Consider the following 72,089-nt stretch of genomic DNA (forward strand, 5'->3'; position numbering starts at 1 on the left):
TATATGATCCAGTTATGTTATTATTGTCGAGAGAACTTGCGCTAGTGAAAGTATGAACCTTAGGCCTTGTTTCCTAGCATTGCAATACCGTTTGTGCTCACTTTTATCATTAGTTACCTTGCTGTTTTTATATTTTCAGATTACAAAAACTTATATCTACCATCCATATTGCACTTGTATCACCATCTCTTCGCCGAACTAGTGCACCTATACAATTTACCATTGTATTGTGTGTGTTGGGGAGACAAGAGACTCTTTGTTATTTGGTTGCAGGGTTGTTTGAGAGAGACTATCTTCATCCTACGCCTCCCACGGGTTGATAAACCTTAGATCATCCACTTCAGGGAAATTTGCTATTGTCCTACAAACCTCCGCATTTGGAGGCCCAATAACATCTACAAGAAGAAGGTTGTGTAGTAGACATCACGGCGCCGTCCATGAGGGGGGCCACACCCCGGAGACACGTGCCGCCTCTTCAGACATGCCACCCCCCCCCCCCCCCCCCCCCGCGCGCGCATGTATGAGGGCCCGGTGCGACGCTCTGGTGGCATTGCTACACCCGGGCCCCTGCGCCTAACCCTGGAGCGGTTGACCACGAAATCTAGCCCTTTGACTTCCCACGGACGGGCTTTGACCAGTGGACCTCTCCACCCGGTTGTGTTAGGTCAGCCCATAGGGACATCTAGGAGCAACATCCGGGCCAAACCCACAGCAACATCCCCTCCGTGTGGACCCGACGCGTCCGTTTCCCCCTCCAGGTGCCGGCGGCGGCGCCATCCGTGAGGGGGGCCACACCCCGGAGACGCGTGCCGCCTCTTCAGACATGCCACCACACCACCCGGTTGTGGTAGGTCATCCCATATAAACACTTGGGAGGAACGTCCCCTCCGTATAGCCCCGATGCGGCTGTTTCCCCCTCCACATGTCGGCCTCCATATATAATCGAAAAGTAAGGTATTTATGATTATATTAGCACATGCTACATGTAAGTTAATTAAAAATAATATGTAAAAAAAAATCTATATGAAAAGAATATATATATATATATATATATGCCGACGGCAAAGCCGTCAGCATAGCTGAGGCCAGGGGCAGATGAACGGCGCGCCGCGGATCGATGACGTGGCATCTATGCCGACGGTGGCCGTCGACATAGATGATGGTCGGTGCGCCTCGGATCGATGACATGGCACGCGCCTCTATGCCGACGGCCGCCCGTCGAGGCTGTCGTTATAGATCGGACGCCGTTAGCCGCTCGTCACGAGCCGGGCCCGCAACTATGCCGACGGCTCATGTATGCCGACGGCCGCTGTAGGCGTAGGCTCGGATAAGCCGACGGCTAATCTGTGCCGACGGGGGCCGTCGGCATAGCTCTGTAAGCCCGACGACCTCTGTACGCCGACGGCCTGGAACCGGCTGTCGGCATTTCCCGGAGTAGGCCGACGGGGGCCGTCGGCACTGGCCCCTATTCCGGTAGTGGGGCCACCAGACTCCACGCCGCTGCACCCACCAGTCTGGTCCCCAGAGAGGGGTCCGCGGTCACTACGGTCGCCGCCGCGACCAGCGCCGTAGTCGTTCTGGATCGTGAGCACCTGCCGTCAGCGCGTGCCTTCTTGTCGATGGACACCTCGGCAAGCTGGAGAAGCGCGCGAGCCTGCACGAACTTGGTGAAGGGATCAAGGGATTGGAAGATCTTGGCCTGTACCTCCAATTTCTCTCCCAGCCCGTCCACCATCTATTCAGTGAGTGCTCGATCCGAGATGGGCTCGCCCAGGTCCGCGAGGGCGTCAGCAAGATGCTTGAGGCGGCCACAGTAGGCCGGATAGTCATCTCACCGTGTACAGTGGCGCGGAACTCCTTGCTCAGGTGCAAGAGTTGCGCCGATTGATTGTCGAGGAAGAAAAGCCAGATGGCGTGCCAGGCGGGGAAGGCGGACTTGTTGTTCTCCATGATGACATCGACGAGATCGTCGCAGACAGTGGCGTGCATCTAGAGGATGATGTCGACGTCTGCACCCCGCCAGGCATCGGCGGGCATGAAAGGCGTTGAGGAAGAAGGTCATGGAGCGACGCCAGCGAGAGTAGTTGTTTGCGGTGGGATCAAGCTTGTACGGGATGAATTGGGTGATGGGGAAGTCGCCGAGGGATTTGGGAAGGGAAGCTTTGCCGCCAGAGAGTAACCGGGAGAGGGGAGGGCAGAGGCGTCAGCGGGAAGGTCATGCTGGGAGGGGCTAATGGGAGCATGAGGCATGGGACTCTGAGGGTGGGTTTCGAAGAGCAGAGACGAAGAGGAGCCGCCGGAGACCGCAGCGGCGACCGCCGCGGCGGCGCCGAGTGAAGGAGAGGTAGACATGAGTGAGAAGGCTTTGATTACCATGAAGATTACTGTATTCTCACACCTTACATTGATCTCAATCAAGCGTACATATACAGAGGAGGCTGCCCATGTAACACCTTAAATTTCCTTTGTGTGTTTCCCTTTTGCTTCCATAATATTTAAAAAAACGATTTGCACATACTCCTTTCGTATCAAAACATAAGACGTTTGTTGACACTTATTTTTGCGAATATACTTTTTTGACACTGTCATAGTGTCAAAAAAACATCTTAAATTTTGTTTTTTAGGGGTGTCTTATATTTGATACAGAGGGAGTACATATTAACACATGGCGCATTGAAGTGGCGCGGCGTGGACGCGGGCCTCAGTCGAACGAGCCGATGGTACGTCGCACATGTTATAATGCGGCAAGGTACCATGGTCTGCTCGACCGCAACTCCACAGTTGAATAGTCTCCTTGTCAGCTTTCAGAATATGGCTCAACTTTGACCTGATGGTGCGTGGTAAAGATATGCCTCGCATCTCATCGACTTGCTGGCTTGCTTGCTGCGCCTCAATAATCTTTTCTTTGCCTGGCAATCAATCTGAATAAGACGGGTACTGTTATGTCAGGGAATTACTTGTGTAAATCTTATCAACGGGAAATCCTAGGACCGTATCGTGACAAAGAAAATCCTCGCTCTCGGCGGGTTAGCATGGAGCCCGCGCTACTCGAGTACCATCGCAGATATATAGCCAGGAGCCCCATTTGGATTGCGGCTGTACTGTACTACTGTTCCACAAGTTTATCCATTCTTTTCTTCTTCTTTTTGATGGCCAGCCGTAATCGCACCTGCCTTGCTTCGTTTGCATGGAATGCACGTAGGAATGTCACTCGGGTTAGTTTGGCGAGCTCCAGTAGTACTCGTACTCGTGATGCAGCGTTGAGAGGAGGAGCACGGCGCAGGTTGCTACGCGCGCTGTAGCTTGGAGGGAACAGGAGATCCCACTCGCTGCAGGTGCAGCTGAACAAAAACTGGGGGGCGAGGCGGCCAAGATGCAGAGGCGTGCTGCGCCGAAAGGCCCGCTGCCGCTCAAAACGGGAGGGCTGCGCCGCCACCAACGCGAGAGGCAGGCGAATCCTTGCCGAAACCGGAATCGGCTCAGTCGCGCCGCAGGCAGGACGCAGGCGACCAAGATGCATCAGCTACCACGGTATCCACTGCACGCATGCATGGAATCTTGAGACGTGGCGGGTGGGCAGAGGGACCACGCCCAGCCCCAGCATGCATGCCCACGCCCAGGCAGACGGAGGAGATGCGCACCAGCCCGTGGGTGCATGTTTCCATGCAGGCAGGGGAGGCCACGATGCGCGGGACTCTGTTCACCCAATGCGACTGCAACAATTGGGCAGTCCTTGTTAGCTGCTACCAGTACTAGCAAATGGCAGCAAGATCGACTTGTCAAAGAGGAATTAACAGCTTTTTTTGGCGAATTAATCAAGAATTAAGAGTTAAGCACGTGGCGAGGAGGTCCTGATCGAGGGTAGTATGTTGTATAGCCATCGGATTGCTAAACAGAAGTTGGTTACACTCGTTTGCCAAAATACAAAAGTCATAATTACAAAAGTCATATAATTAAACATATATTTTTCTTGGAAAAACATATAATTACAAAAGTCATAAGAAATTGGAAAGTTGCTGCCAGGAGTTCAACATAAAGTTAGGAGGTCACATGAACAAAATTACTGTGTGACATCGTTCGGCTCTGCCGGTTCTACCTGTTGGACTGTGAAATGAAAAGTTGATTTTGGGGGTGCCCGTGGTCCTTGCCTAGTTAAGGAGGTCTCGTCCTAAGGCGTACGCTGCTACCCCTCCTTTGCTTGCCAGCCTTGTGTGCGCGAGTGCAGCAAAGGTGCAGCCCGTCCACGAGACCCCGGGATTGCGCTAATGGCCGGACGAAAGACAAAGCCATTGTGTTGGGCTGGTGTTCCCAACGTCTTTCTCCATACCAAGTTGGGCTGGTGTTCCATTGTGTGTGGTCACATCGCATTGGATTCCATTTTCTGTACTCTACTCGCTTATGTTATTTGCTGTGCAGCTGCTGCAGCAGGGGGAGGGGGAGAGAGACCCAGCCAAGGCAAGGCCCGGGTTCCCACGTTACCAAGAACCTATAAATATAATTGCGCCCTGTTGTTTAAATATAATCATCAGCCATCAGCATACATGTCATTGTTTTGTTTGTGCCTCATATATCTAGTCTAACAAACTATAAATTTGTTACCCTAAAAAAACTATAAATTTGTTGCCATAAATGACGAGGAAGAACATTCCGTTTTTAATCTGCCATCAGTCGGTCATCGAATGGCTGATTCTTTATGATTGGTTCAATTTTTCCTTTTTCTTCTCTTTTGTTTTTTCTGATTTCTTGACTTCTCCTTTTCTTTTTTCTTCTGAAATTCCTGTTTTTATTACTAGCATAGTCGCCCTCGCAAATGCGAGGGCATCATCTTTAGATTGTTGAACCAAATGTGAGGGCATCATCTTTAGCATGTCGAGTGTTTAGAAATAAATAGAGTATTTTGTAGATAATAATATTGGTTGTATTCATTTGGCTGTGATGATTTATTTGTACATAAATAATCAAAGTTTAGATCCCAAGGTAGGAGTTAGTTAGTGTGTGACATTGCATAGGTCTGTGGAGATAGATCCTCGCATGTGCAAAGCAATTAATTGTTTTATTTAATGAGACGCAGCATAAAATGGTTGTTAATTACATAGAGATGTGTAGCATAACTTTCCACATTTAGAGTTTAATTTTAAAAATATCAAAAAGAAAAGGTTGCCAATAGTATGATATTGAATTGGATTAATGTGGTCAATTTAAGTTGAAAACAATGCATTTCCAAAATATATCTTTACGCATTCGGATATTGGCTTTCACTTCTCTCATAATTATATTCATGTACTTTTTCTATGATTTTGCATGTTGATAAATATTAATAGATGTAAATGCATATACAAAATACACACATTTGATGGTACTTCTTCCAGGGATCATAATTTATGAAATAAAGACATGGTTGTTGTTTTCCTAAGTATGCCCAAAAGAGGAACCACCTATTGGCGATAAATATTCATCATCAAGTATAAATATAATGGATTTTCAAGCTATCATTTTGCAAGAAGAGATATATGACTAAAATTTCATGTGATTTCAGAAAAATAGTTATGTCACGCAACTTAGAATGCAATGTTCTCTGTGTCACATGTCTCCTCCCTTTTGTCTAAGTTGATTGCATACATCCTAGCTTTTGCCATAGAAAATCAAGTATAATGGAAAATGAGAAATAGCAGGGGTCTCAATCTGGAGCACTCACAATTATTTCATTTTATTTTAAAATTCCCTCTTATACGTTGTAGTTTTGTTGGCATGGAAATACTAACAACCTAAGTTGCTGGTCATTTCATCGCATCACCTTCTAATTTTGAGCTACATTATACATGACAACATCAATACAATAAAATTTGTACCCTCACAAAGAAAAATCACATCGAATTACTATATGACATGGCATATTCTTCATGATCAAATGTTGATCATCATTTTCTCAACCAACATGTTTTGTCACATAATATAGCTATATCTTACAGAAGTATATTTCAAAATAAATATAGCGACATCCTTTTGATGTTTTTGGCGCAAGTACTTATTTCCTTATATATGATCAAACATAGAAAATTATTTGTCGGGTAATATTCAGAAATGACATGTAACTTGGATTGGAAATGGTAAACAATACATAACCAAATCCATCTCTAATAACTTACTTTAGCAAAATACTATTGAAAAGGGAAAAAATATAAATGCTAAAGTATGACAAAGAATACAGTACCTAAAATATATGGATGCCTCTAGCTAACCTTTAAATCTTATGAAAGCCAAGTATGTGTCATCATGTTTCCTGGAAACAGTTGAACACATTTGTATTGGCTTCTTGACATTCAAAAATTATTAGAGAGCAATATTATATTACAATTTTTCAAAAGATTATTTTTATAGAATTCTTTCAAAATGTCTTAATTTTTGTTGCTAAATTAGATAAGTAAGAGTAAGGAAGATTGTAATGCTTCAACATTATTTTATGGAAGAGCATAAAAGAAAAGGATAAAAGATAAATATATTCATAAAAAATTTCGAGAATGTTAATTATAAATGGACTGACTGAGAATTATAATACTTGAATATGATTTTCTTAGTCTGTATCGACATACTCCATACGTTTTTTTCCTTCGGATGTTGGTTCTATCTTAAGTCAATTTTCATGTTTTTTTAGAAAATAATACTCCCTTCGTTCCTGACCTTTTAGAGATTCCACTAGGACTACATACAGATGTATATAGACATACTTTAGAGTGTAGATTCACTCATTTTGCTCCATATGTAGTCTATAGTGGAATCTCTAAAAGGTCTTATATTTAGGAACGGAGGGAGTATTCACATTCACAATAAGAGATCAATATCCATGAAGGTACATGATTTCATATAGTATTATTTGGTGTTGTAGATGTTGATAATTCAACTATAAATGTGGCAAAACTTTAAAAAGTTTCCCTTTAGATAGGAGGAGTAAACAGAGTGGAGTATAATTTGTTACCAACTCATTCAAACATTTAACTTGAAGAACTGACTAATGATCGCAATAAAAAACTGAACATCAATAGTATTTAATCTGAACATACCACAATGCCATTTTAGGCTAAAATGTGACTAACATCTGCCATGTAACAATACAAAATGTTTGATTATGAGATAACTTTTTAAAACATAATTAATAGGAGTCGAGACAAATGTTAACTATAAAGTACCATGTTATGAAAGAGACAGTCGACTTATCATTACTTAATTATATATTTCCCAATCATGGGATTAATATGTTGCTTCTAATATAAACAAATCAACTTAGAAGACATGTGCATAAGATACATAGATGAAAGTAGATACTACAAATAAATTAGCCGAGATTCATACCATTGCTTGAAGGATGGAAAACATAGTACAGATAGCAAATGCCAAATGGTATACCAATGTTTGTAATAAAATTAAGCATTTTTTGTATAGAAGTCTATTCCTTCATGTGAATTTTGAAGGTTCTTTTGAATTGATTATATTGGTTGTTTTGTTATATTCGCTAGCACATTTGGGCCACCAGTATGGGCCATCCTCACTGTGTTATGCTAAAAAAAACACATTTGAGTGAATTTGCTCAAAGCACTATTTAGTTGACCAGAAAATAGTGCTCTAAAGAAATGAAGCTTTGTGGCGTGCGGCATATGTTTCATGCATGATACAGTATATACATACTCATGATAGATAGATGCCTGGAATTGAATTACCGATATTGGACGCAGCTAATCTGCACCAGGGCTCAGAAGGGCCCGGAGATGAACAGTAAAATCATAATCAATAGGAAAAACAATTAAAAATCATATTATTCTGGAGTGCAAGATGCTCTTGTGCGTGATGTCAGTGCAAAATTTGGTGAAGTTTGGACATTCCAGGAGCCACAAGTTCCTCAAATGTCCAAACACCCTGAAATATTGCACGTACATCACACATCTGAGCACCTTGGACGAGAAAAAAAATGTTCTTTTAACTTTCTACCGTTCAAGCACTCCCACCTTGCCTTGCCCGCTGGAGTTTTCGCCTCCGCCCTTCCCCAACTGATGATATCGAACGTCGATGCACTTGGGGGCGGCATCCTGGCTCTCTCCTCCGCAGTGCTCTCGAACTAGATCCTTCGGCCCAAATTGCGCAGCTCCCAGTTGGAGTGCTGCTTGGCAACTTCAATGGTCCCTTCCCGGCGTTCACGGCAGATAGTTGGATCTCCCTCCATCTCTGCCTTCACTCTCTTCCACTCCTTCACACTCTGCGACCAACACTTCACATTGTCGGCGATCTGTTCTGCCCTCTTGTGCCACCGCACTGCCCTCGTCTCCTGTAGGAACTCGTCTGAAAAAGCGGTCACCGGCACCAGAAGCTCGGGGAAGGACTCGTACACGTACGGAAGTGGCAAGCCGGACGGGTCATGTTGGAGATGAATGGGCAATGGTTGCGCCATTGTTCCAGACCTACACATATGGATCAAATAAATAAAATACATATATCAAGATGTATCAAATGCAAAATCATACCATATCATATTTACTCCAACCAAATCCACTACTTGCATCATATATACTTTGTTTACTCCAATATGCATCATATCAACATGCATCATATCATAAAAAAAAATCCTCCAACATCTTCATATCATCATATCAACATGCATCATAAAACTACTATCAAGTCCTCCCACATGCATTACATCATAATTTTTTTAACAAAAAAATGTATGAACTAGGGTTCATCTTCACACTAACATATGAATATTGATTAGAGTTCATATTCAATACCACTACTTACTAAAGAACTAAGAACTACAACTACAATCAAGCTAAAACAATCTTAGGTACAAAAAAAAATCCAATCTAAGTTCAAAAATATGAGGGATTTGAAGCAAATAATGCGTCAAATCGGAAGCAAGTTTGCAAAAACTAATTGGAGGGATTGGAGGAGCTTACGTTTCTCTCTTCGGGGCCATCTCGATCCGCAAAAACGGTGAAGAAACGATGAAGATCCGAGGGGGGAGTGGAGGAGATGAGAGAGGGAGAGAGGGGCGACTTGGGGGAGAAAATGAGGAACTGCCGACGGGGGGAGGGGGAGGGGTGGGGAGATGGGCAGGGGCGCGGGGGTTTCGGGCAAAATAACTGTCCGGACCCTACCGCGAGGGGCTCTGGCGGTAGGGTTAGACAGGCTAGTGCGACGGAGGGGGACGGCGGCCATTTCCGCGTGCTGACGTGGATAAGTACCCTACCGCCAGGGGTAAGAAAAAGGGTCAAATCCTGAAATATTTTCAAACCAGGGTCAGATCGTAAAATTGTTAGGGAAAAGGGTCAAAACACGAAATTTTGCCGTTGAGAGAGACCCAGCCAGGCAAAGGCGCCGGGTTCCCACATTACCAAGAACCTGTGAATATTTGCCATCACTTGCCCTGTCGTTTAAAATATAATCATCACCCATCACTATACATGCCATTGTTTTGTTTGTCCTCATATATCCAGTCTAACAAACAATAAATTTGTTGCCTGAAATGACTAGGAAGAACATTCCGTTTTTAGTCTTGATGGCGACGATGCAGCCGTGGAGAATAATGTGTTCCTCACTCCGGTCCCATCGCAGGGCTTCTTCTTCGAAAGGCTCTGAGGAGTGTGCGGAAAGCGTCTTGTGCAGGAGTTTGCCATCGGATGTTGCTTCATATGGCGACGATGGTTTCTTCAGTGTGATTGTTGTTTTCGCATTGGGTTGCAGACTGCAGGCAGGCAGATCCGGTGTTCTTCGTCGACTACGTCGACCGGAGACGGCAGATCTAATTAAGGCCCAAGGAGCACGGGGTTGAACCCCGGTCGACGCGCCACAGTGATAAATGCTCTTTCATCTACGGTAGTGCTTTCTTAGGCTCACAAAGCAGTGATGCGATAGTGCTCTGACAGTTTTTCGGTTTGCGGTGCATGTCTCCTCCTCCGATGGCGATGTCAATGGTGTTGCTGGTGGTTGGTGGACGGCGACGATTTGGTTCAGCAATCGACTCCCTGAAAAGCCTATATGTAATTTTTTTTATGTGAGAAGTTTTTTGTTTATGTGCCAAGATGGCTGTCCTCACTGGTATTGTTCAATGTGGTCCACATATGTTGTATTTTTAAACTTTATGTAATGATGAATATGTGGTTTAAAAAAACCCGCTATATAGCAGCGCACAACGGAAGGACGGGACGCTCGTGCTGGTTGCCACGTCCGGTTCTTTATGATTGGTTCAAATTTTCTTTTTTAGGTTTTTTCTGATATCTTGAGTTCTCCTTTTCATTTTTTCTTCTGAAATTCTAGTTTATATTATTGTTTTCTCTGAGTTTATGCTTTTTCGTCTTACCCATTTTTCTTTCTCCATTTTTGATTTGTGTCCCTGGTGTTCTGGATTTTTTCAATTTAATATTAACTAGTACATTTAACATCTTTTCAAATACATGAACCTTTTAAAGCAGGGAGAAATTTCTAAATTACAAGGACACTATATCTTAAACGCGCAAACACTTTCTAAAATACATGAATATATTATTAAAAGTATGAATATTTGTCAAATTACATGGAGCACTTCCTAAAATTACATATTCTTAAGTGCGTAAATAGTTTTTAAAAATCACATGAACATTTAAAGATGCCAACACTTTTTCAAATTTCTATTAAAATCTTTTCAAAATTTATGAGCACTTTTTCCTGATTGCATGAGTGCCTTTCTATAACACAAGAAACTTTTTTTAAAAACATATTTTTAAATACACTAATATTTTTCAAAAGATGGTAAAACATTTTAGTTTTTCATGATTTTTTTATAAACATTCAGAAATATTTTTAAAAAGTCTACTGACAATTAGAAAAAACACATAAACACATTTTTGAAATGTTATGATCATTTTATAAAAATACCTGAATATTATCTTAAATGATCTTAACATTAAAAAAATAAAGTTAAAATGCAACAAATAACATAAAAATAAAAAAATCCGGCCAAACCTGCATAAACGTGGCATGCAACAACGCTCACTCGACCACTCAGGGATGGTCACTTGATGTGCAGGCACAGCCAGAGCGCGCGCAGGCGGCACCGAGCTTCACTCACCGCATCAAGCAGTGATATCAACAACCGATGTTTCCTCTGTAAATGCTATGTATTGCCCTCAGCGTCCTAATGGACGGCGCACTAGAAGAGATATTTTTCTTCTGCTCGTCAAGTGGGCCAACTAAGCTGGGTTTTCCATTTTGTGTGTATTCTGCTGCGTTCGCGCGAGCGCTATATCTCGCATTCAGCAAGGCCGAAGGTCCTCTCGCTGAAGCGTCTCTACTAATCAGGCCGGCCCACTAGCACATACTAAATAGAAAAAGTACGAAGAAAATGACGGCACGAGGGGATTCGCCACGTCGTTTCGATTGTGCGTGGAGCTGCAAGCCACTGAGCACTTTTTCCTTATTGCATGAGTGCCTTTCTATAACACATGAACCTTTTTAAAAACATATATATTTTAAAATACACTAATATTTTTCAAAAGATGGTATAACATTTTAGTTTTTCATGATTTTTTAGAACCATTCACATATATTTTTAAAAAGTCTACAGACAATTACAAAAACACACAAACACATTTTTAAAATGTTATGAACTTATGATCATTTTATAAAAAAATACGTGAATACAATCTTATATTATCTTAACATTTAAAACATAAAATCAAAATGCAACAAATAACATAAAAAGGAAAACCAGATTCCGACAGACCCGCATAAACGTGGCATGCCACAACGTTCAATCGATCACTCCGGGAAGGTCGCTTGATGTGCCGGCACAGCCAGAGCGCGCAGTGGCGACACCGAGCTTCACTCCACGCCACCCATAGCGAGCACAAGATCGGTCTCTCGTATATGTTCTATAGCCATCGCATTGCAACAGAAGTTGGTTACACTCGTTGGATGAACAAAGATGCTGCCATGAGTTGAACATAAAGTTAGTCGCATGAACAAAATTGTTGTGTGATTACTCTGAGCGTACACAGCACCGTTCCGCTCTAAGTTGATCTTGGCGTTGTCTCGTGCGTACTACTGGCCTGCGGTCCTTGCGTAGTTAACGAGGTCACGTCCATGGCGTACGCTACCCCTCTTTGCTTGCCAGCCTTGTGTGCGCGAGTGCAGCAAAGGTGCAGTCCATCGAGGAGAGCCCGTGATTGCGCTAATGGCCAGACGAAAGACAAAGCCGTTGTGTTGGGCTGGTGTTCCCAACGTCTTTCTCCGTACCAAGTTGGGCTGGTGTTCCATTGTGTGTGGTCACATCGCATTGGATTTCATTTCCTGTACTCTACTCGCTTATGTTATTTGCTGTGCAGCTGCTGCAGCAGGGGGAGGGGGAGACCGTCAGAGAGACCCAGCCAAGCCAAGGCGCTGGGTTCCCACGTTACCAAGAACTTATAAATATAAAAATGGCATTGCGACTAAACTCCACCCCCGCGTCGCCTCTCTCTGGCGGCACGGGGGAACCCCTCCGCCGCCGCCTCCTTCCCACCTCCCTCCACCCCCTCACCTCTGTTAGCAGCAGGCCATGCTTCTCATGGTGGCGACCACGTCGGGTGCGTGTGCGTGCGCGCACCGGACGCGTCGAAGCTGCATCGGGTCCGTGGCGGGAGTGTGTGCGTGTGTGTGTTAGTTAGACGAATGTGCCGGGGTGTGACCGCGTAGGGCGCTGCACCCAGTTGCGTCCCGTTAGGCGTACGTGCGCGGCGGGCGCGGGAGGCCGTGGAGCGCAGGGGCGTGGGCAAGTGGGCAGCGGGGCTGCGGCGGGAGCGGACGGGGCGTTGGTGCGCGCGCGTGTATAAGCCCCGTTCTGCGTGTTGTAGGAAGTGCTTGAGTTTGTGGCTTGAGTGAAAAAATGGATGTTCGTGCAGCCGGGCGGCGTTCGTGCGCCGGATATATCTGTTGTGTGCGCCTCGCTCTGCTTCCTCCTTTCTTCTATGTCTGCAAGAGAGAGGGTGAGAGCTCCGGTGAGAGGCAAGGCCAGGCTACGGCAACAACATTTGGTATCATGAGCTGGTTCATCTTGGGCGTCGTTCTCCTTGCCAGAGGCGTGCCGGCGGTGGCGGAGTTCGCCGCTGCGCGATGCTTCGGGCCGTGTGTCGGTCTATGGAAGTGCACGGCGCGGCGAGGAGGCCGCGGTGGCTGCGGCGGCACGGTGAGGAGGCCGCAGAGGACCTGCGTGGTGGCGGTTTCAACGACACACAGCGGCATGGCGGCATGGAGGTGTTGTGCTGCAGTTGAGGCCGCAGCGGTGCAGGACAATAAGCCGCGGCGGCGAGCCGGGCGCGACCGGTGCGTGTTATGGGTGCGCACTGGACGCGTCGGGCGCATCGGGACCGCGGGCGCGCGTACGAGCGCGCGGTTGACGTTGGGTGGAGGCGTATGTCGCCGTTGTGCTCGAGTCCGTGCTCGAGTTCGGCTACATCCTTGATCCTTCCGGCGTTTGTCGCTGGCTGCTCGGCGGCGTGGAGGAGAAGCCGTTCGTGCGGCGGGTGAGGCAGCTCGAGCGGCCACGTTGCTTGCGTCAGGGTGTGGCATGTGCGTGAGCTGAGGGCGTGCGGATCACCGGAGGAGAACACGTCCAGCGGAGCGCAGGGCAGCCGCGTCGATCACGTCAGTACGTGTGTGATCGTGTGCGCGAGCCGGGGCGTGTAGGGCGTGGTCGCCGAGGACCTCGACGTGGCCGGTGGAGAAGAAGCTCGGCGTGCGATCGTCGAGGAATAACATGGAGGCAGCGTCAAGCATCGAGGAGGCCGTAGGAGAGGCCACGGCGCGACGTTGACGACGAGCCTGACATGTGCAAGGTCATGGCTTGGGGCGTGAATGTTACCAGCAAGCCATGCTTGTCACGGTGGCGACCACGTCGGGTGCGTGTGCGTGCACGCACCGGACGCGTCGGAGCTGCATCGGGTCCGTGGCGGGAGTGTGTGCGTGTGTGTGTTAGTTAGACGAATGTGCCGGGGTGTGACCGCGTAGGGCGCTGGACCCGGTCGCGTCCCGTTAGGCATACGTGCGCGGCGGGCGCGGGAGGCCGGGGAGCACGGGGGCGTGGGCAAGTGGGCAGCGGGGCTGCGGCGGGAGCGGACGTCGGAGTTGATGCGCGCGCGTGTATAAGCCCCGTTCCCTGCATGTTGTAGCAAGTGCTTGAGTTTGTGGCTTGAGTGAAAAAATGGATGTTCGTGTAGCCGGGCGGTGTTCGTGCGCCGGATATATCTGCTGTGTGCGCCTCGCTCTTCTTCCTCCTTTCTTCTATGTGCGCGCGAGAGAGAGTGAGAGCTCCGGTGAGAGGCGAGGCGAGGCTACGGCAACAACAACCTCGCCGCCGCCTGAGGAGGCCACCGGCAAAGCCCGGTCAGGCTCCAGGGAGGGCGGCGGGGGGCATCTCTTCGCAAGGCGCAAGGGCGTATCTAGCGTGGTGGCGTGGCGGCCTTGGGCAGGCGCGCGAGCGTGGCTCCGGCGTGGGCTGGCGAAGTTCCGGTGCGGGCTGACGAGGCTCCGGTGGTCCGAGCGGAGGGGCGACGCGTCGGTTGGCTCGTGGCGGCCTCAAGCGGCGCGGGATCTGGCATTCGGGGACGCCGTCAAGGGGTTCGTCATTCTAACGACGGCAAGGAGCGACGCGGTCACTCGAGGCCACGACGGAGGCTCCAGAGCGCGGTGCACGCATATCTGCAGAGCCTACCGTGCGGTTCATGCGATGTGGCAAGGGGCGGCGGTTCACGGCGCAGGTGTGGCGAGGTCGTGCAGTGCGCGTTGGCGCGGTTTCAGGCGCTCTGGCAGGGGCGCCAACGAGGCGCGGTGCGGATGCGGCAGGCGCGCATCTTGGGTTGGCGGCTAGGGCGGACTCCGTCGGCCTCTCTACATCAGGTCCGGCCTGGTGGCGGCTCTAGGCTGCGACCTGCAGACGAGATATCTCTTCCTGATGCGGTGAAGAGGCTGCAATTTTTGGCTGTCGAGGTGGAGGACATGTGGAGATGCCGGATTGGCTGTCGACCAGAGGATTACGAGGGCTGGGTGAAAGCCCGTCTCTGGCCATGGCCGGAGCCTGTGACGGCGGCGTCTGTGGATGCTGCAACCTTCTTGAAGGCATCGGCAGGATGCTCTCTCTTCCTCTGCAAGGGACAGCTCCGGGCGAAACCCCAGACCCGGAGGGTCGGTCGTTGGCACCATGTTGGCGTCGTTTCCCTCTCGAGGGCATCGATTTTGGAGTTCAATCTGGTCAGAGGGACCAGATGGTGTGTTGGGAGGTTGGTGGTATGCATTGTTCTGGCGTCGAGGCTTCTGTGGCAACGACGATAGGGCAAGTGAAGTCGGAGACATTGCAGTGGTAGTTGGCTCTTCTTCGGCGTGTTCGTGGGATTACCTCGGTTTGGTTGTTATGGTGAAGTCTGAGCTGCGGCCGCGGGGCCCCTGTGGCAACGATGACAGGCAGCATGTGGTCCGTTCGGTGGTCTTCCACGATGTCAGTCTTGCGTAGTTCTCCTTTGGATCTTTGCTTCAGAGTCGGAGTTGCGTCGCCCTCGATGCGGGAGGTTGAGTTCTGGCATGGATCTTCATGTTTTCCTACACAGCCTCTGTGGTGAGTGTTGGTTCGACGTTCATCTACTGTGTGACATCGTTCGGCTCTGCCGGTTCTACCTATTGGACCGTGAAATGAAAAGTTGATTTTGGGGGTGCCCGTGGTCCTTGCCTAGTTAAGGAGGTCTCGTCCTAAGACGTATGCTGCTACCCCTCCTTTGCTTGCCAGCCCTGTGTGCGCGAGTGCAGCAAAGGTGCAGCACGTCCACGAGACCCCGGGATTGCGCTAATGGCCAGACGAAAGACAAAGCCATTGTGTTGGGCTGGTGTTCTCAACGTCTTTCTCCATACCAAGTTGGGCTGGTGTTCCATTGTGTGTGGTCACATCGCATTGGATTCCATTTTCTGTACTCTACTCGCTTATGTTATTTGCTGTGCAGCTGCTGCAGCATGGGGAGGGGGAGAGAGACCCAGCCAAGGGAAGGCCCGGGTTCCCACGTTACCAAGAACCTATAAATATAATTGCGCCCTGTTGTTTAAATATAATCATCAGCCATCACCATACATGTCATTGTTTTGTTTGTGCCTCATATATCTATTCTAACAAACTATAAATTTGTTACCCTAAAAAAATATAAATTTGTTGCCATAAATGACGAGGAAGAACATTCCGTTTTTAATCTGCCATCAGTCGGTCATCGAATGGCTGATTCTTTATGATTGGTTCAATTTTTCCTTTTTCTTCTCTTTTGTTTTTTCTGATTTCTTGACTTCTCCTTTTCTTTTTTCTTCTGAAATTCCTGTTTTTATTACTAGCATAGTCGCCCTCGCAAATGCGAGGGCATCATCTTTAGATTGTTGAACCAAATGTGAGGGCATCATCTTTAGCATGTCGAGTGTTTAGAAATAAATAGAGTATTTTGTAGATAATAATATTGGTTGTATTCATTTGGCTGTGATGATTTATTTGTACATAAATAATCAAAGTTTAGATCCCAAGGTAGGAGTTAGTTAGTGTGTGACATTGCATAGGTCTGTGGAGATAGATCCTCGCATGTGCAAAGCAATTAATTGTTTTATTTAATGAGACGCAGCATAAAATGGGTGTTAATTACATAGAGATGTGTAGCATAATTTTCCACATTTAGAGTTTAATTTTAAAAATATCAAAAAGAAAAGGTTGCCAATAGTATGATATTGAATTGGATTAATGTGGTCAATTTAAGTTGAAAACAATGCATTTCCAAAATATATCTTTACGCATTCGGATATTGGCTTTCACTTCTCTCATAATTATATTCATGTACTTTTTCTATGATTTTACATGTTGATAAATATTAATAGATGTAAATGCATATACAGAATACACACATTTGATGGTACTTCTTCCAGGGATCATAATTTATGAAATAAAGACATGGTTGTTGTTTTCCTAAGTATGCCCAAAAGAGGAACCACCTGGCGCTAAATATTCATCATCAAGTATAAATATAATGAATTTTCAAGCTATCATTTTGCAAGAAGAGATATATGACTAAAATTTCATGTGATTTCAGAAAAATAGTTATGTCACGCAACTTAGAATGCAATGTTCTCTGTGTCACATGTCTCCTCCCTTTTGTCTAAGTTGATTGCATACATCCTAGCTTTTGCCATAAAAAATCAAGTATAATGGAAAATGAGAAATAGCAGGGGTCTCCATCTGGAGCACTCACAATTATTTCATTTTATTTTAAAATTCCCTCTTATACGTTGTAGTTTTGTTGGCATGGAAATACTAACAACCTAAGTTGCTGGTCATTTCATCGCATCACCTTCTAATTTTGAGCTACATTATACATGACAACATCAATACAATAAAATTTGTACCCTCACAAAGAAAAATCACATCGAATTACTATATGACATGGCATATTCTTCATGATCAAATGTTGATCATCATTTTCTCAACCAACATGTTTTGTCACATAATATAGCTATATCTTACAGAAGTATATTTCAAAATAAATATAGCGACATCCTTTTGATGTTTTTGGCGCAAGTACTTATTTCCTTATATATGATCAAACATAGAAAATTATTTGTCGGGCAATATTCAGAAATGACATGTAACTTGGATTGGAAATGGTAAACAATACATAACCAAATCCATCTCTAATAACTTACTTTAGCAAAATACTATTGAAAAGGGAAAAAATATAAATGCTAAAGTATGACTAAGAATACAGTACCTAAAATATATGGATGCCTCTAGCTAACCTTTAAATCTTATGAAAGCCAAGTATGTGTCATCATGTTTCCAGGAAACAGTTGAACACATTTGTATTGGCTTCTTGACATTCAAAAATTATTAGAGAGAAATATTATATTACAATTTTTCAAAAGATTATTTTTATAGAATTCTTTCAAAATGTCTTAATTTTTGTTGCTAAATTAGATAAGTAAGAGTAAGGAAGATTGTAATGCTTCAACATTATTTTATGGAAGAGCATGAAAGAAAAGGATAAAAGATAAATATATTCATAAATATTTCGAGAATGTTAATTATGAATGGACTGACTGAGAATTATAATATTTGAATATGATTTTCTTAGTCTGTATCGACATACTCCATACGTTTTTTTCCTTCAGATGTTAGTTCTATCTTAAGTCAATTTTCATGTTTTTTTAGAAAATAATACTCCCTTCGTTCCTGACCTTTTAGAGATTCCACTAGGACTACATACAGATGTATATCGACATACTTTAGAGTGTAGATTCACTCATTTTGCTCCATATGTAGTCTATACTGGAATCTCTATAAGGTCTTATATTTAGGAACGGAGGGAGTATTCACATTCACAATAAGAGATAAATATCCATGAAGGTACATGATTTCATATAGTATTATTTGGTGTTGTAGTTGTTGATAATTCAACTATAAATGTGGAAAAACTTTAAAAAGTTTCCCTTTAGATAGGAGGAGTAAACAGAGTGGAGTATAATTTGTTACCAACTCATTCAAACATTTAACTTGAAGAACTGACTAATGATCGCAATAAAAAACTGAACATCAATAGTATTTAATCTGAACATACCACAATGCCATTTTAGGCTAAAATGTGACTAACATCTGCCTTGTAACAATACAAAATGTTTGATTATGAGATAACTTTTTAAAACACAATTAATAGGAGTCGAGACAAATGTTAACTATAAAGTACCATGTTATGAAAGAGACAGTTGACCTATCATTACTTAATTATATATTTCCCAATCGTGGGATTAATATGTTGCTTGTAATATAAACAAATCAACTTAGAAGACATGTGCATAAGATACATAGATGAAAGTAGATACTACAAATAAATTAGCCGAGATTCATACCATTGCTTGAAGGATGGAAAACATAGTACAGATAGCAAATGCCAAATGGTATACCAATGTTTGTAATAAAATTAAGCATTTTTTGTATAGAAGTCTATTCCTTCATGTGAATTTTGAAGGTTCTTTTGAATTGATTATATTGGTTGTTTTGTTATATTCGCTAGCACATTTGGGCCACCAGTATGGGCCATCCTCGCTGTGTTATGCTAAAAAAACACATTTGAGTGAATTTGCTCATAGCACTATTTAGTTGACCAGAAAATAGTGCTCTAAAGAAATGAAGCTTTGTGGCGTGCGGCATATGTTTCATGCATGATACAGTATATACATACTCATGATAGATGGATGCCTGGAATTGAATTACCGATATTGGACGCAGCTAATCTGCACCAGGGCTCAGAAGGGCCCGGAGATGAACAGTAAAATCATAATAAATAGGAAAAACAATTAAAAATCAGATTATTCTGGAGTGCAAGATGCTCTTGTGCGTGATGTCCGTGCAAAATTTGGTGAAGTTTGGACATTCCAGGAGCCACAAGCTCCTCAAATGTCCAAACACCCTGAAATATTGCACGTACATCACACATCTGAGCACCTTGGACGAGAAAAAAATGTTTTTTAACTTTCTAGTATTTTTTATGTTACTATTCACAGGGTGTTTTTTCTTTTTGAACAATTCAAAACTTTATTCCTCAAAAAATAGCCATATCATTTACAATCTGAGGAAGAATAAAGTCAGGGGCATTCTCGTCCCAAAATTCAGACAAATGTAATACTAAAACAATGCTTAGCTAACCTATCCACCACTACGTTTGCTTTCCTGTCACAGTGGACGAAAGTAATAGCAGAGAACTCCAAATCTACAAGAGTGGCTTCTGTAATGATTGGTGTATCAGGTCCCATATATGCTTTCGGGTGCGCAATTGCCTCCAAAGCGTTCATGCAATCATATTCCGTTATGACCTTGTTACAACCGATATTAGACGCTAGAGTAATTCCACTTCGAATGGCCCTGATTTCTGCGGATTCTGCCGACGAAACGTGCAGTAATGTCCAGGAGGCCGCCGTAAGGAAGTTACCATGTTCATCCCTGGCTACAGCACCGCAAGCTCCTGACATATTTTCGGCATGAAATGATGCGTCCATGGTCGTCCATGACCCTAAGCCTGCGCGCTCACTCAGGCGCGCCACTGTGTGGGCGGGAGGGTCATCAGGGATGTTAGGAATCTGGAGGCGCCACAGTTGGTGACTGACTACCGGACGCATCTTTTGCGACGGTGATTTCTACTATAGCTATATCCGGGGAGACATAATTGGAGTGCCCTCGATGAGGAGGCCGAAAGAAAGAGCCTTTTATATATGTGTAGAGCGATGGAGCGGGCGGTGTCATATATTTACCCGGAGTCTTACTGACCACGGGATACGGGAAAGTAAATAACAGAAAATCAGCAAAACCGTCCTAGAACAGGAAATATAGACAAAAACCATCACTAAACCAGAAGTGAAGCAGATTGAGAAAAAGGTACACATGTCAGTCACACAAGAGCTCATGCCCAACACTTGAAATGCATGGCGGGCAAGCTATCTTAGCCACTTTAATTATTGTGTACTCCCTCCGTTCCTAAATATAAGTCTTTGAAGAGATTCCGTTATGCACTACATACGGAGCAAAATGAGCGAATTCACACTCTAAAATATGTCTATGTACATCCGTATGTAGTTTATAGTGCAATCTCTAAAAAGACTTGCATTTAGGAACGGAGGGAGTATATGATAGGATTGTAGCTGCCGATTGAAATTCATGTAAGGAACAATGGTATGCTACCTGATGGCTAGCTTTTCCATTGTTTTTCTTGTTCAAGTTAGACAGATAGGTAGACGTGTAAAAGTTTGTAGTGTTTCTACAAGCACAACCCGACTAATGGGAGCTAGATAGATCTCACAGATTCAGGGTTGAATGTGGAAAGATAAATAGGAACCAAAGCAAGGATTAGCCCTAGATGTTGAACAAGATTTCAACACCAAATTTGCCTAGAGAACTATCAAGATTAGGACAAAAGCCTACGCCTAATTAGCAGGCAATTCATTCTTTTTGTTTTGATGATGGCTAGTCGTAATTGCATCACCCTTGAATGATTTGCCCAACGAAACTGCTCCACACACGACAATGCACATAGGAATGCCGGACACAGACACTGGTTAGTTTAACGAGTTGCAGCACTCGTGATGTAAAATTAAGGCACCGTTGAGGGACGGAGCATAGCACGGCGCAGGCTGCCGCTTAGTTGTGACGCGGTGGACCATCCGGGAACAGGAGATCCCACTCGCTGCAGCTGGACCAGAGAGGCGGGACGAGCCGAGCAATATGCAGAGGTGTGCTGCGCCTAAAGGCCGCTGCCGCTCAAAACGGGATGGCAGCGCCTCCACCGATGCAGGAGGCAGGCGAATCCTTGCCGAAACCGGAAAGGGAATTGGCTCGGTCGACCAAGATGCATCAGGCAGCACAGAGGCTAGCACTTGGTTGGGTTCCGCTGCATGCATGGCATCTTGATGAGGGGCAGGGCAGGGGGGTTCACTGACCGCATGGCGCACAAACCGAGGGCATCCACTGCATCTGCATGCATGGAATCTTGAGACGACGAGCGGGACTCTGTCGCAACATTTAGACCGTCCACGTAAACTACTCCCTCCGTTTTAAAATATAAGATCAGTTTTCACAGTTATGCTGGGACAGAAGGGGTAGTTAGCAAATCGCAGCAAGATAAGACTTGTCGATCAAGAGTTAAGAGTTAAGCACGTGGTCATCAACGTAACGCTTTGTGCGTGCGAAATGGCAGAGGGGGAGACGAGTCAAAGATGGGAAAGGCTCCAGTTGAAGCCATTGCAGCCTAGTATGTAGCAGGTAGTACTGCATACTGGATACTAGCCCACGCAATTGATACGTACCAAGGAGTACCTAGTCATAGCCCCGGTAGTACGAAAAAGTTAATTGGGGCTGGGAATCCTGTTTCACATCGTGATATGTTTAGATGGTGCATTTTTTATTGGCAGTAAATCTGTATAACGGAAGCTTTATATGCTGTCCCATACACCAGGATTTAGTAGGCTCCTTGAAAATCTAATGACGAGTTGATGCCCCTGGCCTCTTATGAAAATACTCAAACAGAATAGATGCGGGAGTATACTTTAAGTCTTGTCTTAGTGTGCCACTTAAAATTAGCTAATCGATCAAGCTAGTTAACCATCAGCTTCGATGGTAGTTTTATTTTATATTCGATGTACTCCCTTCGTCCGAAAATACTTGTCGGGGAAATGGATGTATCTAGACATATTTTAATTCTAGATATATCCAATTTCATCCATTTGTACGACAAGTATTTTCGGACGGAGGAAGTACGACATGCCACCCATAGCCCGCACAAGATCGGTTTCTCATGATATGTTCTATAGCCATCGCATTGCTCAACAGAAGTTGGTTACACTCGTTTGCCAAAATACAAATCAGATAATGAAGACAAATTCTGATATCACAAAATTATTTTCGAATGGTTCCTGACCAAACCAAGAAACAAAAAACATATCTCTTTCTAGGAAAATAAAGGCAAGTAGACTATTACAGATTCACTAAATTGCACATGAAAACTTATTGATTCAAGAACCGGAGTGACACAAAATTTGTTTTAAGAACAAAACATTTCGGATGAAGAAAGACGATGCCATGAGTTAAACATAAAGTTAGTCCCATGAGCAAAAAATTATTGTGTGATTACTCTGAGCGCACACAGCCTCATTCCGCTCTGCCGATTTTACCTGTTTGACTGTGAAGTGAAAAGTTGGTCCCGGTGGTGTCGCCTGTCGCGTAGTACTACTGGCCCGTGATCCTTGCGTAGTTACTGAGGTCACGTGCATGGCGTACGCTAGCCATCCTTTGCTTGCCAGCCTTGTCTGCGCGAGTGCAGCAAAGGTGCAGTTCGTCCACGAGAGCCCGGGATTGTGCGGATGGCCGGACCAAAGACGAAAGCCACTGTGTTGGGCTGCTGTTCCAACGCCTTTCCCCATACCAAGTTGGGATTCCATTGTGGATTTCATCTCTACTCTACTCGCTTATGTTGTTTGCTACTGCTGCAGCAGCAGAGGGAGGGTGAGAGAGGCGAAATTTCGTGTTTTGACCATTTTCCCTAACAAAATCAGGATCTGACCCTAGTTTGAAATATTTTCGAGATTTGACCCTTTTGCTACCGCCAGGCCCTCTGGCGGTAGGGTTAGACAGGCTACCGCCAGAGCCCCTGGCGGTAGGGTGTGACGAAGGGGGACGGCGGCCGTTTGGCTGTGCTGACGTGGATAAGTACCTTACCGCCAGGGGCCCTGGCGGTAGGATGTCTAACCCTACCGCCAGAGTCCCTGGCGGTAGGGTGTGGCAGGGTTTTGCCGTACAAACCTTCTGTAACGAAATGTGCAATGGCCCTGGCAGTAGGGTTCACCCTACCGCCATGGGGGCTGGCGATAGGCTGTCTGACCCTACCACCACGTCCCCTGGCGGTGGGTCCCGTGGGTTTAGGTTTTTACAAATTTTATTGATTGTTTGTTTTGTCACAAGTTTCACGAATAGCAAAATATGAGCTCACATATTAATAAAGGTCCCATATAGCAAATATCAAAGAGTTTACACATAGATTCATAAGTACGAAATAGCAAATAGCAAACTTGTCCCAAAGATTGACAACCCGTACTAAAACATAGATGCATATCCAATGATGAATATGTGGTTTAAAAAAAACCCGCTATACAGCAGCGCACAACGGAAGGACGGGACGCTCGTGCTGGTTGCCACGTCCGGTTCTTTATGATTGGTTCAAATTTTCTTTTTTAGGTTTTTTCTGATATCTTGATTTCTCCTTTTCATTTTTTCTTCTGAAATTCTAGTTTATATTATTGTTTTCTCTGAGTTTAGGCTTTTTCGTCTTACCCATTTTTCTTTCTCCATTTTTTATTTGTGTCCCTGGTGTTCTGGATTTTTTCAATTTAATATTAACTAGTACATTTAACATCTTTTCAAATACATGAAACTTTTAAAGCAGGGAGAAATTTCTAAATTACAAGGACACTATATCTTAAACGCGCAAACACTTTCTAAAATACATGAATATATTATTAAAAGTATGAATATTTGTCAAATTACATGGAGCACTTCCTAAAATTACATATTCTTAAGTGCGTAAATAGTTTTTAAAAATCACATGAACATTTAAAGATGCCAACACTTTTTCAAATTTCTATTAAAATCTTTTCAAAATTTATGAGCACTTTTTCCTGATTGCATGAGTGCCTTTCTATAACACAAGAAACTTTTTTAAAAACATATTTTTAAATACACTAATATTTTTCAAAAGATGGTAAAACATTTTAGTTTTTCATGATTTTTTTATAAACATTCAGAAATATTTTTAAAAAGTCTACTGACAATTAGAAAAAACACACAAACACATTTTTGAAATGTTATGATCATTTTATAAAAATACCTGAATATAATCTTAAATGATCTTAACATTAAAAAAATAAAGTTAAAATGCAACAAATAACATAAAAATAAAAAAATCCGGCCAAACCTGCATAAACGTGGCATGCAACAACGCTCACTCGACCACTCAGGGATGGTCACTTGATGTGCAGGCACAGCCAGAGCGCGCGCAGGCGGCACCGAGCTTCACTCACCGCATCAAGCAGTGATATCAACAACCGATATTTCCTCTGTAAATGCTATGTATTGCCCTCAGCGTCCTAATGGACGGCGCACTAGAAGAGAAATTTTTGTTCTGCTCGTCAAGTGGGCCAACTAAGCTGGGTTTTCCATTTTGTGTGTATTCTGCTGCGTTCGTGCGAGCGCTATATCTCGCATTCAGCGAGGCCGAAGGTCCTCTCGCTCAAGCGTCTCTACTAATCAGGCCGGCCCACTAGCACATACTAAATAGAAAAAGTACGAAGAAAATGACGGCACGAGGGGATTCGCCACGTCGTTTCGATTGTGCGTGGAGCTGCAAGCCACTGAGCACTTTTTCCTTATTGCATGAGTGCCTTTCTATAACACATGAACCTTTTTAAAAACATATATATTTTTAAATACACTAATATTTTTCAAAAGATGGTATAACATTTTAGTTTTTCATGATTTTTTAGAACCATTCACATATATTTTTAAAAGGTCTAGAGACAATTAAAAAAAACACACAAACACATTTTTAAAATGTTATGAACTTATGATCATTTTATAAAAAAATACGTGAATACAATCTTATATTATCTTAACATTTAAAACATAAAATCAAAATGCAACAAATAACATAAAAAGGAAAACCAGATTCCGGACAGACCCGCATAAACGTGGCATGCCACAACGTTCAATCGATCACTCCGGGAAGGTCGCTTGATGTGCCGGCACAGCCAGAGCGCGCAGTGGCGACACCGAGCTTCACTCCACGCCACCCATAGCGAGCACAAGATCGGTCTCTCATATATGTTCTATAGCCATCGCATTGCAACAGAAGTTGGTTACACTCGTTGGATGAACAAAGATGCTGCCATGAGTTGAACATAAAGTTAGTCGCATGAACAAAATTGTTGTGTGATTACTCTGAGCGTATACAACACCGTTCCGCTCTAAGTTGATCTTGGCGTTGTCTCGTACGTACTACTGGCCTGCGGTCCTTGCGTAGTTAACGAGGTCACGTCCATGGCGTACGCTACCCCTCTTTGCTTGCCAGCCTTGTGTGCGCGAGTGCAGCAAAGGTGCAGTCCATCGAGGAGAGCCCTTGATTGCGCTAATGGCCGGACGAAAGACAAAGCCGTTGTGTTGGGCTGGTGTTCCCAACGTCTTTCTCCATACCAAGTTGGGCTGGTGTTCCCAACGTCTTTCTCCATACCAAGTTGGGCTGGTGTTCCATTGTGTGTGGTCACATCGCATTGGATTTCATTTCCTGTACTCTACTCGCTTATGTTATTTGTTGTGCAGCTGCTGCAGCAGGGGGAGGGGGAAACCGTCAGAGAGACCCAACCAAGCCAAGGCGCTGGGTCCCACGTTACCAAGAACTTATAAATATAAAAATGGCATTGCGACTAAACTCCACCCCCGCGTCGCCTCTCTCTGGCGGCACGGGGGAACCCCTCCGCCGCCGCCTCCTTCCCACCTCCCTCCACCCCTCACCTCTGTTAGCAGCAAGCCATGCTTCTCACGGTGGCGACCACGTCGGGTGCGTGTGCGTGCCCGCACCGGACGCGTCGAAGCTGCATCGGGTCCGTGGAGGGAGTGTGTGCGTGTGTGTGTTAGTTAGACGAATGTGCCGGGGTGTGACCGCGTAGGGCGCTGGACCCAGTCGCGTCCCGTTAGGCGTACGTGCGCGGCGGGCGCGGGAGGCCATGGAGCGCAGGGGCGTGGGCAAGTGGGCAGCGGGGCTGCGGCGGGAGCGGACGGGGCGTTGGTGCACGCGCGTGTATAAGCCCCGTTCTGCGTGTTGTAGCAAGTGCTTGAGTTTGTGGCTTGAGTGAAAAAATGGCTATTCGTGCAGCCGGGCGGTGTTCGTGCGCCGGATATATCTGCTGTGTGCGCCTCGCTCTTCTTCCTCCTTTCTTCTACGTCCACGCGAGAGAGAGTGAGAGCTCCGGTGAGAGGCAAGGCGAGGCTACGGCAACAACAACCTCGCCGCCGCCTGAGGACGCCACCGGCAAAGCCCGGTCAGGCTCCAGGCAGGGCGGCGGGGGGCATCTCTTCGCAAGGCGCAAGGGCGCATCTAGCGTGGTGGCGTGGCGGCCTTGGGCAGGCGCGCGAGCGTGGCTCCGGCGCGGGCTGGCGAAGTTCCGGCGCGAGCTGACGAGGCTCCGGTGGTCCGAGCGGAGGGGCGACGCGTCGGTTGGCTCGTGGCGGCCTCAAGCGGCGCGGGATCTGGCATTCGGGGACGCCGTCAAAGGGTTCGTCGTTCTAACGACGGCAAGGAGCGACGCGGTCACTCGAGGCCACGACGGAGGCTCCAGAGCGCGGTGCACGCATATCTGCAGAGCCTACCGTGCGGTTCATGCGATGTGGCAAGGGGCGGCGGTTCACGACACAGGTGTGGCGAGGTCGTGCAGTGCGCGTTGGCGCGGTTTCAGGCGCTCTGGCAGGGGCGCCAACGAGGCGCGGTGCGGATGCGGCAGGCGCGCATCTTGGGTTGGCGGCTAGGGCGGACTCCGTCGGCCTCTCTACATCAGGTCCGGCCTGGTGGCGGCTCTAGGCTGCGACCTGCAGACGAGATATCTCTTCCTGATGCGGTGAAGAGGCTGCAATTTTTGGCTGTCGAGGTGGAGGACATGTGGAGATGCCGGATTGGCTGTCGACCAGAGGATTACGAGGGCTGGGTGAAAGCCCGTCTCTGGCCATGGCCGGAGCCTGTGACGGCGGCGTCTGTGGATGCTGTAACCTTCTTGAAGGCATCGGCAGGATGCTCTCTCTTCCTCTGCAAGGGACAGCTCCGGGCGAAACCCCAGACCCAGAGGGTCGGTCGTTGGCACCATGTTGGCGTCGTTTCCCTCTCGAGGGCATCGATTTTGGAGTTCAATCTGGTCAGAGGGACCAGATGGTGTGTTGGGAGGTTGGTGGTATGCATTGGTCTGGCGTCGAGGCTTCTGTGGCAACGACGATAGGGCAAGTGAAGTCGGAGACATTGCAGTGGTAGTTGGCTCTTCTTCGGCGTGTTCGTGGGTTACCTCGGTTTGGTTGTTATGGTGAAGTCTGAGCTGCGGCGGCGGGGCCCCTGTGGCAACGATGACAGGCAGCATGTGGTCCGTTAGGTGGTCTTCCACGACGTCAGTCTTGCGTAGTTCTCCTTTGGATCTTTGCTTCAGAGTCGGAGTTGCGTCGCCCTCGATGCGGGAGGTTGAGTTCTGGCATGGATCTTCATGTTTTCCTACACAGCCTCTGTGGTGAGTGTTGGTTCGACGTTCATCTACGGCGAAGTCGGAGTCGCTTGCTCGGGGATTAGGGATGGCGATGACGCCTGTTGGGAGAAGTGATGACGATGACGCTTGTGTGCTAGCTTGACGAGGCACTTTTTGTAAAGGTGTGCGTGGGATATCTTGGTGTGCTGCTCAGCGGTTTGTGACGGTTTTTGCCCGGTTTTCCTTTGATTAACTGGGCAATTCTCTTCTGCTTAATTAATGGATGAGGCAAATCTTTTGCCTCCGTTTCAAAAAAAAGAACCTATAAATATAATTGCACCCTGTTGTTTAAATATAATCATCAGCCATCACCATACATGTGATTGTTTTGTTTGTGCCTCATATATCTAGTCTAACAAACTATAAATTTTGTTGCCATAAATGACGAGGGAGAACATTCCGTTTTTAATCTGCCATCAGTCGGTCATCCAATGGCAGATTCTTATGATTGGTTCAATTTTTCCTTTTTTGTTTTTTCTGATTTCTTGATTTCTCCTTTTCGTTTTTTCTTCTGAAATTCCTGTTTTTATTACTAACATAGTGGCCCTCGCAAATGCGAGGGCATCATCTTTAGAGTGTTGAACCAAATGTGAGGGCATCATCTTTAGCATGGCGAGTGTTTAGAAATAAATAGAGTATTTTGTAAATAATAATATTGGTTGTATTCATTTGAGTGTGATGATTTATTTGTACATAAATAATCAAATTTTAGATCCCAAGGTAGGAGTTAGTTAGTGTGTGACATTGCATAGGTCTGTGGAGATAGATCCTCGCATGTGCACAACAATATTAATTGTTTTATTTAATGAGATGCGGTATAAAATGGTTGTTAATTACATAGAGATGTGTAGCATAATTTTCCACAATTAGAGTTTAATTTTAAAAATATTAAAAAGAAAAGGTTGCCAATAGTATGATATTGAATTGGATTAATGGTGGTCAATTTATGTTGAAAACAATGTATTTCCAGAATATATCTTTACGCATTCGGATCTTTCCTTTCACTACTCTCATAATTCAACTCATGTACTTTTTCTATGATTTTGCATGTTGATAAATATTAAATAGATTTAAATACATATATAGAATACACACATTTGATGGTACCACTTCTTCCAGTGATCATAATTTGTGAAATAAAGACATGGTTGTTATTTTCCTAAGTATGCCCAAAAGAGGAACCACCTATTGGCGATTTGATGCCCCCTCATCATAGGAAAATACTCAAACAGAACTGACACGGTCCTCTCACACGGCGTCCTTTATATTTGATGCCCTATAAAAGAAAGTATACTTCAAGTCTTGTCTTCTTGACCTGCTATTTTGTGTTAGTGTGCCACTTAAAATTAGCTAATCGATCAAGCTCGTTAACCATCAGCTTCGGTGGTAGTTTTATATTCGATGTAGAACACGCCACCCATAGCTAGCACAAGATCGGTCTCTCATAATATGTTGTATAGCCATCGCATTGCTGGACAGAAGTTTGCCAAAATACAAATCAGATAATGAAGACAAATTCTCATATTCACACCATTATTTTCGAATGGTTCCTGACCAAACCAAGAAACAAAAAAGCATATCTCTTTTCCTAAGAAAAATAAAGGCAAGTACTGTAGATTATTTTAGATCTATTAAATTGCACACGAAAACTTAGTGATTCACAAACCGGAGAGACACAAAATTTGTAGAAAGAACAAACCATTTTGGATGAACAAAGATGCTGCCATGAGTTGAACATAAAGTTAGTCGCATGAACAAAATTGTTGTGTGATTACACTGAGCACACCTGTTCTACCTGTTTGACTGTGAAATGAAAAGTTGTTCTTGGCGTTGGCGGTGTCTCGTAGTACAACTGGCCTGCGGTCCTTGTGTCCATGGCATACGCTACCCCTCCTTTGCTTGCCAACCTTGTCTGCGCAGTGCAGCAGAGGTGATTGCGCGGATGGCCCGGACGAGTTCCCACGTTACCAAGAACCTGTAAATATAACTGCGCCATGTCGTTTAAATATAATCATCAGCCATCAGCATACATACCATTGTTTTGTTTGTCCTCGTGTATCCAGTCTAACGAACTATAATTTGTTGCCTTAAATGATGAGGACGAACATTCCGTTTTTAATCCGCTATCAGTCGGTCATCCAACGTCCGATTCTTTATGATTGGTTCAATTTTTCTTTTTTCTTTTCTTTTTGGGTTTTTCTGATTTCTTGATTTCTCCTTTTCGTTTCTTCTTCTGAAATTCCCATTTCTATTATTGTTTTATCTGAGTTTAGGCTTTTTCTTCTTATCCTTTTTTCTTACTCCATTTTTTTATATGTTCCCTGGTTTTCTGGGTTTTTTTATTTAATATTAAATCGTGCATTTAACACCTTTTCAAATTGATGATTTTTTAAAAGGCGGGACAAGTTTATAAATTACAAGGGCATTATATCTTAAACGCGCAAACACTTTCTAAAGTACATGTATATTTTCTTAAAAGTATGAATATATGTCAAATTACATGGAACATTTTCTAAAATTACATGTTTTTAAGTGCGTCAATTTTTTATAAATCACACCAACATTTTAAAGATGCCAACACTTTTTAAAATATGTATTCACATCTTTTCAAAATTCTTGAACATTAAAAAAAACATGCGAACTTCTCTTGATTGCATGAGTCCTTTCTATAACACATGAATCTTTCTTTAAAACAATAAAGAAATACATGAATATTTCTAAAAAGATGGTAAAACATTTTAGTTTGTCACGACTTTTTTTGGAAACATTCACAAACATTTTTAAAAAATGTACGGACAATTAGAAAAGAAACACAAACACACTTTTAAGTTTTATGAACATTATATAAAAGTACGTTAATGCAATCTTAAATTATATTAACATTTACCCGCAAAAAAATTATATTAGCATGTAAAACATAAAATAAAATGTCAAAAACACACAAAAAAACAAATTCCGGCCAAACCCGCGTAAACGTGGCATGCCACAACGCTCACTCGCGGATAGTCGTTTGATGTGCCGGCACAGCCAGAGCATGCGCGGGCGACACCGAGCTTCACTCCCCGCATCAAGCAGAGTATCGCAATAACGAGAGCAACTAATTGAGGAGCGCTTCTTCGGGAGCCTCCCCAATGATCACATGGGGTGGGTTGGACGCTCCCTTCGGATTTTGTTTTCTTGTTTCCACACGCGTTTACTGCTTTTTAGATAGGTTTTTTTTTTTACTTTTCATTTTTCCATCGGTCTTTCTTAGCTTTTTGATAAAAAAATTTGAATTTCTTTTTACGCAAAAAAGTGTTTTTTTTGTGGGAGGCATGGTTTTGCTTCCGCGAAAATCCTAATGGGCCAGCGCACTAGAAGAGATATTTTTCTGCTGCTCGTCAAGTGGGGCCACTAAGCTGGGTTTTTCGTTTTGTCTGTATTCTGTTGCCTTCGCGCCAGCCCTATATCTCACGTTCAGCGAGACCGAAGGTCCTCTCACTAAAACGTCTTGACTAATCGAACCGGCCCACTAACACATACAAAAATAGAGAAAGAAAATAGCGGCGCGAGGTGATTCAAACATGGGTCGTTTCCATTGTGCGTGGAGCCGCTAGACACTATGCAACTGACACATTCGTGTTTACATAGGAGGCTCACACTACTTGAGGTAGTAGAGAATTTTTTTATTTCTCCTTTTCTTTGGCTTCTTTGGTTATTTGTTTGCTTTTCTTATTTCTTCTCTGACTATATATTTTTTTCATTATACTTCATTTTTTCCTTTTTGTTTTTCCATCGTTTTTACTTTTTTATTTCTCATTTTCCTTCTTTTATTCTTCTCCGTTCTTTGATTATTTTATTTTATATTTTTGGGTTACATTTATTGTTTTGTTCGTTTCTTTTGGTTTTCATTGTACATTTTTATATGTCACCAACAATTTTTCTAATGCATGGTAAAAAATTCAAGTAAAACATTAACATTTTTTAATAGATAAAAACATTTTTTCTAGACACATTTTTAATTTTTTTAAATGCTTGATTATCATTTTACAAGTACAAGTTTAACATTTTTTATATACATGGGCAACTTATTTCCTATACAAACTTTAAACTCTTTTCAAATGCTTGATTAATATTTTGCTTCCGCGAGAAGCACGTCTGTGCTTCTCGGAAAAGGAAAGAAACGCGTTTTCTCTTTATTTTTTTCCACGACACGTTTTTTCTTTTTTTTCTCTTTCATGAGAGACACGGTTTTGCTTCCGCGAGAGGCACGGCGGTGCCTCTCGGAAACGAAAAAAAAAAATTCTTTGTTTTTTCTTCCATGAAAGGAATGATTTTGTTTACGCGAGAGGCACGGTTTTGCTTCCGCGAAAGGCATGGACGTGCCTCTCAGAAACGAAGAATTTTTTTCTCTTTTTTCTGAGCTAAAGCCCCAGTTTTGCTTCCGCTAGAGGCACGAATTTGCTTCAGTGAGAGCCACGGTCGTGCCTCTCGGAAATGTCTTCCGGAATGGGAAAAAAAGTGTTTTCGGTTTGGTTTTTTGTTCGGTTTTTTCGTGAAAAAAAGTTCGTCAAATCCTATCAACATGAGATCTAGTTTTGAAGAAGTTGACGTGAGGAATCCAACGGTGAAAACGGTTCGAGATTTGGACGTACGGTTTAAGAAAGAAAACGTTTTGAATAAACTGACCTACAAAAATGGGAAAATTCACAGGTTGCGACAAGTGGCGCACATCTTTGGAAGGAGTACTCAACTAGTGATTTTGCCCACAGCGTCCTAATGGGCCGGCGCACTAAAAGAGATATTTACATGCTGCTCGTCAAGTGGGCCGACTAAACTAGGTTTTTCGTTTTGTCTGTACTCTGTTGCATTCGCGCCAGCTCTATATCTCGCATTCAGCGAGACCAAAGGTCCTCTCGCTAAAACGTCTCGACTAATCGGGTCGGCCCACTAACACATACAAAAATAGAGAAAGTTGGAAGAAAATAGCTGCGCGAGGGGATTCGAACCCGGGACGTTTCCATTGTGCGTGGATCCGCTAGCCACTACGCCACTGACACATTCGTGTTTACATACGGTTTTGAAGATCTCGACATGAGGAATTCGATGGGGAAAACGGTTCGAGATTTGGACGCGTGGTTTAAGAGATAAAATATTTTAAATAAACGGATCTAAAAAAAGAAAAACTCTCAGATTGCGACAAATGGCGCACATCTTTAGAAGGAGTACTCAATTAATGATTTTGCCCGCAGCGTCCTAATGGGATGGCGCACTAGAAGAGGTACTTTTCTGCTGCTCGTCAAGTGGGGCGACTAAGCTGGGTTTTTCGTTTTGTCTGTATTCTGTTGCCTTCGCGCCAGCCCTGTATCTCACATTCACTGAGACCGAAGGTCCTCTCACTTAAACGTCTCGACTAATCGGACCGGCCCACTAACACACACAAAAATAGAGAAAGAAAATAGTGGCGCGAGGTGAATCAAACATGGGTCGTTTCCATTGTGCGTGGAGCCGCTAGACACTGCGCACACTACTTGAGGTAGTAGAGACTTTTTTTGTTTCTCCTTTTTTTTGCTTCTTTGGTTCTTTGTTTGCTTTTCTTATTTCTTCTCCGACTATATATTTTCGTCATTATACCTTGTTTTTCTTTTGGTTACACTTTGTTTTTGCATTGTTTTTTTTTACTTTTTTGATTTCTCATTTTCCTTCTTTCATTCTTCTCCGTTCTTTGATTATTTTATTTATTTTTTTGGGTTACATTTATTGTTTTCCTCGTTTCTTTTGGTTTTCATTGTACATTTTTGTATGTCACCAACAATTTTTCTAATGCATGGTTAAAAAAATTCAAGTAAAACATTAACTTTTTTTAATAGATAGAAACAACTTTTCTAGACACATTTTTATTTTTTTAAATGCTTGATTATCATTTTACAAGTACAAGTTTAACATTTTTTATATATATGGGCAACTTTTTTCCTATACAAACTTTAAACTCTTTTCAAATGCTTGATTAATATTTTGCTTCCGCGAGAAGCACGTCCGTGCTTCTCGGAAACGGAAAGAAACGCGTTTTCTCTTTCTTTTTTTCCACGACACGTTTTTTTCTTTTTTTTCTCTTTCATGAGAGACACGGTTTTGCTTCCGCGAGAGGCACGGTCGTGCCTCTCGGAAACGAAAAAAACATTTTTCTTTGTTTTTTCTTCCGTGAAAGGAATGGTTTTGTTTACGCGAGAGGCACGGTTTTGCTTCCGCGAGAGGCATGGATGTGCCTCTCATAAACGAAGAATTGTTTTTCTCTTTTTTCTGCGCTAAAGGCCCGGTTTTGCTTCCGCGAGAGGCACGAATTTGCTTCCGGGACAGCCACGGTCATGCCTCACGGAAAACGGCTTCCAGAAAGGGAATAAGTTCTTTCGGTTTGGTTTTTCGTTCGGTTTTTTCGTGAAAAAAATTTCGTCAAAACCTATCAACATGAGATCTAGTTTTGAAGATCTTGACGTAGGGAATCCAATGGTGAAAACGGTTCAAGATTTGGACGCACGGTTTAAGAGAGAAAACGTTTTGAATAAATGGGTCTACAAAAAATGGAAAAGTCACAGGTTGCGACAAGTGGCGCACATCTTTGGAAGGAGTACTCAACTAGTGATTTTTCCCATAGCGTCCTAATGGGCCGGCGCACTAAAAGAACTAGCCACTGCATGTCATGTTTGAAAATTAATAGCATTGCATGCAATGAACTAGCCACTGCATGTCATGTTTGATACTCCCTCCGTCTAGGTGTGTAAGTCATCTTACGTTATGCACCGCGATCAAGGCGGAGAGGAAAACGAGAAAACTTAATGTCTTTTTGAAAATTAATAGCATTGCATGCAATGAACTAACCACTGCATATCATGTTTGGTAGTCTCAAGTCATTGAAAGAATGCACGGCCCACATCTCTTATTGGTTAATATGTCAAAAAATAAAAAACGAGAAGGGAGTTAATGTACCGTGCCTAAGTGTTTTGGGATTATTTTGTTTTCATAAGGTGACTTACACACCTATACAGAGGGAGTAAAAAAGATGTGGTGTGGAGTGGACTACACTGCTGTATGGGCGTTTATGTAGGCGGATGCTACACTACTACTCCTACTCAACCAAGTCACGAGCACAAGCAACTCAGCAGCAGCAAAGTATCGTGGGGAGTTGGTCTTTCTCGCCCTCTCCCTCTCCTGCAAACAGTAAAAACGTGTAGTGGAGTAAAGAAACGGAAGCCACCTCTCTCGACACACACAGTAGAAAAAAGTGAGAGGGGGGGGGGGTGTTGGTTGCTGAGGTGAGGAAATCTTTTGCCCGGTCCGTACTCCAGCTGAGGCACAGCCCATGCATGTCTGCATCCTTATCTTCACCTGTCGTCAGGGGCGGAGCCAGGATTTGAGCATAGGGGGGGCCAAAAATCCAATGACCGGGGGCCAAGAAGCAATGATCGGATAAGCGACATAATGTAGAAATATGATAAATCTTAGTATGAATATATAATGTAATAAGAATATATAATGTAACATCTGTCTTGTGATCCAACGACAATATCATGAAGACTATAGTTCTACGGCCATGACAAGGAAATAATCTGCAGCCATAACAAGTCAATTAATTTATATATACCCTAAAAAGCCTGCCACACTGAAGCTAGATGGGGCGTCCCAGGATTGAAAAGCCTGAATTAATCTGATTTTCTTTTTCTCTTCATAATTAACTGTCAAGCTACAAATCTCAGGACTTGCATCTGATGTATAAATTTGACACCAAAGGGATGAGAACTGAGAGGGATTATTCTACATGTAATTGAGATAGATTACTCCCCGCAAGAAAGAAAGAAAAACATAGACATGTTACTGGATAGTGTTCACCTTTTAGTTGGAGTGTGGAAAATTGGTGAGTGCAGCGCGCCCCGTTGCAGCACTTGGGTCGCCGTCAAATCTGATCGCGAGCAGTTTGGGGGAGGGCTGGAGGCAGTAGGAGAGCAGCGGCGCAACCTAATCGCCCTCATGTGCTAATCACAGAACAGATCACAGATGCAACGCTTGACGCCAGGACCTAGGAGACTAGGAGCGGAGGTGGTCGATCTGTCAATTGGGCTTTCTCATTGGCTTTTCCTTTTTTCTCTCATGGGCTTTCATTGTCTCCCAGAATTTACGCTTAGGGGGAGCCGAGTATGGAAAATCACATATATTATCGCTAGTTAGACCTACCTGCTTTAACGTTTCGACGATCGATAGGGGGGGCAGGCCCCTGCTCGCCCCCCCTTGGCTCCGCCACTGCCTGTCGTAGTAGCCAGTCTACGTCTAGGGCTATGAGTATGACTAGTAGATAGTGGCAGTACTCCAGCTAGCCTCTACCCTCGCTGTAAAAATTCATAAGCATCTTGTTGGTATAAGTAGTGTGTAGGGAGTACTAGTACGATGCAATACGTGTGTAGTGTACACCATGCTGTCGCACACAATTGACTGTGACCGCAGTGAAACCAGAACTTTGATGGAGAAATGTCGTTGCATTATTGTTTTCTTTTCACCGTGGCCAGATGCAAAATTACACTGCCTCGTGCCTCAGAGCCGGCGATATCTACAACGTCCACCGTTTTGTCAGTTGAGCTGTGCCACTATAAAACCGCTCGGCCACCATATTTCTAATGTCTTTGTTTACCGGAACGGAGACGATGGCGAGCGTTTTTTCTTAGTCTTGTATTTGCTCATCTACTATATTTGTTAAGAACCACTAATGTTCCTGTTATCCACGCATGCATGCTTTAGGCAGCACAGTCACCACCTTTACTCACGCTACATTACTCAGCCCTCTCCTCGCTGGCAAATTTAACAAATTTGACCTATGGACGAAATCAAATCACAGAATGAACTGTCCGTGAAACTATTTCACACGGCTGACCCGTGGCGCCTAGCTCTCAGGCGCTGCACTAGTGCAACGCCTGGGAGCTAGGCGTTGCACCAGTGCAACGCCTAGGAGCTAGGCGCCACACTATATAGTGTAGCGCCTAGCTCTCAGGGGCTGCACACTGACTTAGTAATTTTCTGATCACACGGGTGCGACGCTGGCCGTGTAGCGCCTATCTGTGAGGCGTTGCACAGTGTAGTGTGGCGCCTTCGTGTCGGGCGTCACACAAAAAGATCAGCCGCGTGAAATAGTTTCACGGATAGTTCATTCTGTGATTTGATTTCGTCTATAAGGCAAATTTCCTCGCTCGGTGAGCTATGACTTCAACGCACTGAGATCCAGTGCCTTACTGTGGCCAAGGCACAGCGTACCTTGCCCCCTCTCATCCACTGTTGGAATTGATCCGGCGACCAGCAGCAGTTCACAGCCAAAAGAAACTGAATGAGTGGACAAAACAACAAAAAACAGAGTGCAGTTTCTTCAGACAAAGAATAGAGCAGACCATTGGTTCAGTTAACACAATACAATATAGTTCAGTTTAGCAAACTTCAACAAAAAAGGAGTACGTCCCAACACTTCAATACAGATACAACTTCCTAAACTTACTAGAAGCTTAAGCACAACACAACAGCAGAAAGTTGAACACAATACAGATTCTTTTGCAAGTCTGAACAAACTAATTTTTAAAGCACTTGACATTGAAAATTGTTCTTACATAATCATTCAAGTACATAGAGTTGGCCCTTTTACTAGTACACATAGGCCACAAAAGACTATAGTTCACCCACAAGTCCAAAATACTATAGTCAACCGTGTCCAAAATACAGTCGACACCGCCCAAAATACAATCTAACAAGCTTGTACATGCTAGAACAGATTTTCACTCGTCCGGCGCGCCCAACGAAAAGGAAACCCCGAAAGCGATTTTAATTCGCAGCGCTGACTACCTGCACTGTCCCGGATTTGCAGCGCAAGCAAAAGATCCGCAATCGGCAGCTCGGTTCAGCTCGTGATTCTCCAACGAGTAAATCCAAAGGACAATGGGCAAGCTCGCTGTAAATCCAAACGACACTCTTTTCGGTCTTCTCTTCCTTCGGGAGAAGCAAAACACGGATGTTTTCTTTTTTAATCTTCGGATGCTGCATTATCTTGAATGATATTCTTGTGAGGCCATATATAAAATGTTTGATTGGGTAAACCAAGAGAGAACCAACTCAAACAAGAGGTTATTGTTTTCCAGGGACTTGCTCTCATTTTTTCCCTTAACCCTAGGTGGTTAGGGCAAACTTTTCTCCCCAGACTTCATCCACGAGCTTGTGGATTCACCCTAGATGGTTGGCGCAAATTCTCCCCTCCAGACTTCACCGCCGAGCCCGTGGTTTCGCCTTCCCTTTGCATGACGCTTCGGCGGCCGGTGACGGGGAGGAGAATCCTGGTGCCTCCACTTCGGTTGGCAGTTCAGGTTAGGATTTTTAGTCCTCGTAGGTGCGGCACTCGAAAGGATGGCGACGCTTCTTCTTTGAGTTTGTCTTCCGAGTTTCGATCCTCCTGGAGTTGGTACTTTTGGACGTAGTCGACGAAGCTCCGGCATAGATTCTTGCCGTCTCCTTGGGGCGCTGAGGTTAGAGTTTCCTGTCATGTGCCGAGAGTTGGTGTCCGATGCTTCAGATCTATGCAAGGGTTCAACCGCGACGACTATGGCTCCAGGGCGCTGGCCCTTAGGGGCATGTGCACGAAGACTCATTGTCATCGACAAGGTCAGGTCGGCTCTGGTAGGGGAGCGACGACATCAACGCGTCGGCGGCTCTTTCTGACAGTAACAGTGGTTATTCGATGGTCTTGAAATCTCGATGTAATTTTTATTATATTTAAGATGATTTATACTTTCGATGATCTTTTACAATAGATCTCATCCTTTTCACACAAAAAAAGGCCAACTCAAAAAAAAATTCTCTTGCCACTTTAACATGAGTTTCATTTAAAAAATACTAGTCCCATGGTATTAACAATGAAAAACTTCTCTCCCGCGATGCCCGCCGCAATCGCCAAGGGAGGAAGCCTAGGGCAACCACCATCGGGCTGCCTCCCCCCCCCTTCGCCACAAGGCGCACCCAGGTGAAACCTGTGCAGCGTTGCGTGTAGCGAGGCTCCTCTCCCTCTCTCACTTGGTGCACTGGGCAAAGCGGGGTGTATTTGTTGTAAGAGGCATGGGTCTGATGAAGCCCCGATAATCTCTTCGTTTGTTCTCCGCTATTAGTGACTTTGGAGTGACTCTTTGTTGCATGTTGAAGGATAGTTATATGATCCAGTTATGTTATTATTGTAGAGAGAACTTGCGCTAGTGAAAGTATGAACCTTAGGCCTTGTTTCCTAGCATTGCAATACCGTTTGTGCTCACTTTTATCATTAGTTACCTTGCTGTTTTTATATTTTCAGATTACAAAAACTTATATCTACCATCCATATTGCACTTGTATCACCATCTCTTTGCCGAACTAGTGCACCTATACAATTTACCATTGTATTGTGTGTGTTGGGGAGACAAGAGACTCTTTGTTATTTGGTTGCAGGGTCATTTGAGAGAGACTATCTTCATCCTACGCCTCCCACGTGTTGATAAACCTTAGATCATCCACTTCAGGGAAATTTGCTACTGTCCTACAAACCTCTGCATTTGGAGGCCCAATAACATCTACAAGAAGAAGGTTGTGTAGTAGACATCACGGCGCCATCCATGAGGGGGGCCACACCCCGGAGACACGTGCCGCCTCTTCATACATGCCACCCCCCCACGCGCGCGCATGTATGAGGGCCCGGTGCGACGCTCTGGTGGCATTGCTACCCCCGGGCCCCCGCGCCTAACCCTGGAGCGGTTGACCACGAAATCTAGCCCTTTGACTTCCCACGGACGGGCTTTGACCAGTGGACCTCTCCACCCGGTTGTGTTAGGTCAACCCATAGGGACATCTAGGAGCAACATCCAGGCCAAACCCACAACAACATCCCCTCCGTGTGGACCCGACGCGTCCGTTTCCCCCTCCAGGTGCCGGCGGCGGCGTCATCCGTGAGGGGGGCCACACCCCGGAGACGCGTGCCGCCTCTTCAGACATGCCACCACACCACCCGGTTGTGGTAGGTCATCCCATATAAACACTTGGGAGGAACGTCCCCTCCGTATAGCCCCGATGCGGCGGTTTCCCCCTCCACATGTCGGCCACCATATATTATCGAAAAGTAAGGTATTTATGATTATATTAACACATGCTACATGTAAGTTAATTAAAAATAATACGTAAAAGAACAAAAAAATCTATATGAAAAGAATATATATATATATATATATATATATGCCGACGGCAAAGCCGTCAGCATAGCTGAGGCCAGGGGCAGATGAACGGCGCGCCGCGGATCGATGACGTGGCATCTATGCCGACGGTAGCTGTCGGCATAGATGATGGTCGGTGCGCCTCGGATCGATGACATGGCACGCGCCTCTATGCCGACGGCCGCCCGTCGAGGCTGTCGTTATAGATCGGACGCCGTTAGCCGCTCGTCACGAACCGGGCCGCCGGGCCCATAACTATGCCGACGGCTCATGTATGCCGACGGCCGCTGTAGGCGTAGGCTGGGATAAGCCGACGGCTAATCTGTGCCGACGGGGGCCGTCGGCATAGCTCGGTAAGCCCGACGACCTCTGTACGCCGACGGCCTGGAACCGGCTGTCGGCATTTCCCGGAGTAGGCCGACGGGGGCCGTCGGCACTGGCCCCTATTCCGGTAGTGGGGCCACCAGTCTCCACGCCGCTGCACCCACCAGTCTGGTCCCCAGAGAGGGGTCCGCGGTCACTACGGTCGCCGCCGCGACCAGCGCCGTAGTCGTTCTGGATCGTGAGCACCTGCTGTCAGCGCGTGCCTTCTTGTCGATGGACACCTCAGCAAGCTGGAGAAGCGCGCGAGCCTGCACGAACTTGGTGAAGGGATCAAGGGATTGGAAGATCTTGGCCTGTACCTCCAATTTCTCTCCCAGCCCGTCCACCATCTATTCAGTGAGTGCTCGATCCGAGATGGGCTCGCCCAGGTCCGCGAGGACGTCAGCAAGATGCTTGAGGCGGCCACAGTAGGCCGGATAGTCATCTCACCTTGTACAATGGCGTGTAACTCCTTGCTCAGGTGCAAGAGTTGCGCCGATTGATTGTCGAGGAAGAAAAGCCAGATGGCGTGCCAGGCGGCGAAGGCGGACTCGTTGTTCTCCATGATGACATCGATGAGATCGTCGCAGACAGTGGCGTGCATCTAGAGGATGATGTCGACGTCTGCACCCCGCCAGGCATCGGCGGGCATGAAAAGTGTTGAGGAAGAAGGTCATGGAGCGACGCCAGCGAGAGTAGTTGTTTGCGGTGGGATCAAGCTTGTACGGGATGAATTGGGTGATGGGGAAGTCGCCGAGGGATTTGGGAAGGGAAGCTTTGCCGCCAGAGAGTAACCGGGAGAGGGAAGGGCAGAGGCGTCAGCGGGAAGGTCATGCTGGGAGGGGCTAATGGGAGCATGAGGCATGGGACTCTGAGGGTGGGTTTCGAAGAGCAGAGACGAAGAGGCTGTACTGTACTACTGTTCCACAAGTTTATCCATTCTTTTCTTCTTCTTTTTGATGGCCAGCCGTAATCGCACCTGCCTTGCTTCGTTTGCATGGAATGCACGTAGGAATGTCACTCGGGTTAGTTTGGCGAGCTCCAGTAGTACTCGTACTCGTGATGCAGCGTTGAGAGGAGGAGCACGGCGCAGGTTGCTACGCGCGCTGTAGCTTGGAGGGAACAGGAGATCCCACTCGCTGCAGGTGCAGCTGAACAAAAACTGGGGGCCGAGGCGGCCAAGATGCAGAGGCGTGCTGCGCCGAAAGGCCCGCTGCCGCTCAAAACGGGAGGGCTGCGCCGCCACCAACGCGAGAGGCAGGCGGGTGGGCAGAGGGACCACGCCCAGCCCCAGCATGCATGCCCACGCCCAGGCAGACGGAGGAGATGCGCACCAGCCCGTTGGTGCATGTTTCCATGCAGGCAGGGGAGGCCACGATGCGCGGGACTCTGTTCACCCAATGAGACCCAGCCAAGACAAGGCCCGGGTTCCCACGTTACCAAGAACCTATAAATATAATTGCGCCCTGTTGTTTAAATATAATCATCAGCCATCACCATACATGTCATTGTTTTGTTTGTGCCTCATATATCTAGTCTAACAAACTATAAATTTGTTACCCTAAAAAAACTATAAATTTGTTGCCATAAACGACGAGGAAGAACATTCCGTTTTTAATCTGCCATCGGTCGGTCATCGAATGGCTGATTCTTTATGATTGGTTCAATTTTTCCTTTTTCTTCTCTTTTGTTTTTTCTGATTTCTTGACTTCTCCTTTTCTTTTTTCTTCTGAAATTCCTGTTTTTATTACTAGCATAGTCGCCCTCGCAAATGCGAGGGCATCATCTTTAGATTGTTGAACCAAATGTGAGGGCATCATCTTTAGCATGTCGAGTGTTTAGAAATAAATAGAGTATTTTGTAGATAATAATATTGGTTGTATTCATTTGGCTGTGATGATTTATTTGTACATAAATAATCAAAGTTTAGATCCCAAGGTAGGAGTTAGTTAGTGTGTGACATTGCATAGGTCTGTGGAGATAGATCCTCGCATGTGCAAAGCAATTAATTGTTTTATTTAATGAGACGCAGCATAAAATGGTTGTTAATTACATAGAGATGTGTAGCATAATTTTCCACATTTAGAGTTTAATTTTAAAAATATCAAAAAGAAAAGGTTGCCAATAGTATGATATTGAATTGGATTAATGTGGTCAATTTAAGTTGAAAACAATGCATTTCCAAAATATATCTTTACGCATTCGGATATTGGCTTTCACTTCTCTCATAATTATATTCATGTACTTTTTCTATGATTTTGCATGTTGATAAATATTAATAGATGTAAATGCATATACAGAATACACACATTTGATGGTACTTCTTCCAGGGATCATAATTTATGAAATAAAGACATGGTTGTTGTTTTCCTAAGTATGCCCAAAAGAGGAACCACCTATTGGCGATAAATATTCATCATCAAGTATACATATAATGGATTTTCAAGCTATCATTTTGCAAGAAGAGATATATGACTAAAATTTCATGTGATTTCAGAAAAATAGTTATGTCACGCAACTTAGAATGCAATGTTCTCTGTGTCACATGTCTCCTCCCTTTTGTCTAAGTTGATTGCATACATCCTAGCTTTTGCCATAAAAAATCAAGTATAATGGAAAATGAGAAATAGCAGGGGTCTCCATCTGGAGCACTCACAATTATTTCATTTTATTTTAAAATTCCCTCTTATACGTTGTAGTTTTGTTGGCATGGAAATACTAACAACCTAAGTTGCTGGTCATTTCATCGCATCACCTTCTAATTTTGAGCTACATTATACATGACAACATCAATACAATAAAATTTGTACCCTCACAAAGAAAAATCACATCGAATTACTATATGACATGGCATATTCTTCATGATCAAATGTTGATCATCATTTTCTCAACCAACATGTTTTGTCACATAATATAGCTATATCTTACAGAAGCATATTTCAAAATAAATATAGCGACATCCTTTTGATGTTTTAGGCGCAAGTACTTATTTCCTTATATATGATCAAACATAGAAAATTATTTGTCGGGTAATATTCAGAAATGACATGTAACTTGGATTGGAAATGGTAAACAATACATAACCAAATCCATCTCTAATAACTTACTTTAGCAAAATACTATTGAAAAGGGAAAAAAATAGAAATGCTAAAGTATGACTAAGAATACAGTACCTAAAATATATGGATGCCTCTAGCTAACCTTTAAATCTTATGAAAGCCAAGTATGTGTCATCATGTTTCCTGGAAACAGTTGAACACATTTGTATTGGCTTCTTGACATTCAAAAATTATTAGAGAGAAATATTATATTAAATTTTTTCAAAAGATTATTTTTATAGAATTCTTTCAAAATGTCTTAATTTTTGTTGCTAAATTAGATAAGTAAGAGTAAGGAAGATTGTAATGCTTCAACATTATTTTATGGAAGAGCATGAAAGAAAAGGATAAAAGATAAATATATTCATAAAATATTTCAAGAATGTTAATTATAAATGGACTGAGAATTATAATATTTGAATATGATTTTCTTAGTCTGTATCGACATACTCCATACGTTTTTTTTCCTTCGGATGTTAGTTCTATCTTAAGTCAATTTTCATGTTTTTTTAGAAAATAATACTCCCTTCGTTCCTGACCTTTTAGAGATTCCACTAGGACTACATACAGATGTATATAGACATACTTTAGAGTGTAGATTCACTCATTTTGCTCCATATGTAGTCTATACTGGAATCTCTATAAGGTCTTATATTTAGGAACGGAGGGAGTATTCACATTCACAATAAGAGATAAATATCCATGAAGGTACATGATTTCATATAGTATTATTTGGTGTTGTAGTTGTTGATAATTCAACTATAAATGTGGAAAAACTTTAAAAAGTTTCCCTTTAGATAGGAGGAGTAAACAGAGTGGAGTATAATTTGTTACCAACTCATTCAAACATTTAACTTGAAGAACTGACTAATGATCGCAATAAAAAACTGAACATCAATAGTATTTAATCTGAACATACCACAATGCCATTTTAGGCTAAAATGTGACTAACATCTGCCTTGTAACAATACAAAATGTTTGATTATGAGATAACTTTTTAAAACACAATTAATAGGAGTCGAGACAAATGTTAACTATAAAGTACCATGTTATGAAAGAGACAGTTGACCTATCATTACTTAATTATATATTTCCCAATCGTGGGATTAATATGTTGCTTGTAATATAAACAAATCAACTTAGAAGACATGTGCATAAGATACATAGATGAAAGTAGATACTACAAATAAATTAGCCGAGATTCATACCATTGCTTGAAGGATGGAAAACATAGTACAGATAGCAAATGCCAAATGGTATACCAATGTTTGTAATAAAATTAAGCATTTTTTGTATAGAAGTCTATTCCTTTATGTGAATTTTGAAGGTTCTTTTGAATTGATTATATTGGTTGTTTTGTTATATTCGCTAGCACATTTGGGCCACCAGTATGGGCCATCCTCACTGTGTTATGCTAAAAAAAACACATTTGAGTGAATTTGCTCAAAGCACTATTCAGTTGACCAGAAAATAGTGCTCTAAAGAAATGAAGCTTTGTGGCGTGCGGCATATGTTTCATGCATGATACAGTATATACATACTCATGATAGATAGATGCCTGGAATTGAATTACCGATATTGGATGCAGCTAATCTGCACCAGGGCTCAGAAGGGCCCGGAGATGAACAGTAAAATCATAATAAATAGGAAAAACAATTAAAAATCAGATTATTCTGGAGTGCAAGATGCTCTTGTGCGTGATGTCCGTGCAAAATTTGGTGAAGTTTGGACATTCCAGGAGCCACAAGCTCCTCAAATGTCCAAACACCCTGAAATATTGCACGTACATCACACATCTGAGCACCTTGGACGAGAAAAAAATGTTTTTTTAACTTTCTAGTATTTTTTATTTTACTATTCACAGGGTGTTTTTTATTTTTGAACAATTCAAAACTTTATTCCTCAAAAAATAGCCATATCATTTACAATCTGAGGAAGAATAAAGTCAGGGGCATTCTCGTCCCAAAATTCAGACAAATGTAATACTAAAACAATGCTTAGCTAACCTATCCACCACTACGTTTGCTTTCCTGTCACAGTGGACGAAAGTAATAGCAGAGAACTCCAAATCTACAAGAGTGGCTTCTGTAATGATTGGTGTATCAGGTCCCATATATGCTTTCGGGTGCGCAATTGCCTCCAAAGCGTTCATGCAATCATATTCCGTTATGACCTTGTTACAACCGATACTAGACGCTAGAGTAATTCCACTTCGAATGGCCCTGATTTCTGCGGATTCTGCCGACGAAACGTGCAGTAATGTCCAGGAGGCCGCCGTAAGGAAGTTACCATGTTCATCCCTGGCTACAGCACCGCAAGCTCCTGACATATTTTCGGCATGAAATGATGCGTCCATGGTCGTCCATGACCCTAAGCCTGCGCGTTCACTCAGGCGCGCCACTGTGTGGGCGGGAGGGTCATCAGGGATGTTAGGAATCTGGAGGCGCCACAGTTGGTGACTGACTACCGGACGCATCTTTTGCGTCGGTGATTTCTACTATAGCTATATCCGGGGAGACATAATTGGAGTGCCCTCGATGAGGAGGCCGAAAGAAAGAGCCTTTCTATATATGTGTAGAGCGATGGAGCGGGCGGTGTCATATATTTACCCGGAGTCTTACTGACCATGGGATACGGGAAAGTAAATAACAGAAAATCAGCAAAACCGTCCTAGAACAGGAAATATAGACAAAAACCATCACTAAACCAGAAGTGAAGCAGATTGAGAAAAAGGTACACATGTCAGTCACACAAGAGCTCATGCCCAACACTTGAAATGCATGGCGGGCAAGCTATCTTAGCCACTTTAATTATTGTGTACTCCCTCCGTTCCTAAATATAAGTCTTTGAAGAGATTCCGTTATGGACTACATACGGAGCAAAATGAGCGAATTCACACTCTAAAATATGTCTATGTACATCCGTATGTAGTTTATAGTACAATCTCTAAAAAGACTTGCATTTAGGAACGGAGGGAGTATATGATAGGATTGTAGCTGCCGATTGAAATTCATGTAAGGAACAATGGTATGCTACCTGATGGCTAGCTTTTCCATTGTTTTTCTTGTTCAAGTTAGACAGATAGGTAGACGTGTAAAAGTTTGTAGTGTTTCTACAAGCACAACCCGACTAATGGGAGCTAGATAGATCTCACAGATTCAGGGTTGAATGTGGAAAGATAAATAGGAACCAAAGCAAGGATTAGCCCTAGATGTTGAACAAGATTTCAACACCAAATTTGCCTAGAGAACTATCAAGATTAGGACAAAAGCCTACGCCTAATTAGGAGGCAATTCATTCTTTTTGTTTTGATGATGGCTAGTCGTAATTGCATCACCCTTGAATGATTTGCCCAACGAAACTGCTCCACACACGACAATGCACATAGGAATGCCGGACACAGACACTGGTTAGTTTAACGAGTTGCAGCACTCGTGATGTAAAATTAAGGCACCGTTGAGGGACGGAGCATAGCACGGCGCAGGCTGCCGCTCAGTTGTGACGCGGTGGACCATCCGGGAACAGGAGATCCCACTCGCTGCAGCTGGACCAGAGAGGCGGGACGAGCCGAGCAATATGCAGAGGCGTGCTGCGCCTAAAGGCCGCTGCCGCTCAAAACGGGATGGCAGCGCCTCCACCGATGCGGGAGGCAGGCGAATCCTTGCCGAAACCGGAAAGGGAATCGGCTCGGTCGACCAAGATGCATCAGGCAGCACAGAGGCCAGCACTTGGTTGGGTTCCGCTGCATGCATGGCATCTTGATGAGGGGCAGGGCAGGGGGGTTCACTGACCGCATGGCGCACAAACCGAGGGCATCCACTGCATCTGCATGCATGGAATCTTGAGACGACGAGCGGGACTCTGTCGCAACATTTAGACCGTCCACGTAAACTACTCCCTCCGTTTTAAAATATAAGATCAGTTTTCACAGTTATGCTGGGACAGAAGGGGTAGTTAGCAAATCGCAGCAAGATAAGACTTGTCGATCAAGAGTTAAGAGTTAAGCACGTGGTCATCAACGTAACGCTTTGTGCGTGCGAAATGGCAGAGGCGGAGACGAGTCAAAGATGGGAAAGGCTCCAGTTGAAGCCATTGCAGCCTAGTATGTAGCAGGTAGTACTGCGTACTGGATACTAGCCCACGCAATTGATACGTACCAAGGAGTACCTAGTCATAGCCCCGGTAGTACGAAAAATTTAATTGGGGCTGGGAATCCTGTTTCACATCGTGATATGTTTAGATGGTGCATTTTTTATTGGCAGTAAATCTGTATAACGGAAGCTTTATATGCTGTCCCATACACCAGGATTTAGTAGGCTCCTTGAAAATCTAATGACGAGTTGATGCCCCCGGCCTCTTATGAAAATACTCAAACAGAATAGACGCGGGAGTATACTTTAAGTCTTGTCTTAGTGTGCCACTTAAAATTAGCTAATCGATCAAGCTAGTTAACCATCAGCTTGGATGGTAGTTTTATTTATATTCGATGTACTCCCTTCGTCCGGAAATACTTGTCGGGGAAATGGATGTATCTAGACATATTTTAATTCTAGATAGATCCAATTTTATCCATTTGTACGACAAGTATTTTCGGACGGAGGAAGTACGAAATGCCACCCATAGCCCGCACAAGATCTGTTTCTCATGATATGTTCTATAGCCATCACATTGCTCAACAGAAGTTGGTTACACTCGTTTGCCAAAATACAAATCAGATAATGAAGACAAATTCTCATATCACAAAATTATTTTCGAATGGTTCCTGACCAAACCAAGAAACAAAAAACATATCTCTTTCTAGGAAAATAAAGGCAAGTAGACTATTACAGATTCACTAAATTGCACATGAAAACTTATTGATTCAAGAACCGGAGTGACACAAAATTTGTATTAAGAAAAAAACATTTCGGATGAAGAAAGACGATGCCATGAGTTAAACATAAAGTTAGTCCCATGAGCAAAAAATTATTGTGTGATTACTCTGAGCGCACACAGCCTCGTTCCGCTCTGCCGATTTTACCTGTTTGACTGTGAAGTGAAAAGTTGGTCTCGGTGGTGTCGCCTGTCGCGTAGTACTACTGGCCCGTGATCCTTGCGTAGTTACTGAGGTCACGTGCATGGCGTACGCTAGCCATCCTTTGCTTGCCAGCCTTGTCTGCGCGAGTGCAGCAAAGGTGCAGTTCGTCCACGAGAGCCCGGGATTGTGCGGATGGCCGGACCAAAGACGAAAGCCACTGTGTTGGGCTGGTGTTCCAACGCCTCTCCCCATACCAAGTTGGGATTCCATTGTGGATTTCATCTCTACTCTACTCGCTTATGTTGTTTGCTGCTGCTGCAGCAGCAGAGGGAGGGTGAGAGAGGCGAAATTTCGTGTTTTGACCATTTTCCCTAACAAAATCAGGATCTGACCCTGGTTTGAAATATTTTCGGGATTTGACCCTTTTGCTACCGCCAGGCCCTCTGGCGGTAGGGTTAGACAGGCTACCGCCAGAGCCCCTGGCGGTAGGGTGTGACGAAGGGGGACGGCGGCCGTTTGGTTGTGCTGACGTGGATAAGTACCTTACCGCCAGGGGCCCTGGCGGTAGGATGTCTAACCCTACCGCCAGAGTCCCTGGCGGTAGGGTGTGGCAGGGTTTTGCCGTACAAACCTTTTGTAACGAAATGTGCAATGGTCCTGGCAGTAGGGTTCACCCTACCGCCATGGGGGCTGGGGGTAGGCTGTCTGATCCTACCGCCACGTCCCCTGGCGGTGGGTCCCGTGGGTTTAGGTTTTTACAAATTTTATTGATTGTTTGTTTTGTCACAAGTTTCACATAGTTTCACGAATAGCAAAATACGAGCTCACATATTAATAAAGGTCCCACATAGCAAATATCAAAGAGTTTACACATAGATTCATAAGTACGAAATAGCAAATAGCAAACTTGTCCCAAAGATTGACAACCCGTACTAAAACATAGATGCATATCCAATAGACATGTTTATAGGTTGGATAAACCTCCCCCCCTCGTATGTTAGGTCTGGCCGTGGAGACAGATACGGCAGCGGATCCACCGGTTCAGGCGGAGGCGGAACGCTGGTCGGCATCCGACCGTTCAAGCACTCCCACCTTGCCTTGCCCGCTGGAGTTTTCGCCTCCGCCCTTCCCCAACTGATGATATCGAACGTCGATGCACTTGGGGGCGGCATCCTGGCTCTCTCCTCCGCAGTGCTCTCGAACTAGATCCTTCGGCCCAAATTGCGCAGCTCCCAGTTGGAGTGCTGCTTGGCAACTTCAATGGTCCCTTCCCGGCGTTCACGGCAGATAGTTGGATCTCCCTCCATCTCTGCCTTCACTCTCTTCCACTCCTTCACACTCTGCGACCAACACTTCACATTGTCGGCGATCCGTTCTGCCCTCTCGTGCCACCGCACTGCCCTCGTCTCCTGTAGGAACTCGTTTGAAAAAGCGGTCACCGGCACCAGAAGCTCGGGGAAGGACTCGTACACGTACGGAAGTGGCAAGCCGGACGGGTCATGTTGGAGATGAATGGGCAATGGTTGCGCCATTGTTCCAGACCTACACATATGGATCAAATAAATAAAATACATATATCAAGATGTGTCAAATGCAAAATCATACCATATCATATTTACTCCAACCAAATCCACTACTTGCATCATATATAGTTTGTTTACTCCAATATGCATCATATCAACATGCATCATATCATAAAAAAATCCTCCAACATCTTCATATCATCATATCAACATGCATCATAAAACTACTATCAAGTCCTCCCACATGCATTACATCATAATTTTTTAACAAAAAAATGTATGAACTAGGGTTCATCTTCACACTAACATATGAATATTGATTAGAGTTCATATTCAATACCACTACTTACTAAAGAACTAAGAACTACAACTACAATCAAGCTAAAACAATCTTAGGTACAAAAAAATCCAATCTAAGTTAAAAAATATGAGGGATTTGAAGCAAATAATGCGTCGAATTGGAAGCAAGTTTGCAAAAACTAATTGGAGGGATTGGAGGAGCTTACGTTTCTCTCTTCGGGGCCATCTCGATCCGCAAAAACGGTGAAGAAACGATGAAGATCCGAGGGGGGAGTGGAGGAGATGAGAGAGGGAGAGAGGGGCGACTTGGGGGAGAAAATGAGGAACTGCCGACGGGGGGAGGGGGAGGGGTGGGGAGATGGGCAGGGGCGCGGGGGTTTCGGGCAAAATAACTGTCCGGACCCTACCGCGAGGGGCTCTGGCGGTAGGGTTAGACAGGCTAGTGCGACGGAGGGGGACGGCGGCCATTTCCGCGTGCTGACGTGGATAAGTACCCTACCGCCAGGTCCCCTGGCGGTAGGCTGTATAACCCTACCGCCAGCTCCCCTGGCGGTAAGAAAAAGGGTCAAATCCCGAAATATTTTCAAACCAGGGTCAGATCGTAAAATTGTTAGGGAAAAGGGTCAAAACACGAAATTTTGCCGTTGAGAGAGACCCAGCCAAGCAAAGGCGCCGGGTTCCCACATTACCAAGAACCTGTGAATATTTGCCATCACTTGCCCTGTCGTTTAAAATATAATCATCACCCATCACTATACATGCCATTGTTTTGTTTGTCCTCATATATCCAGTCTAACAAACAATAAATTTGTTGCCTGAAATGACTAGGAAGAACATTCCGTTTTTAGTCTTGATAGCGACGATGCAGCCGTGGAGAATAATGTGTTCCTCACTCCGGTCCCATCGCAGGGCTTCTTCTTCGAAAGGCTCTGAGGAGTGTGCGGAAAGCGTCTTGTGCAGGAGTTTGCCATCGGATGTTGCTTCATATGGCGACGATGGTTTCTTCAGTGTGATTGTTGTTTTCGCATTGGGTTGCAGACTGCAGGCAGGCAGATCCGGTGTTCTTCGTCGACTACGTCGACCGGAGACGGCAGATCTAAGGCCCAAGGAGCACGGGGTTGAACCCCGGTCGACGCGCCACAGTGATAAATGCTCTGTCATCTACGGTAGTGCTTTCTTAGGCTCACAAAGCAGTGATGCGATAGTGCTCTGACAGTTTTTCGGTTTGCGGTGCATGTCTCCTCCTCCGATGGCGATATCAATGGTGTTGCTGGTGGTTGGTGGACGGCAACGATTTGGTTCAGCAATCGACTCCCTTAAAAGCCTATATGTAATTTTTTTTTATGTGAGACGTTTTTTGTTTATGTGCCAAGATGGCTGTCCTCACTGGTATTGTTCAGTGTGGTCCACATATGTTGTATTTTTAAACTTTATGTAATGATGAATATGTGGTTTAAAAAAAACCCGCTATACAGCAGCGCACAACGGAAGGACGGGACGCTCGTGCTGGTTGCCACGTCCGGTTCTTTATGATTGGTTCAAATTTTCTTTTTTAGGTTTTTTCTGATATCTTGATTTCTCCTTTTCATTTTTTCTTCTGAAATTCTAGTTTATATTATTGTTTTCTCTGAGTTTAGGCTTTTTCATCTTACCCATTTTTCTTTCTCCATTTTTTATTTGTGTCCCTGGTGTTCTGGATTTTTTCAATTTAATATTAACTAGTACATTTAACATCTTTTCAAATACATGAACCTTTTAAAGCAGGGAGAAATTTCTAAATTACAAGGACACTATATCTTAAACGCGCAAACACTTTCTAAAATACATGAATATATTATTAAAAGTATGAATATTTGTCAAATTACATGGAGCACTTCCTAAAATTACATATTCTTAAGTGCGTAAATAGTTTGTAAAAATCACATGAACATTTAAAGATGCCAACACTTTTTCAAATTTCTATTAAAATATTTTCAAAATTTATGAGCACTTTTTCCTGATTGCATTAGTGCCTTTGTATAACACAAGAAACTTTTTTTAAAAACATATTTTTAAATACACTAATATTTTTCAAAAGATGGTAAAACATTTTAGTTTTTCATGATTTTTTTATAAACATTCAGAAATATTTTTAAAAAGTCTACTGACAATTAGAAAAAACACACAAACACATTTTTGAAATGTTATGATCATTTTATAAAAATACCTTAATATAATCTTAAATGATCTTAACATGAAAAATTAAAATTAAAATGCAAAAAATAACATAAAAATAAAAAAAATCCGGCCAAACCTGCATAAACGTGGCATGCAACAACGCTCACTCGACCACTCAGGGATGGTCACTTGATGTGCAGGCACAGCCAGAACGCGCGCAGGCGGCACCGAGCTTCACTCACCGCATCAAGCAGTGATATCAACAACCGATGTTTCCTCTGTAAATGCTATGTATTGCCCTCAGCGTCCTAATGGACGGCGCACTAGAAGAGATATTTTTCTTCTGCTCGTCAAGTGGGCCAACTAAGCTGGGTTTTCCATTTTGTGTGTATTCTGCTGCGTTCGCGCGAGCGCTATATCTCGCATTCAGCGAGGCCGAAGGTCCTCTCGCTGAAGCGTCTCTACTAATCAGGCCGGCCCACTAGCACATACTAAATAGAAAAAGTACGAAGAAAATGACGGCACGAGGGGATTCGCCACGTCGTTTCGATTGTGCGTGGAGCTGCAAGCCACTGAGCACTTTTTCCTTATTGCATGAGTGCCTTTCTATAACACATGAACCTTTTTAAAAACATATATATTTTTAAATACACGAATATTTTTCAAAAGATGGTATAACATTTTAGTTTTTCATGATTTTTTAGAACCATTCACATATATTTTTAAAAAGTCTACAGACAATTACAAAAAACACACAAACACATTTTTACAATGTTATGAACTTATGATCATTTTATAAAAAAATACGTGAATACAATCTTATATTATCTTAACATTTAAAACATAAAATCAAAATGCAACAAATAACATAAAAAGGAAAACCAGATTCCGGACAGACCCGCATAAACGTGGCATGCCACAACGTTCAATCAATCACTCCGGGAAGGTCGCTTGATGTGCCGGCACAGCCAGAGCGCGCAGTGGCGACACCGAGCTTCACTCCACGCCACCCATAGCGAGCACAAGATCGGTCTCTCATATATGTTCTATAGCCATCGCATTGCAACAGAAGTTGGTTACACTCGTTGGATGAACAAAGATGCTGCCATGAGTTGAACATAAAGTTAGTCGCATGAACAAAATTGTTGTGTGATTATTCTGAGCGTACACAGCACCGTTTCGCTCTAAGTTGATCTTGGCGTTGTCTCGTACGTACTACTGGCCTGCGGTCCTTGCGTAGTTAACGAGGTCACGTCCATGGCGTACGCTACCCCTCTTTGCTTGCCAGCCTTGTGTGCGCGAGTGCAGCAAAGGTGCAGTCCATCGAGTTGAGCCCTTGATTGCGCTAATGGCCGGACGAAAGACAAAGCCGTTGTGTTGGGCTGGTGTTCCCAACGTCTTTCTCCATACCAAGTTGGGCTGGTGTTCCCAACGTCTTTCTCCATACCAGGTTGGGCTGGTGTTCCATTGTGTGTGGTCACATCGCATGGGATTTCATTTCCTGTACTCTACTCGCTTATGTTATTTGCTGTGCAGCTGCTGCAGCAGGGGGAGGGGGAGACCGTCAGAGAGACCCGGCCAAGCCAAGGCGCTGGGTTCCCACGTTACCAAGAACTTATAAATATAAAAATGGCATTGCGACTAAACTCCACCCCTGCGTCGCCTCTCTCTGGCGGCACGGGGGAACCCCTCCGCCGCCGCCTCCTTCCCACCTCCCTCCACCCCCTCACCTCTGTTAGCAGCAAGCCATGCTTCTCATGGTGGCGACCACGTCGGGTGCGTGTGCGTGCGCGCACCAGACGCGTCGAAGCTGCATCGGGTCCGTGGCGGGAGTGTGTGCGTGTGTGTGTTAGTTAGACGAATGTGCCGGGGTGTGACCGCGTAGGGCGCTGGACCCAGTCGCGTCCCGTTAGGCGTACGTGCGCGGCGGGCGCGGGAGGCCGTGGAGCGCAGGGGCGTGGGCAAGTGGGCAGCGGGGCTGCGGCGGGAGCGGACGGGGCGTTGGTGCGCGCGTGTGTATAAGCCCCGTTCTGCGTGTTGTAGCAAGTGCTTGAGTTTGTGGCTTGAGTGAAAAAATGGCTGTTCGTGCAGCCAGGCGGCGTTCGTGCGCCGGATATATCTGCTGTGTGCGCCTCGCTCTGCTTCCTCCTTTCTTCTATGTCCGCGAGAGAGAGGGTGAGAGCTCCAGTGAGAGGCAAGGCCAGGCTACGACAACAACATTTGGTATCATGAGCTGGTTCATCTTGGGCGTCGTTCTCCTTGCTAGAGGCGTGCCGGCGGTGGCGGAGTTCGCCGGCGGCTGCGCGATGCTTCGGGCCGTGTGTCGGTCTATGGAGGTGCACGGCGCGGCGAGGAGGCCGCGGTGGCTGCGGCGGCACGGTGAGGAGGCCGCAGAGGACCTGCGTGGTGGCGGTTTCAACGACACACAGCGGCATGGCGGCATGGAGGTGTTGCGCTGCAGTTGAGGCCGCAGCGGTGCAGGACAATAAGCCGAGGCGGCGAGCCGGGCGCGACCGGTGCGTGTTATGGGTGCGCACTGGACGCGTCGGGCGCATCGGGACCGCGGGCGCGCGTACGAGCGCGCGGTTGACGTTGGGTGGAGGCGTATGTCGCCGTTGTGCTCGAGTCCGTGCTCGAGTTCGGCTACATCCTTGATCCTTCCGGCGTTTGTCGCTGGCTGCTCGGCGGCGTGGAGGAGAAGCCGTTCGTGCGGCGGGTGAGGCAGCTCGAGCGGCCACGTTGCGTGCGTCAGGGCGTGGCATGTGCGTGAGCTGAGGGCGTGCGGATCACCGGAGGAGAACACGTCCAGCGGAGCGCAGGGCAGCCGCGTCGATCACGTCAGTACGTGTGTGATCGTGTGCGCGAGCCGGGGCGTGCAGGGCGTGGTCGCCGAGGACCTCGACGTGGCCGGTGGAGAAGAAGCTCGGCGTGCGATCGTCGAGGAATAACATGGAGGCAGCGTCAAGCATCGAGGAGGCCGTAGGAGAGGCCACGGCGCGACGTCGACGACGAGCCTGACATGTGCAAGGTCATGGCTTGGGGCGTGAATGTTACCAGCAAGCCATGCTTGTCATGGTGGCGACCACGTCGGGTGCGTGTGCGTGCGCGCACCGGACGCGTCGGAGCTGCATCGGGTCCGTGGCGGGAGTGTGTGCGTGTGTGTGTTAGTTAGACGAATGCGCCGGGGTGTGACCGCGTAGGGCGCTGGACCCGGTCGCGTCCCGTTAGGCATACGGGCGCGGCGGGCGCGGGAGGCCGTGGAGCGCGGGGGCGTGGGCAAGTGGGCAGCGGGGCTGCGGCGGGAGCGGACGTCGGAGTTGATGCGCGCGCGTGTATAAGCCCCGTTCCCTGCATGTTGTAGCAAGTGCTTGAGTTTGTGGCTTGAGTGAAAAAATGGATGTTCGTGCAGCCGGGCGGTGTTCGTGCGCCGGATATATCTGCTGTGTGCGCCTCGCTCTTCTTCCTCCTTTCTTCTACGTCCGCGCGAGAGAGAGTGAGAGCTCCGGTGAGAGGCAAGGCAAGGCTACGGCAACAACAACCTCGCCACCGCCTGAGGAGGCCACCGGCAAAGCCCGGTCAGGCTCCAGGGAGGGCGGCGGGGGGCATCTCTTCGCAAGGCGCAAGGGCGCATCTAGCGTGGTGGCGTGGCGGCCTTGGGCAGGCGCGCGAGCGTGGCTCCGGCGCGGGCTGGCGAAGTTCCGGCGCGGGCTGACGAGGCTCCGGTGGTCCGAGCGGAGGGGCGACGCGTCGGTTGGCTCGTGGCGGCCTCAAGCGGCGCGGGATCTGGCATTCGGGGACGCCGTCAAGGGGTTCGTCGTTCTAACGACGGCAAGGAGCGACGCGGTCACTCGAGGCCACGACGGAGGCTCCAGAGCGCGGTGCACGCATATCTGCAGAGCCTACCGTGCGGTTCATGCGATGTGGCAAGGGGCGGCGGTTCACGGCGCAGGTGTGGCAAGGTCGTGCAGTGCGCGTTGGCGCGGTTTCAGGCGTTCTGGCAGGGGCGCCAACGAGGCGCGGTGCGGATGCGGCAGGCGCGCATCTTGGGTTGGCGGCTAGGGCGGACTCCGTCAGCCTCTCTACATCAGGTCCGGCCTGGTGGCGGCTCTAGGCTGCGACCTGCAGACGAGATATCTCTTCCTGATGCGGTGAAGAGGCTGCAATTTTTGGGTGTCGAGGTGGAGGACATGTCGAGATGCAGCGAGGGAAGGTGGGCTGCCGGATTGGCTGTCGACCAGAGGATTACGAGGGCTGGGTGAAAGCCCGTCTCTGGCCATGGCCGGAGCCTGTGACGGCAGCGTCTGTGGATGCTGTAACCTTCTTGAAGGCATCGGCAGGATGCTCTCTCTTCCTCTGCAAGGGACAGCTTCGGGCGAAACCCCAGACCCGGAGGGTCGGTCGTTGGCACCATGTTGGCGTCGTTTCCCTCTCGAGGGCATCGATTTTGGAGTTCAATCTGGTCAGAGGGACCAGATGGTGTGTTGGGAGGTTGGTGGTATGCATTGGTCTGGCGTCGAGGCTTCTGTGGCAACGACGATAGGGCAAGTGAAGTCGGAGACATTGCAGTGGTAGTTGGCTCTTCTTCGGCGTGTTCGTGGGATTACCTCAGTTTGGTTGTTATGGTGAAGTCTGAGCTGCGGCGGCGGGGCCCCTGTGGCAACGATGACAGGCAGCATGTGGTCCGTTCGGTGGTCTTCCACGACGTCAGTCTTGCGTAGTTCTCCTTTGGATCTTTGCTTCAGAGTCGGAGTTGCGTCGCCCTCGATGCGGGAGGTTCAGTTCTGGCATGGATCTTCATGTTTTCCTACACAGCCTCTGTGGTGAGTGTTGGTTCGACGTTCATCTACGGCGAAGTCGGAGTCGCTTGCTCGGGGATTAGGGATGGCGATGACGCCTGTCGGGAGAAGTGATGACGATGACGCTTGTGTGCTAGCTTGACGAGGCACTTTTTGTAAAGGTGTGCATGGGATATCTTGGTGTGCTGCTCAGCGGTTTGTGACGGTTTTTGCCCGGTTTTCCTTTGATTAACTGGGCAATTCTCTTCTGCTTAATTAATGGATGAGGCAAATCTTTTGCCTCCGTTTCAAAAAAAGAACCTATAAATATAATTGCACCCTGTTGTTTAAATATAATCATCAGCCATCACCATACATGTGATTGTTTTGTTTGTGCCTCATATATCTAGTCTAACAAACTATAAATTTTGTTGCCATAAATGACGAGGAAGAACATTCCGTTTTTAATCTGCCATCAGTCGGTCATCCAATGGCGGATTCTTATGATTGGTTCAATTTTTCCTTTTTTGTTTTTTCTGATTTCTTGATTTCTCCTTTTCGTTTTTTCTTCTGAAATTCCTGTTTTTATTACTAGCATAGTGGCCCTCACAAATGCGAGGGCATCATCTTTAGAGTGTTGAACCAAATGTGAGGGCATCATCTTTAGCATGGCGAGTGTTTAGAAATAAATAGAGTATTTTGTAAATAATAATATTGGTTGTATTCATTTGAGTGTGATGATTTATTTGTACATAAATAATCAAAGTTTACATCCCAATGTAGGAGTTAGTTAGTGTGTGACATTGCATAGGTCTGTGGAGATAGATCCTCGCATGTGCACAACAAGATTAATTGTTTTATTTAATGAGATGCGGTATAAAATGGTTGTTAATTACATAGAGATGTGTAGCATAATTTTCCACAGTTAGAGTTTAATTTTAAAAATATTAAAAAGAAAAGGTTGCCAATAGTATGTTATTGAATTGGATTAATGGTGGTCAATTTATGTTGAAAACAATGTATTTCCAGAATATATCTTTACGCATTCGGATCTTTCCTTTCACTACTCTCATAATTCAACTCATGTACTTTTTCTATGATTTTGCATGTTGATAAATATTAAATAGATTTAAATACATATATAGAATACACACATTTGATGGTACCACTTCTTCCAGTGATCATAATTTGTGAAATAAAGACATGGTTGTTATTTTCCTAAGTATGCCCAAAAGAGGAACCACCTATTGGCGATTTGATGCCCCCTCATCATAGGAAAATACTCAAACAGAACTGACACGGTCCTCTCACACGGCGTCCTTTATATTTGATGCCCTATAAAAGAAAGTATACTTCAAGTCTTGTCTTCTTGACCTGCTATTTTGTGTGTTAGTGTGCCACTTAAAATAAGCTAATCGATCAAGCTCGTTAACCATCAACTTCGGTGGTAGTTTTATATTCGATGTAGAACACGCCACCCATAGCTAGCACAAGATCGGTCTCTCATAATATGTTGTATAGCCATCGCATTGCTGGACAGAAGTTTGCCAAAATACAAATCAGATAATGAAGACAAATTCTCATATTCACACCATTATTTTCGAATGGTTCCTGACCAAACCAAGAAACCAAAAAGCATATCTCTTTTCCTAAGAAAAATAAAGGCAAGTACTGTAGATTATTTTAGATCTATTAATTTGCACACGAAAACTTAGTGATTCAAAAACCGGAGAGACACAAAATTTGTAGAAAGAACAAACCATTTTGGATGAACAAAGATGCTGCCATGAGTTGAACATAAAGTTAGTCGCATGAACAAAATATACAAATTATTTCTGTCATAAACTTGAAACACGACAAGTTGCCCTTACTCATGACTGGTCAAAACATCAAATAAATGGGTGTAAATTAAGCTACCTCAAGCTCCACACCATGATCTGAAAACCAGTGCATATAACATGACATGTAGTAAGCAACTCAATCATTTTCATGGTTGCCGGTTAAAATGGTACACACATTAATTGCCACCATTTCATTCAGACAATCAACAGAAAACCAAATCACTGACACAAAACAGACAGGTACAACATGTGTTCCTAGCATACAGGCATTACACGACGGCTAGGCCACAATTACAGTGCAGATTATGCAATCAAAAGGCAAGACAGTATGCGGCGTACACGTACCGATGGCTCGAGATGGTGCCCGTTGGCCTGCCGCCGGAGATCTTGACCTACAAACAGCCATTCACACTGACTGGAGGAAGACAAAAGCAGCAGATTTGCAGCCCAATGGGAATCAAGGTATTGGTATGGTACCTTCCATTCATAAGAACTTGCCTTTCTGATATATGACCACCACGTTGATGTTGCATCTCAGGTTCTCCTGCAGCAAAGAAGGATCTTCACAATGCACCACATAAAAATTCAGAAAGAGTAGAACATCAGAAATAGAAATTTTACTAAATGGAAGTTAGAGAGATAAATGACAGTTCATGTGGCAACTTCTTGATTCTCTCAAAATCCCCACTACCGTAATCAACGAATCATCACTAAATCCATCAAAACTAATAGAGCCATTATTCAATAGCACAAAAGCATGTTTCTGCTATGCTACAAGATTCAGAAAGGTAAAAGATAAATAATATTCGGTACCGTCGTAGTCGTATACCAACTAGAAATGCATCACACAGCCACACAAGATTTACCTGTTCTTTTCCCTTGCTTTGCCTTGTAGTGGAAACAAACCAAACATATGTTGTCAAAGAAACTGTCAACATCGCCACAATGTCTGATGGCCATGTCAGGATCACATCCTAGATTATTTTTTTCCTATTTTCTTACACTGTTTTATGTGGTAGCTCTATTGGTTCCTTAGTTTGTTCTCTTCAGAGAAGTAGGCCAGATGAACATCGTGAAAAAGGTACAGCCATCCAGGTTCCCACCTTTATATTCAGTACAGCGTAGACTGTTTTTTACTGCTAATTAAGTGGTTAAACCTTTATATTTCAGTACAGTGTAGACTGTTTTTTTACTGCTAATTAGGTGGTTAACTATCATTACTTTGTTCTATATTAAGTTCCATGTGCATTTTACACAACATTTATCTTCCGAGAGATCTCTTCAGTTCGAGCAAGCATAAAACAAGCTTGCGCGTATCACTTCTCATTAGATGCGAAGCTACTTCCTGTTGGGGGGTCACGCTGATAAGGTAAAGATGTGTGTTCATCCTAATTATGCCAACTTGCAAGCTCTGTGAGTGTAGAGGTAGCTCAGGATTTTTATAGTTTTATTTTATTGAGATTCAGGAACTAAACATAAGAAGTAGGAAAACTCTCACATTGCCATGTCGCATAGAAATGTCCGTCTAGCCTGAAAGCCCTAGCAATTGTGAGAACATAACGAACCTAAATCTCTTCACTCGCTTAGCCCCAAATTAAAATCATAGTGGGAACTTGAAGAAACACAATAGCATGCCTTCGACAGGATTACTACGCACTGCAAATCCGAAACGCTACATCTAAATAATTCTAACCAATAGAGTTACTCCAATTAGCAACTAACAATCTGGAATGACAGCCGAATAAAACAGGGGGGGGGGGGGTGGATAGAACCACCGGGAAGAGAAGAGGGGCAAGAGCACCTTGATCGCGGATGTCGTGCTTGTCGTCCGTGCGTGGAGCAGCCCGTGGTCATCAGCCGCGCGACTGCAATCGCGGTGCAGGGCGAGCTAGAGGCCGTGCTTGGTCGCAGCCAACTCGAGGCCTTAACAGCGACCTGCGTGACCGTATCAGGAAGTAAAGCAAATCGGACCTTCATGAGTAACAACAACGCAACATCCAAATCGAATCGAATCGAAGTAAGGGCAGAAAAGAGAGACGCGAGAGGCGTCAGAGGGAACGGCATCCTGATGTAGCTCGGCATCTCCCGCTCTTTCATGGTGCGGTCCTGGATGTCTTATGAAGGCGGAAGTATTAATTAATTCTCATTCAAACGTAGCTAATAACATCACAGTATATAGTATTCAAAGCACAGGAGCATCTGTTGGGACATTACCTCAAACACCTGTTGTGCATCTAGAACTGGGGCTCGATTCCCGGCCTTGAGATCGCCGTCCTCCCCAAGGCGGTAGACATGCACCCGGCGCTGTTGACCTCGCCCTTATGCGGCGCTGAGTGACCGATGGACACGGACGGGGCGGCGCGGCAGGAGCTAGAGCACGGCGTCGACGAGCATGAGGTGGTTGGGGGAGTCATCGGAGGTGTGGGTGCCGAGGACGAGGCTGTGGGAGCGGGTGGAGGCTGGCGACTCTGAGAGGAGCCACTGGAAGGTGAGCGAGGGAAACTCGAGCGGCTGGGACATGACGAGGTCGTAGAGCACGGGCGCGCACTTCTTCCAGTCCAGGTACTCCATCTCCATCGTGGCGGCGGGGGCGACGGCTCCTCTGCGAGCCATGGAAGAGAAACTCTTCCTCCTCTCCGAGGCGAGACGAGGCGGGCAGAGCAGGATTGGGGCGGCGGCAGCGGCGGCGGCGGCAACCCTAGCCGGCACTCGGGGTGGGAAGAACAAGCCCCTCTCGTTACATAGGTAGCACGCTGGACGTGGAAGGTGGTGATTAACAGCCGGCAACGGAGCTTGGGACGACCTAACCCTAGCTTTATGGTCCAATAAACACACGTAGCCTCGCCATAAGAGCATCTACATCCAGAGGGCCCAAAACCGGCCTCAAGTGCCCGGGCAGCCCGCTCGGTCACTGATCGGTCATGAAATTTTGATCTAGATGGGCGTCTCAAACGGGTCTCAAATGCCCGGCTGCAAGACGCTCCACATATCCAGCCTAAATATGATGCAGATATGGGGAGCTCGGATGCGTCCGGCACATCGGGCTGACGGCGGGGTCTCACGTGGAATCGTCCGGAAACACGGCAGTTCGAAGCTCATCTCCTCCATCGAACCGATCGGCGGGCCGCGTAGTGCCTAGCCCAGCTATTTAAGTAGACCGCCGGCACTGAAATCCTACCCTACACATTTTCCTGCGCCTGCCCGCCACTGCCGCCACTTTCCACTCCCCGTCCGCCACCAGTAGTAGTCATGCTACCACGCCGTCGGGTGAGGAGCTGCCCATTTCTAACACCGGACTGTCGGCTGGAGCTCCTTGAGTAGATCCGATCAAGGCGTAAAGCCCAGATCGCCTTTGGGCTACCCCCAGATGCAGTGGATCCGAAGGAGGAGGAGGTTGAGAAGGAGGAGGATGTGGGGGACGCTGGCGGCGCGGATCTGTGGGCGGAGAAACACACCATGCTCAATTCACTCCGCCCGGAGTTGGCTGCGGAGGCTAGACGCCGTCGCCGGCAGGAGATGGAGGCGTAGCAGACCGCGGAGGAGGCAGAGATGCTCGCCTATATGGACGAGGTCGAGCAAGAGGAGGATGAGGCGGAGCCCTCGTATGCGCCAGTCCACACGGCGTCCGGCACGAACATCGTGGACATCTTCGACGACGAAGATTAGTTAGGGTAATATATACGTAATATGTAGTACATAGGGGTAGTACGTAATATGTAGTACGTAGGATTTCTTTTGCATGCTTTGTATACATATAGAGGTTGAAATATGAGAGACTCGATACAGAATGACTAATTTGAGATATAACTGGTCACTATCCATGGACGCACCCAGTCGCGTACGCGGGCATTTGAGGGATCGGATTTGCCAAATCCGGGTATAGATACTCTAACATCTCATAGATTTCTCTCGGCTCTGTATTTGACTTTGACTACCCCTTCGTCTGTGACCCTTTTTGCAGGGTGTGGTTTATGTGGTTGAGGGCTCCTCCGGTGTTGGCACTGTCCTGAACCACAGATTACTTTGCAGCGTTCTTGCATGCTCTACTATATCAGGTCGCTGGTTGGCGATTGTTTTCCATAATAGTAACTCCAATCGGGTGACGCAAATGGACGTGTGTTTTGTTCATTTTTTTCATTTGAATCGATGTGTCCGTCCCTTTTCGTGTTTGGGTCGACAGTGTGCCAACACGCGTATGCATTTTCGTCCTTGTGGTCGATTTGCAACCACATCATCGGACGAAGAATCATCGGAATTGCAAATCAAATTATGCAGAAAATACTCATCGCCGGAGTCCATTTGTACCTTCTGGGCAAACCGTCAAACACCTCGCGGGCATCGTTGAAGAAGCCGGCCGGTGAAGAGCCTCACGCATCTCCGAGACCAGGTAGTAGCAAGTCTGTCAGCATGGAGGCGAATGTGGTGGCGTTCGGCGAGCGAGGTAGCCGAGCTTGCGTGCCGCCGGCAGGGGACGCGAGGGGGGTCGCGGCGTCAACGTCAGGGAGCTGCGATGACGGGGTGGTGTGTTGCTGGGGAGGTATGTGGGTGCGGGTGGCCGGCCTGGGCACCGGAACCGGGCAGCGACGGCGACGGGGTGGGGCGGCTGGGTGTGCTTGCTGTCGATGGAAGGAAGGGGGAATGGTCAACATGCCACCGACTAGCGGGCCATTGAAAGGACAAGGACGGGCATGGCGTGTGTCCGCTGTGTGTCCGTGCCGACGCAAACACGGCCCCAATTTGTGCCTCAAATGGGCCGCGCAGACAAAACGCGGAGGTGAGTCCGTTTCCGCAAGCACACACGTTGGGACGATTTTTATGTTTGTTTTGACTCAAACGGACACGCGGTACAGTTTGAATCGGCGCGTTGGAGTAAGCTTGCCGACCAATTGTTCGCCCGGCCAAAAACAGTAAAAAACAGTACATACCTGAAACGAAGCTAGTAAACAGGGCTAGTAAAGAGAGCTCCTTGATTTATTTCTCCAGGAGCCTAGCACGCAGAGAGAAGCTAGCAACTCAATTCCTCCAATAGCCGGAAACGTGGGTTGATCCATGCCAAAGGACACGAGCTCATGGCTTCTGAACACATTAGAGCGTGACTACCTACTTAAACTGATAATGGAAGTGTAACCGTACTTCTGGCGGGTTTGGACGGGCTGAGCTGATCCAGATCCATACCCATATCCATGAGCCTGTCCATTGCCCACCCATGAATGTATCCATGGCTCACAAATGCTACCGATGCCCATACCCATTGGGCCCATCTATCCGTGGATATGAAGATCCATGAGGCGATCAAAACACTAGGGATGCGTTTGGTAGGCTACATTAAGTCCAGCCAGGCCCGTGCTGGCAGTTTTTGGCCCATTTAGTTGTCTGGGTTGCATCTAAAACCTGGCCCGCATGAACCTCAAAATAGGTCTTGGCCTGGCCCGGAGGAACGGCCGAATCGGTCGTTTTTTGGCGAGCCAGACTCTCTTGAGCCACGCGTGGCGAGCGCCTGCACGTGTGGGGAAGCGCGGGACACGACGGGACGTCTCATAACTCTCTTCCCTCGGTACCGTCACCACACTCGGCAATTCACACGCACTCTCTCTCTCCCCCTCACCACCCCTTCTGTTTCTCCGATGGCAGAGCCACCGTCTCGCCACACCCCACCCATTCTGGTCATCGCCGGTAGCAATCGCATCCAGGAGGGGCGGATTGCCTACCTCGCCGCTCCCGAATGGGATCTCGCAGCGGCAATCCGTGCGCCCTCTCCGTTCTCCACCAAGCCGCCGCCACGGGCCAATGCAGCGCAGCCGCCAGTCTCTCCAGCTCCGCTACCGGAGTGTAACGCCCGGATAATTAAGCTACGGTAGTCAATTGCTAATGTTGCCATGTCACCACTATTACTGTTGCGCGGTCTCACGTTGATTCAAATCAGTTCAAAATTCAAATTTAAAAATAATGTCAAACAATTAAAGTTTTCAAATAGCAAAACTGAAGTGTTCGAAATGTGACAAATAATCCATAAAGAATATTGGTGAAGAATTCAACATTTAATAAAGTATTTAGATGTCCTAAAATAATTAAAATAGCAGGGAAAACAATTATTTAAATGCTTTAAAAAATAAAAATCCTAAACTATTTTATTTAAATGCTAAACTTAAGGTAGCAGTAGCTTACTTTAAAACGTTAATTTAGGTACTATTTTTATATTTTAGAAGACTAAGATTCTTTGTTTTAAAGAGAAAAACTGAAAACATAAAGACAACAAATAAAAAGGAAAACCCCTGCTCCTCCTGGGCCTTAGCCCAGCTGGCCACAGGCAGGCCCAGCCCACCCCTTCTCTCTATCGTCTTCCTCCCCCGCTCTGTTCCTCCGACCGAACCCTGTAATCCCGTCGAACCCGCTGACCCCCCACCACACTGCCACGACGCCGGCGAGAGGATAAGGCCAGCCGTGCCCCCTCGATCCTCTCTCCCACTCACTTCCCCCTTCTCTCCCACTTGCAGCTCTCTTCCTCGCCCTCTCCGCCCTCACCGAGCGCATCCGTCGCCGTGTTGTCGCCATGGACGCGGCTGCCATGCTCTCTCTCGCCTGAGATCACGTCGGGGAGAACCGCCGCCGTCCGCAACATCGCCTACGCCATCGGGCTCGAGCACGGAGCCCTACATCGACGGGATCGGCTCCGTCTTGCACCTTCAGCCGCCGTGGATCCCCGCCGAGGATTGTCGTCTTCAAGCCTTCTCTGAGCCCACTTCCCAGCCCGCCATCCTCACTGTGAGCCGCCGCGTCGGTTGCGCCCTTCCTCTCTCTCTCTCTCTCTCTCTCTCTCTCTCTCTCTCTATCTATCTATCTATCTCTCTCTCTCGTCTCTAGCCACCGTGCCGCCGAGGCCGGAGCTCCTAGCGCAGCAGATGAGCTCGCCCCGCCGCTATCGTCTGTTCCCGAGCATGGCGAGCACGCCACCGTGCTCATGGCCTCGTTTAGGAGCCACTTGTCCCGCTAGAGGCCGAGCCTCTGCGCTCGAATCCTTCGACCCCCGTGCTCCGTCCGCCGCTGCCGTCGATGCTCCGGTCAGCTCCGGGCATCCTAGCACACCCCCCCCCCCCCCGCTGGCGCCAAACGACTCACGATTCTTCCCTCTTTCGAACACACTACTCCGTCGTCCAAATAGTTGACGGAGACCATTTTCCGGCCACCACTGCCGCAACCCGCCTCGCCGGAGTGCCACCGCCGGCGCGCCTCCATCTTGGGCAATTGCGAGGTTGGCCCGGGCCGTCAGGCCAGCCTATTTAGCCCCGCTAACCACCCCACTAACACCCCTGACACGTGGGCCCATGTAGATAATTAGGTTCTTTTAAAACTAATTCTGAAAATTAATTAAGACACTGACAGCATGGCCACACAGTTTAATTAGACTACTTAGGTTTAAATAAAACATGTTTACTCAGTGTCTCTCTGACTAGTGGGACCCACCTATTAGCTTTGACTAGTCAAGGTCAAACTGTTGACTGTTGACTAGGCAGGCGACTCAGCCCCTGGCCCCACCAGTCAGTCTCTGCTGACTAGGCAGTTCACACAGTTAACTGGGCCCCTTGTGAGCCTCTGTTGCTTAACGTTGGGTACACTTCTGTGTACCCATCTATCTATACCTATACTAATTATAGACTCCCAAGTAATTACCATGGATAAGCTATCAACTATTTTGAAATGAACAATATAAATTAGTTAATAACTATGTTTGAGAAACTCACATAGCAGTAGAATTGGAGACGTATCAACAAGGACCCAAATGTCCATATTGTCTTGGTCGATGTCAGGATCACCAAGCTCCATGGTGACAAGCATACCCTCATCAAAATCATACATCTTGCAAAGTGCTTGCCAATTTTTGCAACCAAAATGGGTTACGCTCTCAGAATTATACAGATTTACTTAAAAATCCATATCATGATGGGTCCTTAGGTGAATTTTCTTTGTTTCCATACTTTCATGGTCTTCAAAACCCATCCTCTCCAAGACATAGCGTCTTGCACGGCATGGGATAAGCTAGTCGACTTGTAAAAGATGAAAATTACACGTTGAAATAGTTGAAGTCGTGCTTAATTACGAAAAAATAACACTTGTCGTCGGTGCGTACCATTTCAACATCGAAGGTCTCCTCTAGCTTAATGCTGAAGCGCCGATCTTCGTCCAGGTGAGGCCTGTCGCACAGACCTCGGTCGTCGTGGCACCAGTCGCACTCCCCCGGAAAACTTTCGTCATCCGAGTACAACATTTCTTATTTTCATAATTCAAATATTAAACTTGTACAATTAAATATATGTATTAAAAAACCTAAATTAAATCATTATTATTCAACACGGGTTGACTATCGGTCTGTCGAGTCTTTTCTTGAAAACTCTCAGCTCACGTGGTGTACATATTCGACCGTCGGTGATGGTAGCTCCTCCTTTCATTCACGAGTGCATTACACCAAGTTGTCTAGCACACGGGAATGAAGGAGAAGCTACCCCCACGACAACAGTCGGGATTCTTCGTCCTCTCATATATATATGGTGGAGACTCCCTCACTGATTCCTCTCTGACATTTGCGATCGTCGGTGATGGTAGCTGCTCCTTTCGTTCCTGAGTGCATTACACCAAATTGTCTAGCACACGGGAACGAAGGAGAAGCTACCCCCACGACAACAGTCGGGATTCTTCGTCCTCTCATATTTGGTGGAGACTCGACAGACTTAAAGTCAACCCGAAATATCGTTTAATTATCTTTCTAAAAAAGGACATATCGAGCGCCTGAAATTTGCCGGAACGGAAATATACATGTTTTTATCTACATCATATGAGCATTCAAACTTGATGGCCATTACATTTCATTGGTTGAAAATATGAGCAAAAACATTTCAAAATATCTTATAGGACTCATATTGACATGGATATTTGGCTGGTCTCACCTCGAGGTCGGAGGGGGGTCGGTGACGGGGACGACGACGGGGATGATGGAGGGGGCTCCTAGATTTATGCAAAAACAAAAACCCTATAAGCTATCAACTAATCAAATGCATACGCCTTGCATAGTGCTCTCCAATTTTAGCATCCAAAGTAGGAGTACTTTTCCAATTTGAGCATTCAATAAGCAAAACCAAATCGTAAAATAAAGTAGTATTCAAATTAGCATGCATTCAATTATAAGCAAAACTACATCATCTCTTGCGTCCATACATCGTCGATTATTATCACTAATACACCTCGAATACTATCATACATATAGCATCACTAATATAGCTAGAACCGTAGCGCCCGACGGGTATCGACGCAGGCGGTGGACCCCCAAAGAGAAGGAACCATCACAGGATCATAGCTCCAGTGAGATCCCTAAAGAACCTGTCAGGTATTGTCGAACCTGCCCTCCAACGCAACCATGTAGCGACGGACGTGCTCGTCCTCCTCGCTGACACGGTGACGTACCACCTCTGCGGTGTCCGGAAGTCTCGGCACCGTCACTGGCCCACGCGACCGCCACCAAACAAGGATCGGGTCAACGACGGGCTGGCTCCTCACCAACCAACGCCCCCGGAAGGTAGCACCTCCCAATACCAGCCCGGCGGAGCCCAGTCCCGGACATGGCCCCTCTGAGCAAGCCGGCCTCCTCCGCCGAGTCGACGACGAGGATGCGGGATAGGCATCATTGACGCCGATGCGGAAATAATTGCTTGAACTAAAAAAATAAACTAGTTCTATTAATTTTCTTGCTAAAAGTAAACTACTTCTATAGTAAAATAAAGTAGTTTTATTAACTCAACTAGTTCAACTACTAAGCACTTACTATAAATAAAATAAAGTAGTACTTACTAAAAATAAACTACTTCTATAGTAAAATAAAGTATTTTTATTAAATCAACTATTTCAACTACTAAGCACTTACTATAAATAAAATAAACTAGTAGTTACTAAAAATAAACTACTTCTATAGTAAAATAAAGTAGTTTTATTAAATCAACTAGTTCAACTACTAAGCACTTACTATAAATAAAATAAAGTAGTACTTAATAAAAATAAACAACTTCTATAGTAAAATAAAGTAGTTTTATTAAGTCAACTAGTTCAACTACTAAGCACTTACTAAAAATAAACTTGTTTAACTAGTTCTATTATTTATCGACCCCCCCCCCATGTGGAAGTTATCGGGGAGGGGGTATATCGACAACGACATACCCGTAAAAAATAAGAAGAGGAAGAAGAAGAAAAAAACAGGAGAAAAAGAAAGGAATAGAGGAGAAGATCGAAGAAAAAAAAGAAAAAGAAAAAAGAGGAGAAGAAGAAAGGAATAGAGGCTCACCTCAATTCCTTTCTTCTTCTCCTCTTTTTTGTCTTCTTTTTTCGTCTTCTTGTTTATTTCTCCACTTCTTCCTCTCCTCTTCTTCTCCTTCTTCTTCTCCTTCTTCCTCTTCTTATTTTCCTTTTTCCTCTCCTTCTTTTTCTACTTCTTCCTTCTTCCTCTTTTCTTCCTTTTCATTATTTTACTTTTTCCTCTCTGATCCACTAACCTAGAATGTACTATCCTAAAATGCACTAATAGTAGAACTAATAACCTAAAATGCACTAATTCAACTAATCTAAAATACATGGAAAAACATCTAATTCAACTAATCTAAAAAACATCTAATTCAACTAATCTAACTGATTTTATTAAACACTTACTAGTATATATATATACATGGAAAAAATGCATATATGAAAAAAAATGAAAAAAAGAGAGCCGGGGCGGCGGCGGCTCACAGCGGGGCCGGCCGGCGAGGGCGACGGCGGGGGCGGCGATGGTGGGGGCGGCGGACGACGTCGGCGTGCAGAGGATCCGGGCGGGCGCGCGGGGCAGGGCACGGGCGACGACGTGGGCGGCGGACGGCGTCGGCGTGGGCTCCGGGGCGGGGGTGACGGCGACGGCGTCCAGCAGCCTGGCGGCGTCCTCTCCGCGCACGTCGTCGGGGGCGAACTGCAAGATGCAAACCAAAATTTTCACAAGTGTGCCTTATATACATGAAGCTTTAGTCCCGGTTCTTGTCACGGACCGGGACCAGTGCACCCTTTTGGTCCCGGCTGGTACCACCAACCGGAACCAAAGGCCACTTTTCAGCAGCCCAAAGGGGTGGAAACAGAGACCTTTGTTCCCTGGTAGCACCAACCGGGACCAAAGAGGGGCATTGGTCCCAGTTGGTGCTAAGAACCGGTACCAATGCCACCCAGTAGTCCCGGTTTGTGGCACCAACCGGGACCAAAGGTCGTGTGCTGGAACTGGCGCGGTGCGTTGCTATATTTTGTCCCACCTTGCTAGCCGAGAGGGGCTCGGAGTGGTTTATAAGCCCTGCCGAACCGACCACTTCGAGCTCCTCTCTACTGCAGGCTTACGGGCCTAAATCCACTCTCTGTGCCTGTGGGCCTATTGGGCCTACTGCGGGCCTGCATCCTGGCCGTAGTAGTGGGTTTCAAGTCGTATGTAGGCCGTGGTGGCCCAGTAGGTGGCACTTTTTTAAAAAAAATTCCAGTTTTTTGCTTTCTTTTTTGTTTTATTTATTTTGTTTTGTTTCTACTTACAGCAAAATAGTTACTAGTTTTTCAGTTATTCTTCTTGGTTTTAGGTAATAAAAATTATAAACTTTCTGTTAGTCCCATTAATTTTTCCCATTTTTTTGCTTTCTTTTTTGTTTTATTTATTTTATTTTGTTTCTACTTACATTAAAATACTTACTAGTTTTTCAGTTATTCTTTTTGGTTTTAGGTAATAAAAATTATAAACTTTCTGTTAGTGCCATTAATTTTTTCCATTTTTTTGCTTTCTTTTTTGCTTTATTTCTTTTATTTTGTTTCTACTTACAGCAAAATACTTACTAGTTTTTCAGTTATTCCTTTTGGTTTTAGGTAATAAAACTTATAAACTTCTGTTTGTGCCATTAATTTTCCAATTTTAGTTTCTAACAAAAGAAATCTTTATGATAATCCATTTTGCTATTAAAGTTTCTAACAAAAAAAGTTCTTTATGAAAATTCTTTTTTGCTTTTAATGTTTTGAACAAAAAATACTTTGATAATTTTTGTTGCATAAATTCTATATAATTTTAGTTTCAATAATACTAGAGCTTTATAAAAGCTAAGCAACGTGCAGGTGAGCATTGCGCCTCTCTTTCATTTTTAATAACTTATTACAACTTCGGACTTCTTGTGTGTTCAAAATGCGATATTTAAAGCCACATCATCAATTTTCAACCCTTTCTGTCTCCACTTGTTATTTTTCATGCATTTACTGATGTTTTTGAGCTATAAGACCCTGAAATTGAAAAGCATTTCAAATGAACTACGAAAAGGTTGAAAGTTGGCATGGTATCATCATTTCACCCACATAGCATGTGCTGAAAAGTTGAGAGGGTTACGGCAAAAACTGGATGCACTTCGTGTACAAAACGGACAATCTCTTTCGAGATATCACGGTTTCATACGGAAACTCATCTGTTATAACAGGCATTTCAAATGAACTATGAAAAGGTTGAAAGTTGGCATGGCATCATCATAATAGTTATGGAGAGAAAGTCTTCACTTTTTCTTCGCTTGTGTCCTTTGTTTATTGTGCCGTAACCATGGATAATCTTCATCGTTTATTAGGATGCTTGGGCCAGCCTTGACTTTGAAGGGAGGAATTTCATGAAACTTTTCACAATCTTCGGACATGTCTGTCTTGCCCTCCACTCCCACGATGTCCCTTTTTCTTGAAAGAACTATGTGGCGCTTTGGCTCATCGTATGATGTATTCGCTTCCATATCTTTTCTTTTTCTCGGTTTGGTAGACATGTCCTTCACATAGATAACCTGTGCCACATCATTGGCTAGGACGAACGGTTTGTCAGTGTACCCAAGATTGTTCAGATCCACTGTTTTCATT

This window comes from Aegilops tauschii, chromosome 7 (assembly GCF_002575655.3).
Source record: "Aegilops tauschii subsp. strangulata cultivar AL8/78 chromosome 7, Aet v6.0, whole genome shotgun sequence".
Lineage (NCBI taxonomy): Eukaryota > Viridiplantae > Streptophyta > Magnoliopsida > Poales > Poaceae > Aegilops > Aegilops tauschii.